Raw genomic sequence first — 55,478 nt, forward strand, 5'->3', positions numbered from 1 at the left:
CCCCACCCCGGCTGTATCTAAGGAAAAATAAAGTTACTGGTCACTTGCAGGTGAGTATATCTGGCTATAAATACACTTGCAATGCAAGTCACAAGCCAGTATGAAAATCATCTGCAGAAGTATTCCCCTGAAAGAGAATAATGCCTGAATTTCTATGCACTGACAGGTATAGAAACAAAGTTTCCTCCCAGAGGAATGGGTGATAGACAAGTAGAATCTTAGCACCAACAGCCCATGCTACAGAATGACTGGAAGAAAATCAAAGTCAGAAGGTAAACTCCAGAGATACCAGAACTATCAGCAATGGCTTCAAAAGTGTTCTCTTGCTTAAATATGATTTTATTAAGTGAAGTTTCAAAAGCTGGGCCCTCAGATCTGAAGGGTTTATGACAGCAAGATGGGATCTATGGGTTTCAGAAATTTGGTGACATAAAGTTGTCTTTAAACTTTGACTTCCCTTACACAAAGTAGTAATTTTCCTGGATTCTCMTTAGTCCAGAGAAAATGCTTCCTAGAGATGATAAGGCATCGGTAACTGATTATTTCACATTTCCTTCATAARTACCTCCAAAGACATCAGCTGATGGTATCTTGGCCAGGCAAGGTTAAGAGGCACATTGCTATAGATGAATGATCCAGTCAGTCTTGACAAAAGAAGCTTTTGTCCCTGAGATAGGATCCAAGGTTGTTGATTAAACAGATCAACATCCACAGACTGCTGGAGCACCTTCTCTTCCTTTCATTGCTCATATTACAGGAGTTGCTTTCCTTCATTTCTCCTGACAAAATCTCAACTTCTGCCATTGGGAAGCCCTTAACAGTTCAGTGTCAGGGATAACACACATAAAGCCCTTCCTGTTTCACTTTGCATTTTAATTCTCCCACTGTGTGAAAACAGGAAAGTAGCTCCTTCATGCTGCTTGAACTAACAGCTGTGACTCGTTAGACTACTAGGAAGAAGAGCTGAAAACTCTCTTCTTAGTAGGGGAGGCTGTAAAATAGCAAATGAGGGTGAGAGGGGAGAAGGAGTATATTCCTCCTGGGGAAGGGAGGAAGAAACTAAAAAAAGAATCTATGAGCCAAGGAGGTGGCCATGGCTTCCCTACAACTTCTAGTCTCACTTCATAAGAGAATTCTTCCTTTGGAAGATTTCATGAAAAGCCCTTTATTGGCCACACCTACATAATCTTTTAGGAGATGGCCTATTTTTTTAGGTTTATGTGGAGAGGCTTGAAAGACAAAGTTCTTAAGCTACTAGTGGTATCCCTGGATACAATGCTACTAGTGGTATCCCTGGATACAATGCATTCTGCATCCCTTAGGGAAAGGTTTTTACAGCATGTTTTTAAAGGCATAAAGGCAATTTCTGTGTCCTGGAACAACCAACACGGAGAATGCATCTGCCATATTGAGAAAGGTCAAAATGTCAGGAACCTACCCTTAAGCTTATTTTTAAAAAATAATTTATAATTTTACAAATTTCTTTCTTCCATACGGAAGGTTTGTTCTGAATACCAATCTCCAGTGCAGCTACTTGAAAATAAGACCCCATACAAGTAAATTGGTTTCACTGCATTTAGATTGTAAATGCAGTATCCTTCCCAGCAGCTTTTACAAGCAGGTACAATATTTATCTCTATGCAAATGTTTGGAATATTGTGGTAAATTGTTCAGATTTTTAAAAGTAGACTGAATATTTCACTAGTAGCCCAGTTACTTCAAGAACTCTCTAAAAGCTAAAAAGTGGTAGAAGGTAATATTTTTGTCTCATTAGAAGTGCTCATATGTCTTTTAAATTCTTCCTTACACCTTGCATTTGGACTGCATTTTTCTTTTGGGGAGGTAAAAATATTCATTTTTCTTAAATTTCAATGTGAACTACTTCACTTAATTTTTTCCTTTACTATTTGTCTGGTTTGGAGTTTAATCATTATAACCCCCTTTAAGATAGGATATGCTTTTATACTTCATATCATATTTAATAGTAAAGTAATAATAATTTAATAAAAATCTAAGATGATAAATGCCAATGTCCCAGCACAATGTGTCTTAGAAACAGCTCTTGCAAGACAGCATGATAAGGATTATAAATGTATTTGTCCCGTAGTTTAAATGCATCCAAATTCTCAAATGCAGAGAAGCATACAGCAATGCCATACAGCAGTTCAGGAAGCGATAAAATATATCATGCTCAAACTTTAGAGGGAATGCAGTCAGCCAGCTGGTAACTCATCAAAAAGTTAAAGTTAGAAATTCAATTCTTGAGTAAAACAATAAAAAATAATAAAATCAAACAACAAGAACTGGAGTTTATACTTCATTAATAATACAACATTTTCTGAATCATATCAATATCGTGTATCAGTTCAATCGTGGGACACAGAATGGAGACGTACACTACAGGCACAAGAACGTGCACTTTCCTTCTCCACTTCTGAGATCTCTATAACGACGGGGATTTTGTTAGGTGAAGTGAACTCAAATGACACTAAAGTGAAACACTTTACATACAAGAAAAGGCACCCTCCACCCCATCCTGCATCCTCAAGATCTTGCCAACTTGACCAGTAAAACCATTTTTGTTCTGACTTGAACAAAACTAAAATCCCATCAAAGCTCTTTTCATGGCTAATCTCATCAGAGAAAGTTGGGAGAGTAAAAAATATTTCAAAAATGAAATTACACTACCAAAAAGGGGTGATGAAAACAACTTTTTTCTCCTCTTCCTCAGGAAATGAATGGAAACTCAGAAGCACTTGATATATTAAATAAATACAACGATTACTACTGAAAGCTCATGATCCAGCATGAGATAACGAACCTTATTTAACAAGTGGGTATGGGTGGGCTCAATCCTCTGTCCTTGCACATATCAGYCTTAGGAACCCCTGGAGCCCATACTGAAACTTGGCTTTGAACAGTCGCTTTGCTTTCCTGGATGTGCCTGATAGCCACAGGACAGAAACCATGCCAGTACTTAGCTTTTCCTTTTGCCTGTGCCATTGTATCTCATTACCAACTTTTCTGGCCTCATTCTCTTTTACTTAATAATTTTACAGCAAAGCTTGTGCCACCAAGCAATTCCTGATGTAGCCATACATGGAGAGCAAATCTTCCTTTAGTGCTCTTACAAGAATGACAGAAAACCAAATGTACAAAGCCTCATTTTACAAGCTTTGCTTTTCAACTTCATGACCATCTCTAGCTTGCCCTCAATTTACCAAGTAAATTCACCTTGTAAGCCATTCAGATTCCTTGCACCCATTACCGCCTCTGGGAGACAGTTCCAGAAGTTCATTTTTCTGATGGCTTGAGAACTTCTTTCAAGTTCCTGTCTATATGCATTATTGATTAATTCATATCCATCTGATCTTATAATGTAACTTTAATTGTTCTTCTCCCTACTTGCTATTTACCCCCAAATGTATTTCTAGAAAGTAATCATATCCTCTTTGAACTTTCATGTTGGTCAGCCAAACCAAGCCATGTTCTCGTAATCTCCTCCCAAAAGACATTTTTACCACTCCATTAATGGTCCTTGAAGATATTTTCTGGATTTAGTCCACTTTAAATTCACTTTTTTTTTTTTTGTCCAGTACAGAGGGTCAGACTGGTACCACTAATCCAGATGAGATCTAAGAGTACTTTGTTTTAATTGTATCAATATTTTCCAATACCCACAGAAAAATCTGGGCTTGAGATTTACAAACACTTCTTCATGGCTGAAAAATACTGCCAGTGCATTTATCTTATTAAACACAGAGGTTTAACCTCCTGCATCCCTGCTGACTAATGAGCCTCCAGCTCACAGCAGAAGGTCCTAAATGCATGACTTTGCAGTATASAAGTTTTTTCTCAATGTGGTGATTCCTGTTGATATGTCATTCTTCCTATTTCATAGGCAGATTCTCCTCAATATATTACTAATACCTCCTAACTCTCGGTTATCTGCAAATTTCATGAGCAGAAACTGGGTTTTGTATTAGGGTCACTAATGTGAAATAGTACAGCAAATCAGTCACAAGATGATGCTTTGAAAAATACCATAAATAAATTCCCTATGTTTTTACAACCTATCTTTCAAAAAAACCTCACTCTAAGTCTTTAGGTAGTTTTCAGTTCCAAATCCTATCATCTTCTTCTTAAATAAAGATTTCCATGAACGCAGTTTCAAATGTTTTGCTTAAATCCAGATGTATGAGGTTCACTACACTGCACTTCTTAAAGAAAACCATTATGCTATCAGAGAAAGATGAGGTTTGTCTGACATGAACAGTTTTGCTAAAACCATCTCACATTTTATCCCATTCTCTATTTACCTCTACTTCCTTGATGTTGATTGCTCCTTCCTTTCAAATGTTTTCTAATACCTTGCACAATATCAAGGTCAAAACAACAATCCTGTAGCTTTCCCCTCTCTTTTTAAAAACAAACAACTTTTGATATATGCCAATCCCATTGTACTATCCCAGAACTGAAAGATTAATTAAAAATCCTTGTTAGTGGAGTTGCAATTTCAAATGCCAGTTCTTTCTGGCACACAATACACGTTTCCAATTTTCTTGGGTAAGAACTCTAAATTTTCTATATTCTTACACACTGTTGATAATAACTTCTATTACCCTATCATTATTCCCATTTGGTATACTATCCTTGTCCTTGGAATGTAATTATCTTTATTCTTCATCTAATTATCAAATCATGAAGACCACACTTGCACCTTTTAAAATCTCTTTTCATATTTAAATATAGTAAGTCACCAAAACAACAGAAGTACATGTCATATTAGCACTATGGTTAATGTGATATAAGAAATAGTCAACATAGTATAACAGAGTATAAAGGAAACTCCATGAATATAATTTGGCTTGGTGATATTAGAAGAATATCACTGAAATCAGGAAAATATTCACAAGAAGATATAATTGCTACCACTGCTTCCTACTAGAGGCACCAAGATTGTTGCAATTTTTCCATTAATGTTAAGAAAAAGTTATTACATTGGTATCTTTCCTTTTTTCATGAAAGGAGGATGAGGAAGAAGATGTTGCAAAGGGAAATGAACACCTAAGTTTTATGCCACAAAATTTTACCAARCAAAAAAGTGTATAATCTGTAAAATGAAAGTCAATAAACTGTAAACAGAAGAGCATGCTGATTCACTAATTTGTTATATTTGCTTCTTCTTTTGTGTTGCTCTCTTTTTACTATTACTATTACAGGAGAAAAGCCCATTTAAGTTCTTCCTGAGGCAGCATGTCAGAAAAAAAGCCATCTCAATGCCATTATATGCATCTAAGAACAAGAAGAAATCACTAAAATTAACTTATTAATCTCTTTTTATTCAGAGAGTTATGACATTTATTCTACCTGCCTTTTCAGCCCACAGAAATGTAAAATAAAATGTAGAGTTCTCACTGCTCKTCAGTCATCGTTTTCAATCATCCTTGAGACTGGAGAACCATGTGCAAAATTTGGAGAAATGGCATCTTTCATTGCAGCATCTCCAGACTCCCATCAAGCTCTGCTCAGCCAACTTAGTGTGCTTGGACAAACAAGGTAACCAATCAATCTAACAATCACCTAAACATAATACCCTTTAAGATTTCTTCCGAGTTAACCTACAACAGAAAAAAGAAAATGAGGAACTAGTCTAAATCTTTTGAATGCAGAAACAGTCCCTAAAAGAGGTCTTTTTCCTTAAAACACTGTATAGTCATCTCAGAGGGCTCTGCCTTTAGGATACTCTCTTCCCATTTAACTGCCTTGGCCTCTTTCTCATTCCCTTCAATCTCACTGTTCTCATTAAAGGGTCACAGATGTTGCAGATACAAGAATCACAAGCTTGTAAGTGACAGCAATAGTTTTGTTCCTATATATTAATTAGAGTAAGTTCATAATTGCATGATCACATAATATTTCCATGGTACTATTCCACTACTCTATCCAGGCAGTCTCTTTTACACATTATCCATTTTCCACAATTTCGAACMTCTAAGAACATGTAATTGGACTGTTTCATAGTGCACAGAAAAAAACATTTTAAAGAAAATTTGCCCAGGAAGCCTACATTGTGCTTTTGTCCCTTCTGAATGCATGACTCAGAACTTTAAAATTATTTTGAAGTATTTTTATTAGTAAAATGCTTTTTTTTRCCCCTCTAAGTTCATAGGTCAGAAAAAACTTTTGTTTGGCATATCTCTGGCATATCAGAGTCTTAAATTTCATTCCATACCAAGGCTGCTAACTTACATTTTACTAATACAAGAACTGCCCCCCCAGTTCTGTTTTGATTAAAGACTATTCATATTTCCTTAGAGAAACTTCCAAATCTTCATCTTAGGGGTTGAAGAATCGCCACCTTCTTCTGTAGTTTATCCCATCACTGTTAAAAATTTTTGAGTTTTGTTCCTAATGTGAATTTATTTGGATACAGGTTCCAGAATGAAAGGATGCTACTGTATTATGCCTATCTTCCCTAAAATGAATACCTCTTTAGGATGCTGGATCTTCTCTACAGGAAAGTATTTATACATTGTCATCAAATCACTTCTGAATAATTTCTCTCTCCCTCTCTCTTAAAAAAAATGAAATAGACAGACTGGGCTCTTCAGTTTACAAACAACAAAGTAATTCTCCACAATTATTTCTGTGGCTCTCTATCCACTCAGATTGCTCATCATTCTCTTTAAAATGCAAGTCTCATAGTTATTCAGGATTCCAGGACAATTCCACATGCAAAATTTAAATTATTTCTCAAGTGGTCCATTTCCAATTCAATTTACCTACTTTTGCAAAATCATTACATTAGGAACCTGCATTGAGTCATTTGTCCATTGCGACCTTGAAATGTTTTCTATGTACACTGTTTTGTAGGATACAACTCCTCTTCCTATAGACAAACAGAGAGCATGATTTCTGTCCACAAATATATGATCTTGCTTTTACAATATAACTTCCTTTGAATGGCCATAACTYATTCAACCAGTCCAGGTGATCCCATAAGACTGCCCTGGCTTCACTCAGTATTCACTATTTCTCCTATTTTTATATCATCCACAAACGTTACAGAATGCACTTAGTACCATTTATTTCTTAAAATAATGGGGGAAATACGGAATCACATTAGCCTTTCACTAGCCTACTAATACCTTGTGTCAATCCTCGTGCAAGGTAAGCTCCATTCATGATAACAACCTACTAACAACTAGAYTTTTGTCTTCCAAGTTATTCAACCAGAGCAGCATGTGCCTTGTTAACACTGTATAAGGTTCATTCTCGAAATAGGGTGTTTTGTGGTAGTCCCAGTTTAACCGCCTTATAAGAATTTATATATATTGTCTCTATAAATTAGTAAACATATAAATGTCAATCAGACTGACTAGACTGATTTTCTGTAAATTGACTTTGACTGGCATACGTTATATTTCCATTATTTAATTCAGATTTTTAAAATAAATTCTTAATAACTCTCCATTGTATTGGCATGGATTGATGCCAGGGTAGCAGATCTATAATTACATGAGACAGTCTGCTTACCTTCTAGAATGTAAGCATAACCTTATTGCTCTCATACTGTCATGGAATAAATAATTAATTCACTGTGTATGCAAATTCCATTATATGGACCTATGTTGATCTCTATAATAATATGGTTTTAATCTTTAAATTCACAGTACATGCTGCTGTCAGAGACAGACTGCACTAATAAAATCATCAGTATAAATGTAATATAGGTCAGAGCATATAAGTAAGATGCACTTTGCTAGTAGATATCAGATATATTTTATGATAGCAAAAGAACAGCAGGACTCATGTTTAATTACATATTCATCTAATTAAAGATCTTCTTTTCCTCCTTTTCTCTAACAAACCTAGGTGGTGCTGCGCTTCTTATGTCCTACAAATATTTCACCCAACATGACCCATGATTATATTTCCTTCCTCATTCTTTTTTAAGTCAGGTAGCTTGCTTTATCTACTCTATTCCCACTCTAAGCAAGAGCAAGCTTTAAGATGCTAGGAAAAAGGTTTTACCAGTTTTCTCTCTGGTACCATGGCACTCCAGAATAACGTCTGGAAAAGTTATGGTCCATGCTAGCCTGTTCAGAGAGTTTTAGGCAATGGACCATTTGTGCTCCCTTTACAAAGGGGACCCATCAGGAGGAAGGAAGATGAGTAGAGACAGAATGCTCAGGGTATTTGGCAGCTGGATTCTGACAAGCTGTTCCAGCATATTTAAAAACTGTTTTTCAGAGATAACTGTTCAACCAAATAAACGTGAATCACCAGAGACACATATTGAGCTTGCTGAACAGAACTGTATATATTTTGCAAAACTGACATCTGTCAGAATTTGAGCATCTATTCACTGTGATTCATATCCTGAATTTCACTCTTTTGACATAAATTGTGGCATAACTTCTTCCCATGCATGTCATGTACAAAGCCTGTTAGTGTYAAAAGAAGGAAGAAAAGTAGGCTTAGAGTCTACATTTCTGTTACTTTTTTCTAATTTAGACCAAAATCTGGCAATTGTATGAATAATCAATGATGCTGGCTAAATAACATTTCTAATTATAAAAATCCTAATAATAATCAAAGAACATTTTTTGCCCTTTGTGGCTCCAGTTGTTAATCAGATGTGCCATTTTTTTCACTGACCATGGCTGTAGACTTGCACGTCCATAAAATTTCTATCTTCCAAACTCACATTGCAATAGTTTTTGTAACTGTAACATCTGTAAAAAAAAACCCAACAGTAAAGTCTGTTGTGTTTTGACCACACTTTGTGCACAACACAGATTTGAAAGCCTGTGTTATTTTTTATGAATATGTAAGAGAGAGACCTTTTAGGTCTGATTTCTTTTGACCAAAAAATGACATAATACTGCTTGAATGCTTGCTGTAAAATGAACCAATAGGTGTGTTTAGGTCACTTAATGCTATAAAAGTCATTATCTTTTTGTAAATGAAAATCAGGTCAAAATTTTGACACAGAGTTACTCTGAATGTTGTTGAGAAAGTGCAGCATCAATCCTCTTCCTTTAATCAAAGAAATATGGATAGATGGTTGCAGGAAAGTATTTGAACTCCCAAAATATGCTCTATGATGGTGTCAAATACTAAATTATTTCACAATTATACTTTCAATGTATACCAAACTCCTACCATAGAAACGTTTGAAGTGATTTTTAATGTAAATAGCTTCATTTTCTTTATTTCCACCATCAGAACAAATTAAAAGAKCCCTTCTCTGGTTTTCTTTTGAACTAGTAGGCAACATCTATATGAACCTGGCACAATATTCTTTGCTTTTCCTTTCAGACACAAAATCAATAGCATTAGGTAGGAACTCATTTTTCTCTATGGATACTTGTATCCATTATTGGATCATTTCTCATGTGCAACAAACCATATGCTTTAATGTCAAAGTTGATTCTTTTAGTTGTTCCTTTAATTTTTTTTCCTCTGTCTCTTCTCTTGCAGTATGAAATCACAAATTTAAATCTGTCTGAATGAAAGTATTCAGGGCAAAGTGCTTCAATCACTTTAAAATTGCTCATTTTGTGCTACACTGAAGATGATGTTTTTAGAAGAAAAGAAGGTTGCAACTTTCTATCAAGTTCAAGTCTTTTACTTCATTTCTTCCTTTTCTTCCTTTTTTTTTTTTTAAGATGCAGTCACCAATTGATCTGTCATATTGTGGTTTTCAAAGATGAACTGAGAGTGCTCTGAAAGGAGTTTGCAGTTGAAGAGCTTCAGGAAGACCTAGAGTAGGGAATTACATTTTCATTGTGGCTAACTTTCAATGACACTGAAGATGTCTCACTTGGAAGATCATCAAACCCATCTTTTCTCTTCCACTTCAACAGACAAAGCTTCATTCATTTGATGTAGAGACTCTGAAGAAACTAATTTTCTTTTTGAAATAAGTGTGAATTCTTYTTATCTTGTGATTTAACAACTCTTGATGATGCTTACATTTCACTTCAGAGAAATGAGCTGTTTTCATAACTTTGGTCTTTCCAATCACTTTTTTCCACTATATCTTTTAGTATTCCCTTTCTCAACCCAGGTTAATATATGCTGAATTCAGTAATAACTACTGTTAAGTTACCTATTTGTTGTATTAATAAAAAAACTTTCCCATGTACTAAAAATAAAATAAAAATAACACTTTTCCAATTTAACACTGTAAAAAATGGAAGAAAGATTTGTTAATCATGAGCATCAATGATTTGTTTTCCATTAATTTCTAACAGATCAAATCGATCATTGATTACATGATACTCTTACCAATTTTCCCCTTCACTATATCTAACATTTAACTTCATCTCTGCTCTCCTGTGACAAAGAATATAGTGAATTCCAGCCATAAGGCTTCCAGTTCTCTAACTATGCTTAGTACACAAGGCTTAACTTCTGGAAAAATACATTATTTGGTACTTCCTTTTTTTTTTAGAATCCTGATTTTTTCAAGTTGCTGAATGCCTGAAATTTTTTTTTATTAAACAGCTCACACACACTGTTCTGTAACTTACCATCATTTTACTGGGCAATAACAATAATGCTCCAAGTTCTTATTTTGTAAGTAGAGCTGTGCTAAACCCTTGTGATGTCCTTTGGTGAGATGATATTTTATACAGACATCATAATTTTTATTGGAACTACAAATACAACTTTCAGAATTTTGTTAGGTAAAGCCAAAAATTTCAAACCAAATTAGAAGTCAGTTTGAAGCTCCCAATGGAGTATTCTAGAAAGATTWACACTGGATAAACCCTGGAAAAATAAAATTAGGATGGCTTACAGCTGATGGGTGACTTTTGCACTGAAAACATGAATGTTATTTTTGGTTTAAATATCAACTGCATGTAAGTCTAATGGTTTCTGCCCCCAGCTTTACATGGATACAGAGAAGCTCTTTCCGACATTTGTATGATAAAAATCAGAATTCCTGTTTCCTTTTTGTATATGATTTAACAAAATGTTACTGAAGTGAATATTGGGGGAAAGTGCTTGGTTACCAGTACTGTTGTGTAAAAACATGTTGACATAGAAATATATGTTTGACATACAAAAAACATACAAAATATGTTTGACATAGACACAAAATTGGGACAGCCAAGGCTGGAGAAGGAGAAATTTCTGATACAAGATGCCAATGGAAAGTACTTTGAAAGCTCATCTCATCGATCTACTGTCCTGAGGCAGGGCAACAGTATCAGTAACATTTCTGAGCACAGGTAATAGGAACATAACAAACTTCAGTAACAGAGATTTGACATCATCTCCTCATAATATATGCTAGTGTTTCATTATTTCTACTTATTCCTCCCAATATCTAACCTGAATTTCTCTAGCTGTATTTTAGAACTCTTATTTCTTGTCCTATCCATGCCGAACTTGGAGAAAAGTTATTCTTCTTTGTTCTGGGGTAGCTTAGAAGCTTTATCTGAAGACAGGTTTTGCCTCARACTTTTCTTATAGATGAAATACCATCAGTTCTTCAAACTTTCCTCACAAATCATGAGCACACTCATTGTTCTCCTTTGGACTCACTCCAGTTARCCCACTTCCTCTGTGAAGTATAATGCTAAATGCTAACTACAGTATTCCAGGTGAGACCTTGCTGATGCTGAGTACCATAATTTCCTATATCTTACAGGCTACATTTCTCATTTTGCATCCAAGGAAGGGGTACTCTATCCCCCAGATCCTTTCTTAAAGGACTAACCAGCCATGTTCCAAGCTATTAAAGCTGTTTAATCCCACCTCAATATGAAATATCTAATTTCTCCATATTGAACTTCATCCAACTTTCCAGACTGCCTCTCCAACCAGCCAAGACCATTTTAAATTTGAATTCTGTCCTTCAGCTTGCCATGGTCAGCCTACTGCCATCTGTAAATGGAATAAACATACTTTGTACTCCCAAGCCACTACTGAAAATACCAAATARTATGAGACACAGGAGAGATGCCCATTCAACCCAACTGATATGGCCCTCCAATTTGATAGTGCTGACTACTTTTGGTATTTTGCTACTACTGCTACTGGTAATGGTTGTTTCAGTATGCTTTCTGAATAATGCACTAATCTTACCATCATGATGTTCATGTCAAGGTTTCCTGCATTGCTTAGAAGAATGTGGCATATGTATGACATGCAAAGATGGTCAGAAAACCTGCTGAATTCAAGATACACAACATCTATTATTGTTCTTCTGTTCACAGATCTATTAGYCCAAAGCAGAAGGAAAACAGATTGGTTTGATGTGGGCTGTTCTCAACAGATCCATTCTGTCTGTTAGAGATTTCCTTGCTATCTTCCAGATGTTTACACATAACTCATTCGATTATTTGTCCATTTTATTTGTTCTAGCACATTTTTAGGAATTGCAGTTAAAGTGGCTGATGRAAAATTTCCTGGCTTCTTCTTTTTTACCCTTTAAACACTACATTTTTTTCTTTTGCAATCAATGAGAGCCTTAGTAAGCATCTCCTATGTTATCAGAGGTGCCTTCTGACAGCTTTAAATAGTTTTGGCCAGAGCTCTAAATAAGCTAGAGTCCATTTTATTAGCCTGTAATATCAGGGTCCTTTGTTTTTCATAATAATTGTATTAGCCACATGATTACAGCAGACTTCTGTAGTGAATAATACTGAAACAAAAAAGGCATTAAATTGATCTAAGACATCACTAGTTTTCTCCCTCAGCTGAGTATTGAGTAGTTTCTCAGTCTTTCACTTATTCCTTGAAGAATTCAAGTAMAAACTCCCTAGTTATAAGCTAAAAAACCAGATTTTTTTTAAGCTAGTCACTTACAAAAGGTTTCTTGCTCCTCCTAATTGTAACTTCTGCGCCTTGTTCTTTTTTATTTCTGTCTGTACATTCTTATGCATTTCTTTATACTAATCATAGTAATGTCACATAATTTTCATTTCCTGTATGACTCTCATGTTTGAGGTCAAAGCATATGATTTAACCAGATTATTTCTTGCTATATACTTGCTGTTCTTTCCCTGCATTGGGATCATTAAATTCCAAATAACATGTTTTTCATTAGGAAGTGCTTAATTCCTTTATTCCTTTACATTTCTCATCCATGACATGTGATCGCTCAGTATCCTGAATTTGCTGAAGTCTTCTTTCATGAAATCCTTTTTCTGCTTTGCTGTTCTACCTCCTTTACTTCAAAAGGATCATGGATACTTTCATTTCATGTTCACACAAGTTCTCTTCCACTCTCATGTTCTCATCTCCATCCTATTTAGCACAAGGCTGCTACTCTAACGTCTCTAGTTGCTTCCTCTACCCTCTGAATCAAGGCTGCCACAATATATATATTTTGCTCCCTTACTGTAAGCTGTTATAGTCCTTCCTGTCCAGCTGAAGTTTACATGAACTTTTTTCCCTGGTTTTATGAAGTTTCATGCCCTAGAGCATTTGGCTAGTTTCTCAAAGAAAGCAAAAACATCCCAAAAAAGTGCCAYCTCACAAAAGCCAAAGCAGAACTCCAGCTTTATACAACAGGTATTTCTGGCTTAGGAACAGAAATCTCCCTATTTTCTCAACAGGTGTATGTATCCTCTTTCTGGACAGGCCACCTTCTGYGTCCTTGTATTTTTGTTAAATGAGCCATTTTGATAATCCATTACTATGTTAGTTGAGTTGGAGTTTCATTTTAAGAATACCAGCTTTTATATCACTATTTTTTATTCCCAACTTCTGTGTTTGAAGAAACATTTCTAGATTTGAAAGGTGAGCAGATCACTCAGGCTGCAGACTGCCTGCTCAGCATGTTATCAAAAGAAAAACACCCATTCTCATGGGACTGTTTATATTAGCTTTTTCAATGACAATGCCAAATGTTTCCCTATGTGCATTCACCACTTGGGTTTTTTCTACTGACTCTCAGTTTGAGATTTGGAGTTTGCTTCTATATACTATAAGAGGAAGAGAATGGTATTTATACTCTGGATTTGGAAGTATTGCTACATACAAAAGACAAATGGGAGGAATATTTGGCCTTAAAACTGGAAAATAGGTTAGAAATCTCGAGCTGTTTTCTCACTCTCCTACTTACGCAGATATTGTGTTTACTAAGAAGAACATGTACTTTTCATGTGCTTTATATAAAATACAGGTATGATCCTTGTGAACAGAAGAGAGCTATAGCATGAATCCACATTAACTGCTTGAAGTAAGCTCTAAGACAAAAAACTCTTTTTCTGGTGGTGAGAGTGCACTGGTGTGTGAACAATGGCAATTCATTTATCTGTCCTTTAATTTTTTGTTCCCCAGGTACAAACTGACTCCAACAAGGGTTATCAAATTCATGAGATGTTTGTCTTAGAGAATATGATAAGCCCAAAAAGGTCCCTAGAAATGCCATGGAAAGCAAAGGATTATTATTAATGAGGCCCACTTGGAATGATACTTGTATCTTAGTGAYAACTTCATCTCTAAAATCACTTAAAAAAAATGATTTAAAAGCTTCCAGAAAATGCTGAAATGAGGCAAATTTTCTCTCATCTCTGTAGAGCAGCAGCATTGAGAACTCAAGCACACATCTGTCATCTGGAGGCCAAGCAGGCCTTCCACAATTCCAGGAAATCAATTCCAAAGACTGCAGATTGTCAGTTGCTTGTACACTGGAGGCCATCCAGGCAGCAGATTAAATTGTATGAGAAAATTGTAGCAAGCTCTAGACTGCATGTAATGGAGACCCTCAATGACCTTTTTGAGGACTTGGGAAATATGCATTGAAATTGCCAGTGGGCCCTTTTGTAGCACCAAAACTGCATACTGAATTTCTCTTACTCATCACACAGGGTAATTCACAACTGAGCTGCTTCTGAAGAGGAAAAACAAAGCAGAAAATGTAATCACCATATTTTCTTCTTGCATAAAATGCACATGGTTACCAGAGATGCATTATGCGTGTGACCAAAAAAAAAAAGTTGGTACTTGTTTAAGACACAGTCTTTAACAGCATTTAATGAGATACTGCTCCAAAATCTATCACCCCTGAGAGATTTCAGCAGAATACCCAAAACATTAGCCAAAATGATTGCTGATCGAAGAAGGTTGATTTAGATAAGTAACAGTTTCAGTTTTGTTGTTTTTTTCAGACTCCATTAACCATCCTCTGGTTTTTAGGTTTCATTTTTTCTAGTAGGCCTTGGCAGTTCAAAGTGCCAATGTGACTCTTTCAGTGCTGCGACCTGGGGGTTCAGGTTACAGTGTGTAACTCTCCTTGCCATGAACAGAAAAGTTCATATACACAAAGAATGTAATCCCTTAAAAAATATAGATGAGCTACATTAAATCCTGTTTCTTAATGCCAACCTTCCTATGGTTTCGAAAACTGGGGAGTTAACACTCCTGACTTCTACGTTCCCMTTTATCAGTGGCAAGATGGGCTGGTCATTTTATCTCACTCCTTAACAGTATTTCTACTCTTCAGGAAAGCTGCATGGCTTAACATATTTTTGTAATTTTTTTTAATCAATTAGGAAATATTTTCAGGGCATTTTAAACAGATGGAATGAGTAGATTTGTTGGTGTGAAGTGTGGTTGTGCTTCTCCGAATAGTTCTTTTGCATTCACTATGAAAGATAAATATGTCCTTTTGCTTTGCTAAAAGATCATATGGAATCATATCCTAAGCTGCCATAACTTAGAGTTCTGTGTTTAGCTTCAAAGCAGCTTTTAGGGCATCAGGCTAAGCAAGTTTTTGGTCTGACAGCAAGGCTCAACAATCTCTGTAAGGCACATGACCAGAGAGGAAAGTGGTGAACAGGAGCTGCCCTTATTATTCTCATGTTTTGTCGACTCTGCCTATATGACCTTAACCAAGTTTTTAAAACTGTTTCCTGCTCTGGGGTAATAATTCCCCATGTCAGATGTATCTGAGTATAAATTTATTGCTAAATGTGCTTTATGCTAAGAATTCTAAGTAATATACTCTTTCAAAGGAAATTGTCCTTCTTCTAAAGAAGCAGTTTCTTTACTAATTATAAACTAACCTTGATCATGTTTTTAATTTTTCTYTATCAGAGATCTTGTTCTGATACATCCGTATGTTGTATCTTGTGCTTTCACTTGCACATCAGTGTTTTTCTGCCACTTGTATTAGATATTTTYACAAACATTTTGATCAACTATAGCACTTTTGATGCTAGGCACTGTAGAATTAGACAGAATCCTATGTTCTGGGAAGGAAAGATGGGGACAAAGGAATGGAGCAGCAATCCTTGCACACACAAAAAAGGAAATCTATTGGCTAAATTACTGAAGAATGGAATGAAAGGCATATGAATATAAAGAGCAGACTTTCAAAGACTATTTTAGCCACAGGCCTTTTCATGTCAAATATCTGGTGAATTGAGGCCATAAAAAGTAAAGCAAGAATTTCTAGGATTGATTTTCATCCCTTTGACTCATCCCTTTCCTTTGCCCATTTGCTCTCGTAAGACAGGTCCGGAGTTTGCAACAGGAAACCAAGCAAAAACAATACCAGAAAAACGCGTTTTAATTTTAGCCACACAGCTGCTTCTGGGTTCTTTAAATACACTTCTCTCTAAGTGCTTCCATACACCAAGATATCCAAGTGCTCTAGACGGGCTGAGTCTCAACTGCAAACTCATTCCACAACTAATCTCTGTCTGGCATTGTAACAGCAATCAAACCAAGCTGGTCAAATGCCCAGTTGGGGCAAACTGGGTCCTTATCCAAGGGCTCTCTGTTACATGTCTTSAAGTGATGAGCTACAGTCTCCCAGTTCTTTGGGAAGAGACAAGTTTGGGGATAGGGATTAAACACAACCTCTTTCTTTTCCTTATCCTCTCCCTCTGCATATTAATACACAGCATAAGAAACCAAAAATATCTTTTGAAGGCATGCCTGTGAGTGACACCATGCCCTAGTATAATGTGACAGGTGACCTATTCTCCTTGTTCCAGACTGCATGTAGCCTTGCTGTCTGGAAAACTATCTGGGGAATTTAAGGACTACCAGGAGAAAAATGGGAAATCTAAAAGCTCAGTCACATACTCAATTCTTCGTCTTGGGTTGTTTTTTTCCCTACGGCTTTTGAAGGTGAAACAAACCACCTCTGAATTCCAGAAGTTTTTTACTGCCATCATGTGGAGAATTTCCTTAAAAAATGAGCAAAATTGTCTTTGCTGACAAGATACGATTTTTCCTGCTCTTGGCAAAACTGAAAGAATCTAATTCAGTCTTACATATACACAGAGCTAGTCCTGGAGTCTCAAATGCCATAACATCTGGTAAATATTCAACTGTCCTTAGCACACTTTGCTTTTTCCCTTTTGAAGCAGTTTATTTATTGACATAGCAGAGCTGGACAAGACTGTGACAACCTGGGTATGCYTGTAATTTCTGATATTCCATTACAGGTTTCTTTCTCTGGTCTGCAGGAACATACAAGCATTTAATATAAATGCTATTTCTCTCCATGCAGCAATGCTACAAAGAAAAACAATACTACAGCAGGGCATCACAAATCTAATTAYATACATTATCTTGAGATCAGAAAAATACATTTTTCAGGCATTCCCAGTATGCAATCCTCCATTTTATCTGACCACCATAACAATCACACTTGAGAAAYCTGATAAACATTAAAACTGTTCCAGAGGGTTGGAAACTTATAAGGMGCTATAAATTTTTTCATAAAAGAAGAAGAGTACTTCTACATGCCAGGGAAGTCCAAGATTTCAAAAGTTTTGACCAAAACAAATGATTGTATTTCAATTAGGAACACTACCACATTTTATTTCTATTTTATTTATCTTCAATTTTGTATTGTACTGATCAACACTGTATTTACAAATAAACTATGTAATTTTTCAGTGTACTTTTCAGTGATACTGACAGATTTTCCTTAAAGGTTTTTCCAATATTAAATCAATACAATTAAGAAGACTACTGTCAGAACATTTCATARCAACTCTGTTATTTTCTTAAAGACATGCAAACAAGTGGTCCCATTTTCAAGACTGATAAGCCCCTGGTAGCTCCTCATGAATTCAGCACAACAGAAATCAGCATTGCATGTAGATCAGGAATCCAGTAGGTATCTTATGTCCATTCGGCTATACGACTTGAAATAAAAACTAGTTTTTAGTTTCTCCCCGACCACAGGTGGCAAACAATAATTAGGGACCTCAGCAAGGTCCATGAATTACTCCAGAACAAAAGCACGTTTTAATTGATAATGACATTCGCTCAACAAGACTTTTTCAGAAGAGCTGCTACACTCACCAAGTTAAAAAAGTTGGTCTGAAGATCTGTGAAGTAATACCACCAAGGCTTTGCCTTTTTCTGGCATCATAAAAATATATACAGATTTGCCTACATTATACACAGTCCACTCTAAAAATCAGCACTTAGCAGCTTGTTCTTGATCTGCTTCTATAAGTGCTCACAATTCCTGTAGCACTGGACACAAATTTTTCAATGATTTGCTGTGTTTGTCAGGGCAGTGCACGTTTCTAAGCTAAAGGTAATATATATCCCACTATTGTTCCCTACAACTGGGGAACATACTTTGCCCTGTGAATCAAGAGCCAGTTCTAGATTTGTCTTTTAGATGGTTCCAGTAATTCTGAACATTTCACAATTATAATGTTAGGCAAAGCTTCAACCACTACTAAGAGAACCCACACACACTAGATTAGTTCAGCCATCTAACATAACAAGCCTACAGGGAAAGCAACTGAGTCACAGTGGCATCTGAGATTCTCGGAAAGCCTACGTCCAGTCCATATCCTTGGCTCATCTATCCATACTGTGAGGCATAGCACATGGATGTATCAATGTTACCACATCACATGATCTCCTACTGACTAGTCTGTAGGAAATGTAATCCTTCTATGTGCAACTAATAGGGTTGGTCTTTAATCCTCCACAGAACAAGTCTTTACTGCAGGTTCAAGATTCAAGTTATTTTCTGCACGAAGCACATTTTTTTTTCKTGCATATAAAGTTACAAACTCTTGCCTTTTCATTTGCTTGCAAAAATGATGAAAATAACAGGCCAAAATCTTTATCAAAATCATAATCTCAAATGCAGCCACGTCAAACATAGTTCCCAAATTTAGGAAAATACAGGTTTGCAATCASCAATTGATCCTTAATTCTGCTACGTTATGCATTTATGATATCAGGATTTCTTAAATTACCTGCTGACATCTTAGTGTTTTTCTACCAAACAAGGTGTCATTCAGTTGAATGGCTACATGGTATTGGGAATAAATCATGTAGAGAATTAGGCTRTTGTTTGTAGTATTCCTGTCTCATATTAGTCGCCCTTGGTACATAAATAATCAGAGAATCACAAAATATTATCAGCTTGAAGGAGCGCACAAGGATCATCAAAATCCAACTACTGGCCTGCACAGGACAGCCCCAAGAATCACACATTTACCTCAACAAATAACATTATTTTAAAGTAATGTTTGGGACTCATTGTAATTCTCTGTAAATTAGATAATGGCCTTTTCATCCTGAAAAGAAGTCCAGTCAGTCCTTGACTGGACCAAGTTTGTCCTTCTCTACATCTTGTAATCCAAAGTGACTCACGACACCCAGCGGTTATTAAAAATAATGCAGGCATACAGAAGCCACACAGAAGGTGGAGATGCTTATCTCAACTCTCAGGTTCACAAAATTAAGGTGCAACTAGAAAAATGAAGACACTGGATAAGTTCAATCCATATTAAAGAGTCTGTAAAGATGGTCTTAACAAATTCAACTCTTATGACGCAAAAAACCTCCCAAAGCCACCACTACCATCTGAAATACAAACCCAAATAATTTTTGAACCCTGGGGAAACTTGACATCTAGCCTACTTTGAGCAAATAGTAGCTCTTCCATGACAACCGTGTAGATTTTTCCATCAGAAGAACAACACTATCATGAGATTTCCCTGACAGCATTAAACTGATTAAGCAAAGCTATCCTTCTACACCCTGTAGCTTTCCATWCAGTATACTAAAGACAAGGGAGAAAAGATGACTATGCTGGGGAAGTGAGGGAATACAAAAGGGCTTGCTGCTCTCCAGAGTACTCTGAAGTGCTGCAATCTCTTCCCAAATCCTCAGTTGGCCCAAAAGTCTGGGAATTGCAAAGGGGATATTTCTTCCACCTTTTTTCTCCTCCAACACAAAACAGCACAGAAGAACGTAAGAGCATCGATAGTGCTTTACTCTTGATATGCCATCTCTGCTAATAATTTATTATTTTAAAAGTAACATCATTCTGCCTTCCCTTGAATCGGATACATTTATGGAAAAGATAAAGTTGCAGATGGATATAACAATATGGAAGACGTGTATTTTGAAATGAACACATACCTGCAGTTGAAATTTAGAATGAACGGAGCCATTGCTAGAATACCTTCATTAGCGAAAAATCTTGTTAGGTCAACTGTTCGATGAAACTCTGTGACCTGYGATAGACTACAGGTCAGAGCACATGATGACACAATGTTTCCTGCTTTGATATTTATTAAATAAGATACTAATTATCAACAATATCCATAAGTGAAATGTCTTTCCAAAGAGGTTTTGAGCTTTAATATTGTTTTTACGTCCAACAACACACTTAATCTGCAATAATTCATTCTTTTGTTGAGACCAATGAAAACTTAAGAGGCATCATTTGAACAATGTTCTTCTATTTATATATTAAAATTACAGAAGAGAATAATAGAAGGAACAACACTAGTATTAAAAAATCATAAAAATTAGACTGGTTCAATAAAGTGAGATGAATAAAGCTATTTATTTTCAGACTAAATTAATACAATACAGTACTTGTTAAATTGTATTTTGTCTGTGATAGCAAAACAAAACAGTGAGTATATGAAGAAAAAAGATTGGGTACATGATGTTTTCAGACCTAACCTTTCCAGTTSAGACTGTGTAATATGAAACCACATTCTTCTGACCTGGCTATGCTTTACTTCCAAAGTTTGCCAAACATTTCTTCCTACTGCTGTGTTAGGACAAAAGATTCTTTGTCCCACAAGCATTTATGAAGTCCATGCATCAACACCTTTATTAATCGTTCAGTAAGCACACAAGACCTATTATTTAACTACCTTATTGGATAAAAACTTGCCTTTGTCCCTCTTAAGCCATGGAAGATGATTTCTGCATCTTCTCCTGAAAGGATTCAACACCTTTTTAAGTAAGTGTTGAAACATCTAAACTGAATAAACATGCAGTCATACTTCACTCATATTCTTTTCACTCTTTTCCTGTTGTATGACCAAAATAAACCGGGAAGTGAACAAAAAGTTAATACTTATTTGTCAAAACACTCACCTTTAGGGTAAACAAATCAACGACGGTGTAATATCAGGAAAAAGGAAAACATCCTGTTACCACTGACTGTAATCATTGAACTCACACAGTAAATTAGACCTTGGATCAATGAGAATCAAATGAAAGGAAAAGGGAGAAAAGGGGCAATGACAGAAATATCATTAAAACTAAAAAAAAAAACAAAAAAAAACCAAAAAACCAAAACCAAAAAACCTATTTGGAGAAGGAAAAATTCAGATGACAATGTTCAATATAAACCTAAGGTTTAATTCAACTTAATTAAGGAACAATTCAGGGAATAAGAACTTATTTAGAAAAGAGGTCTACTTTGACTATCCAAGAAAAATTCTCTATTAAATAGTATAATATTTCAGTTCTCCTACCTGCTGCCCCTTGGATGAAGGCTTGGTATCACACATTCTAAATCTGTYCTGAATCACCTGAACCGAGCAGCAGGTTGTCTGTCCCAAACACAGGCTTGCTCTCTGGTGAGCTGTTTTCATTGAGCACCCACACATACTCCATATCCTGAGAAATCTGGCCTCTGTGGAGGACAGTAAGGGTTTTCTGGGTATAAGGCAACCCAGGACCATGCCTGTGCAAATAAGATGATACAACAGCATTCTTTGCATGCTTTTCCTCARAACTCAAAACTCCTGAACAACAAGGAATCCAAATCCAGATTCTGGAGATCACACGTCTCACACTGCAGTTCAGATGTAATCAGAGCCAACTCRGATATTCAAGTACACAAAAATACATTCTAACAATAAGAGTCACTGGTGTCCTCTCCCAGCATTTCAGATTGGTAGGACTGGAACTCACCAGTACCATWTTTTTTTATGAAATGACAGTGTCATTTCATGTAATCTCAAGCATTTTTCTGCTGCATTTGACAAGCTGTTTATGAGACTATGCTGAGATTAAAGGTCCTTCTCTCTTTCATGCAGGAATTTATTAGATCTCGTTGATGTCTTTAATCAGCATATTTAAGGCTCTTTAATAAGACCATCATGACCATAAAAGTGTTTCTTTCATCCATTTCTATTCAAGGAAGTCACTGTGTCTTTGTTCAGGTCTTCCATAGAACCTTTTCCGTTTTCTCTAATGAAATGGCTTTCATGTCCAAATGCAAAATATTCTGATATATTTCTGGATGCTGATAGCATTTATGCAGTTTTCAGAACAAGAACAGCTACTCTAGTTATATTCATTGACTCAGGGAGTCACTTCCTCCTATTTAATTGCCCTTGGTTTATATGCAGTTCATGGAAACCAAATCCACATATTAACACACTTCCCAACCATGTAGAAGTTGGTTGTTGTTTTTTTTTGTTTTTACTCATGACAGGAAGAAGTGATTCTTCCCCTGTACTTGACAYTGGTAAGACCACATCTCAAATTCTGTGTCCAATTCCAGGTCCCTCCATTCAGGAAAGAACATTGAGGTGCTGGAGTGAGTCCAGAGAAGGGCAATGAAGCTGGTGAAGGATCTGGAGCACAAGTTCTGTGAGGAGCAGCTGAGGCAGCTGGGGATATTTCACCCAGAAAAAAAGGAGCCTCAGGGGTGACCTTATCACTCTACGAGCAGACTGAAGGGAGGCTGTAGCCAGTAACTGCTCCCAGCAGTAACAGGACAAGAGGATAGAGTCTCAAGCTGAGCCAGGGGAGGTTCCCTGTCTGAGGTGAGAAGGAATTTCTTCACAGAAGGGGTTTTTAGATATTGGAACAGGCTGCCTGAAGAGGTGATGGAGTCACCATCCCTGAAGGTGTTAGCAAGACTAGATCTGGCACCTAATGTTATGGTTTAGTTGGATATGGTGGTGTTAGGTCATAGGTGGGGTTAGGTCGTAGGTTGGACTCGATGATSTGAGGTCTTTAGCAACCTAATTGATTCTGTGATTCTTTGTTTTGCCATGTTTTCCCTCTTTGAGACAAGTGCGAGACCTCTTTGATGATGCTTTCCTCAAATTTGAAGTGTCTGTCGGTGTTTCATCTCCCATTCATGGACTGAGAGAGGCTGCACAAAAGCCTAACTTTCTGTGTGGTGAAGAATTATACATTTTTGCACAGTATTCGGGAGGCCCAGCAGCATTCCAAACGCCGGGYTCTGCTTGCCCGGCCCGGCTCCCGCACACACCCAAAGCAGGCTACGAGCACCCTCAGCACCGCGCTCCCGCCAGCCCGCTCTGCGCATGCGCACCCGGGGTGCGGCGGCCGCGCTSCCTCCGGGGCCGTGAGGGCGGGGCGTGCCCGGGGCGGGCGCGGCGCATGCGCGGCCCAGCGCGGCTGAGCTGTGGCGGCCCCGTGCCCAGGTGAGGGGCGGCCCGGCCCGGCCCGGCCCGGTGAGAGGCGGCGGCCACGGCCGTGAGGGAGCGGTAGCGGCCCTGGGGCCCCGGGACCGTGCYGTACCTGCCGCGCCTCGCCGTGTGGCGGGCGGCGGCTCGAGCCCGRCAACCGGGTGGCTCGGCCCGCCTGCGCGGGTTTTCCTCGCGCCGAAAGAGTCTGGCGTGTGGGCCCGGGAGGCGGTTGGGTGGGATCAGCGGGAGGGACGGCCCTGGACGGCGGCGTGGGCGCCTGGTTCTTCAGGCGGTGAGCGGCGGAGCTCCTGTCTCCGGGGCTCTGGGGTGCCTCTGGCCCGGGGATGGGCAGGAGGGATATCACGCCCGTGCCTCGGAGGAGTGGCACTTCTGGTTTGTTTATTTATGGTTGTGGTTGTGGTGTTTTTTATTTTTTTTTTTCTGGTAGAGAGGCTATGTGTCAGCCCTTCCCAAAGCTGCCCTTGATGCAAAGCTGGTAGATGAGGTATTCTTACTTTATTTATTTCTAGCCCTCTGTTTTTTGTTTTGGTTTGAGGTGGTTTTGGTTTTGGGTTTTGGGGTTTTTTTTAGCATCCCTGCGCATTACTTTCTTAAAAAATTACATTTATTTTGGAAAGGGCTAAGTGATGCAAGCATGGATCCGGACTTAAAGCACATCTTCCATTGCAAGGATAGCATCTAGGTTGCGCTTATGTAATGATGTTTGTTCCATACCGGTTAGCAGGSAGGCAGGCAGGCAGGTAGGTGTGACTGAAGATGGAAAGTTAAAATGATGCAAGTAACTACTTGAGGAAATTTTCTTCAGGTAACCATTATTCCATCGTTATTGTAAAAGATAGTTATAGTCCCATTTCAGAATTTTTTACTGGTGCCAAGATCAGGATTCTGGAGCATACTTCTAACAAACAGTTGGAAGGACCTGAAGAAGAAACTTGCATTTTGGGGTCGATTGTTCCAGAATGTCTGCTGCAATGTCATTTGAAGCAGCTTGTACTGGATATTGCTGCTGATGGACTGCTGACCTGACTATGATGCAGACTTCTGAGTTCTTTTTTTGTATTTTAAATATAAAACTTAACGTGAGACATATCTKCAGTGTGTTAGTTGATAGGATAATAATTTTTACAAATAATAATAGAAATAATTTCTGCATGTCATTTTGACAGTTTTCTGTTAGCTAAACCCTCAAGTACTTTCTTTTAGAGAGGCAGAAACTTGGTCTTTCTAGAAGCTGCCTACCTTTGGGAAGCAGCTGAAGGTTGTGACAAGTATGTAGTGTGGGAGGCCATAATGTTACTACATTTTTCTGATTTTCGTAGCTTTTAGTTTCAGCCTTTCAGTGGTTTTATTCTGAGCGTGGGCATTTCTAAGGCCCTGTGTTCCTAGGAGTACATTGTAGTATGTGTTGCTGTTTTAGCAGCGTGGATTTCTTTAGCCCCCAGTGCGTTCACTGATCGCTCACAATTTTTTCTCTGATAACTTACTCTACTCTTGAGAACAGCCTGTTAACAAAACTGTAGCTTTGCAGGTTYAGCTGTAGTTGTTCTAAGAGCTTCACCCAGCACAACTGTCTGGTTTGTAATTCAGCCCTTGGGACAACAATCTTTTTGTGAGATAGATACAGCCTGATTAACTTCCATTCTTGAAATTAATGTTGTTTATGGATAGCCTTTAATTTTTAGTTTGTTTTATTTTTTGAGGGTAGAGAGACATGTCCARTACATTAGTTTTTGATCTGTGTTTCATTCTTTCAGCATTCTGAGRTTTTTCTGAAAGTCTCCGGTTAGCTCACTGTAGTATAAAAGGAGATACGCAACTATCCCATTTGACTCAGAGGGACACTGTTTTAGTTACAGATAGCAAGTATACACTTTGTGTTTGCTGCTTTATCTTGGTTGCCCATGTTGCTGAACTTCCTAGATTTGGGCATTACATTTTTAGCAGGTCTAGAAACTGTGTTCCTATTTCCCAAGTTCTGTGTGGGCAGTGAGGAATTTTTAGCATATGTAACATAATTCATAATGGAGTTAGAAATGACTGGCGCACTGTGTTCTCCAGGTTAATCTATTATGTACTTCTCTCAGAAATTTTAAGTATGATATAGTCCTGGTTCAGGTAATTGAGTGAGATGGTCTGCCCTGTGCTCTGTAGTCTGCCTTGCTTAGCCACTGAAGAAAGGAGCTGAATACRCTGGGTGCATTGTGCCCCTTCAGATGCATCTTTATCTTCAATACTTCTAAAATACCTTTGATTAATTGATGGCATTCAATAAAGATTTTTTTAAAAAGGAAAAATATYTGTACCATATTTTTTCTTTAGTTAGTTGCCTATGCCTTAGGTGTTTTGGCATCTTTAGCCCATMCTGTGCTAGGCCTAGTATGATACTGTTCTCTTGTTGGTGCAGGAGACTGAAGATTAGCTCATGGAAACTTTCCTGAAATGTAAAAAATTAGCCCAAGTCCGATGGAAACTCAGATCAGAAGATTCCACAAAGTATCAGTTGATGCAAAGAATTGTTGCCTATGTTGTCTACTCCRTAATGAGTTATGAAACATTTATAGTTTAAAGTTTTGCAGGGAGTAAATTTGTTTTATGGTCAACTTTATTTTCTGTTCTAAACGTGCGACAAACAGCAAATGTGAGGCTGGGAGTTTGATAGCGCTCTGGAGATTGCTTCATGGATACAGCAAATCTTCCATAACAAGATTTCCACATTGACAAGCATGATCACTATTGTTGTCTTATATTGATGGAACTTTCTTTAGATTCAGATAAAGTCCTTCTTTGTTCTTAACTGTTTTTTGTAGTTTCTCAATGGAAAAGGTGTTTAAAACTGCCTACTGCACTATGGAAACACACAGACAAAATGGTAATCTGTGGACACCTCTTAGGAACTGTGTGGCAAAGTGACGGAAATGAAGAACTTCAGTCATCGTGTCAGCATGGCGGCAGTGGAATCTGACAAAGACTCCGGATATTCAGGTTTAGAAAATCACTGTGTTACCTTTTTTGTGTGTTGCCTTGCTGAGGCTTTGCTTTAATTGGTGATGTTTAGCAAGTCTGAGTAACCCATTAGTTTGTGTCTCATTACCTTGAGCTACCTTTCTATGCAAGGTAGGTTTCACCTGCAGTCATCCTACCACCAAAGCGTTTTGAAGTGAAATATTTCCTAGTTATAAAGTCCTGTGAATTTGAATGGCATGGGAATTTAAAATTAAAGGAAGTATCTTAGACTTTGTAGTCTAGAAGTGGAGTTGGCACAATTACTTTTTGTTCTTTGCAGTGATGAATGAATTGTTGGATTAAGCTGCCCAGTGTGTCYTACGATCTGACCATATTTTCAGTAGAGCCTGATGAACCAGAGAGCACTGGTTATAACATCTGTAAAATAATAGACACRGTGTGCCATTTTAGTACTCTACAAAGCTCTGAAAAAATGACCTTTAAAGGAGGGAAAAAAACCACTTTTATGAGAGATACCTCCTTTACAGTGGTTTTAGATARAAAATTTCAAGACAAAAAATGCCTGCATCACAAACTACAGATGTGGCATTGCTAAAGCATTGGCTCCAGAAAGTGCTTTCGTGTATCAGTTTGTAGAGCAGCCTTCATGACAGTATGCAGTACCCTGGAGGCTAAATACAAAAGAACAAAAAGTAATAGATTTTTGTGGGAGAAAATGTCTGGATAGGAGCTGACCTGAAATATAAAACCTTTTGTTAGAGGCTGTTTGACAGCTTCATAGCAGCTTTAATTTTGTTAATATTACAAAACTAATCTTTATTGTTCTTTATGACTTGGTTAAAAGGAAGCAGAGTAGTAGAACTGAAAGGCAGTAGTAAGCATATTGCATGTGAAACAACTAACAGGTGAATTCTGCATCTGGCAGATGGAAGTTCAGAGTGCCCGAGTGCTATGGAGCAGACGGACTCGGAGGATGTGCTGAATGCGTTGTGTTGGAATGCAGAGGATGGACCTTGGCAATGCCCAAGGACCACAAGTAGCTCTTTTCCTGCACTATCTTCTATGGTCGTCATGAAAAATGTGTTGGTTAAGCAGGTAGGGAAGAAATAGTATCTTGAAAAATACTGCATGTTGTTAATTTTTTTTTAAAAATGTGTTTCCTTTTAAAAAGGTTTTCAAAGTTTTGTTGCAGTCCAGAAAGTAATGGGTAATTTTAAAAGTTCTGATGTGATTCTGTGTTTTTTGAAAGGCAGCTGGAATCACTAAGATGCARTGTGAAATGGAGAAACTCTGCTCCATCTACTAAACCTCTTTGTCTCAAAGGAATCCTCCCCAAAATACATCTTTAAGAACGTTATGTAAATAGCACCAAAGATGAAACAGAAAAGGGTGATCTCCTTTTGAATGCTACTATTGTCTTTTTCATTCAATAAAGATGGTGATGTAGGATGATAGGTTTGTTCCTCATTTTTAGTTTCAGAAGTGCTTCATATGCAGTGGRAAGCACTAATGCAGAATGTTATAAATGAAGAAGTTAAATTCTTACCTGAAGTTAGCTGTGGTATTTCTACTTTAATAGTTGTTTCCCTTAATTGCATGTGATGGCTCACGTTGCAACAATTACATTCCCTATTTATGTTTTCCACTATTTTTGTGAAGTATTGTTCCTCCAGCACATCTGTGAGACCCCCTGTGTGACTTCTACATTTTAACAGAAAAAATAAGAAGTTCAGAGTTCTGACATATTAGATATACTTCTCTGTACTCACTCATTTTTGGAGCAGAGCAGAAGTTCTTAAGTGCTTTTTTTACTAGAATACTCCTGACAATACACTGGGAAGGGAAAAAAAGAACATAGATTCTGATTCTTTTTCTGTTCAATCTGTTACGACAACAAGCAAGACTTAATAAATATTTAGTATTGTGCAGATTATGCATTTGTGGGGGAGGTGCTTCTGTTCRCTGAGCATCATGTTTTATCTTGACAAGAAATTATTTTATTTTATAGTACTGTTCCTAGATGTGTGGACAAAATACTCTGTAAACAAATGTTGAAGTTTTTATATAGTCAGGAATAGGCAAGCTTCACCAAAGGTTGATAGCCTTTGGCCCAGAGCTCAAAAATGAAGATGTTACCTGTGCTGATTCCAGTGTTAAACTCCCAAGTTGTGTTGCTAACAGTAAGGAGAGGCAGCTAGTAATAAGTAGCTTATTCTATATATATACATATGTACAAAATCCAACCACATACATATATATATATATATATATATATATATATATATATTAAAAAATGGTAGTAGAGCAAAAAGGAAATTTGCAAGATTTGAAGGCGGATAAAGTAACCATACTTGGTTCTCTTGAGCAGTGCATCATAATACCTAATTATATATGATTAAAGATATTAATGTTAAATTGGAAAACGTTTACTACAATAAAGACAAGCAACAGGTCTAGGTCAGAATAATGGTGAAATGTCTTTCTACCTCTTTTCATTATCTCTAGTTATCTCAGATGGTCATCTTTTTAAAGTGTTTTTTTCAACAGAGCACTCAGTTGGGCTTGCTGGACCAAAAAAAGTCAAAAAGCAACATCCTGTTACTGCTGTTTATTTCTTCCAGTTTCAGTTTCAATCAGCATCATCCTGCTGTCTTGGCGCCACTGAGATCCTCCATAGTGATGGTTACCTGCTGTTACCTGCTGGCCCAATTTCAGAGTGTAAACAGCTAACAATAATGCTACTAAAAAAAATCAAGTGGCAATTAATTCTCTAAAAGTCCTGATTGTGGTAAGGTTTCTGTAAATCTTGTAAAAGTCTAATAAATAGGAAAGCTTTTTAGACAAGTGTCACTGATACATCAGGATGTTAGTTTTCATTTAAAAAAAAAAGGCAAGAAAACACAAAAATTTTCAGAATTTGTAAAATAAAAATGTCCTTCTCTACTGGAAATGAGATTTTGAGTAGGAGAACAAGAGCAGAGTGCAATGTGATAAGGAAAACAAGCAGAGACAGAAATAAACTGAAGAACAAGATAAACAGTTACCACAGTTGTTTTGGCCTCAGTGATTACTGGGCTCTTCTGTGCTAGGTTCTGTTCAGTGGTGCAGTAAATGGCAACTGCTGACTCCAAACCGTTGCACATTAAGGCTATATGTTCTGTCCTATGTATAGCTACAGTATTTATGTGCTTCCTCACTCCTTACATCTCCAGATACTTTTCTTTGGAATGTTTTTTCTTCTGTGTTAAGGCAGTAATATTTATTTTTACAGGCAGCTGTTTTGTACTCTATTCCATAAAAATCTTACCCAATGAACCCAAGAGACATTGTGTTAGAGTAGGTAATTGAATCTTATCTCCAAGTCTCAGTGTCCTAATCAGTGGCTAATACCTGATTTTGGTAAGTTCCAAGTCCTTTACTGGGGGGAGTGGACTTCAGCAAAGCATGKTAGTGTTTGCCAGTTTAAAACTTACGAGACTGGTGGAAAGGATACGGTTTTCAGATGACTCAATATAGTACTAAAAACAATAAAATGTATTTGTGGTAGCTAAAGACTGTGCCTTCAGSAGGCCTGCCAGTTGTGTTCCAAGTTGTAAGGAATTGAAAAAGCAGCTGAGAATRTATTAGTATAATTGTAGTGGTGATGGCTTAAGTATATTAAGAAGTGAGATTTTGCTTTAGAAAGAAATGGAGTCTCCTACCAGACCATTTGATGTCTTTGGAGAAAAGCAGGCATGTTTTTGGCCAGAACATCATGAAAATCTGTAGTAAGGTGTTGGAGGAAAAAGAGGTAATGTCTTGTAGAAATTGATGTTTCCCCCTGTATTCCAGAATATTGCTTGTGGGAGGGAGTGAAAACTTGGACATTGTTCCTGAAGTAAAATGCTTTTAAGGTTTATCAGTGCACGCTGCCTCACCAGACATACGAAGTTAAACTCCTCTGGGTTTACTGGAGGCTTTTCTTCTTGCATTGGTTGATATTCATCCTTTTTTTTTCTGCTTCACGTTTTTAAATTTATTGAAACTGTATTGTGCATCAAATTAAATGACTTACTGAACAGCTGTTGTGTATCTTAAATAACCATTTCAAAACCTTGCTATAAGAATAGAATCGAGAAGATTTGAGTTGCTACCTTTCAGCAGAGAGGGAGTCTGAATTGTTCCTAAAATATCTGTACAGTCTTTCCTTGACTCTTACTGTATTTCTTAACCGCAAAGCTTAATTATTTTTCAGGTTTCCTGTGCAATTATAGTTTGACCCCAAGTCTGGGTTGAACTTTTAAATGAACATTGTACATTATAACCTTGCACTGTAATCCTCATTTAGGAAAGCATGTATAAATTCAGATTGAATTGTTTTTATGTATAACTGCTGTTGAATAGTAAAAGGATTATGGATTTCCATTGTTATGCTCCATTGTCAGAGAAAGAGAAGGATGAGTTTCATAGAAAACTCTTCAGAACACATTAATTGGACAGTACATATCAAATATGGAAAAATGGCACTGTCCACGTATTTTGTTCAAAGTGKTTTTTTATCATCTTCTGCAATGCTTTTGTAAGACTTGTGGTTTTTCCCTGTTTGTGCTTCGCAGGGGAGTTCATCACAGCTTCAGTCTTGGACTGTGCAGCCATCCTTTGAAGTGATTCCAGCTCAGCCACAGCTAGTGTTTCTTCGTCCATCAATCCCACCTCCTATTAATCCTCACCCTGTTGGGAAAAAGAGAAATGACTCCGCTAATTACCTGCCCATTCTGAATTCTTATCCCAAAATAGCACCACAGCCCTGCAAAAGAGATCACTCCTTTGATCTAGAAGAATGTCAGGAAACCGCTTGCCATAAACGACTCTGCACAGARGCACCCAAGATGGAGACTTCTCCTGTACTGATGAGCACAGGCTTGCCTACTAGTCCTTTTGCCCACCTCCCAGTTAGCTTTAAGACCCCTCAGGATTCTAACCAGCAAAGTTCTTCAGCTCTAGTGACAAGTGGAAAACTGTCATCTCTTCCTGGTTTTCATTGTGTTTCCAATGACACTCAGAAAGTGCCAGGTTTGACTCCCCTTTTGCCTTTTGGAACTTTGCAGGCAACAAAGTGCACCCTGCATGACAGCGAGAGTGCTTCACAGACTACAATGCCATCTGCAGTGTGGAGCCCTCCATTGATACCAGAAGAGATTTGCACTRCCCCTGAGCTGCTCTTGCAGCAACAAAGCAAGTGCAGACGCTTTCAGAATACACTTGTTGTACTACGCAGGTCAGGATTGTTGGAAATCACTTTAAAAACCAAGGAGCTCATTCATCAGAACCAGGTGACCCAGGCCGAGTTGGATCGGCTGAAGCACCAAACACAGCTTTTCATAGAGGCAATAAAGAACAATGCTCCACAGTCATGGGCAGAGCTAGAAGCATCTCTAACAGGATCTGATAAAGCTAATAGCAACCTTGAAGACCCCACTTATCCCAATATATAGTAAAAAGGTGCATAGCTGTGGATCAGGTTATTATTGTGCCTCCTTTTTCCTGTCTTAAACTTTTATTTGAGCATTTTTGAGTCCAAGATTTGCAACGTTGCATTGCCATTAACAATTTGTTTTCAGAGCCAGGTGTGGGACTGGAAAAGCATGGTGGGTTRTAGACAGAATGGGTACCTAGTATTGCACTTCGGCCCTGGATTCCTCGCTAACTCTGTGTAATTCCTTGGACTCAAGAAGCTTCAATGTGCTCTGCTGGCATGTTACCATTCTTGAAGTGAAAAGGCAGTCATTTGCAGTATTCTGCAAGCATCTTCCTAATCCCATCTTCAGATAGTTGTTTCTGAGAGTGCAATAGCAGATCAGGCCCCTTTGTTGGGCCATGATCGGTTCTAAGTAGGTGAAGGGAGTTGGTGTGAGGTGAAAAAAGTCTTTCTCCCATCCCATTCCTTCTTTTTTTTATTTAGAGAAATCAGATGAATGTATTGGGGGTGGGGGATGTGTCAGCTTGGATAAACTCTAAAAAATTAATATACCTAAGTTTGAACTTCAAAAACCAAGCCCCAAAACATTTTTCCACTATATAGATTATAGCATTCCTAGGCTGCTTGTCTTGGGATATTGTTGACACCATTGTGTGCATGACATACTGACTTTGCTAGCAGAGAGCCACAGTAGTCATGTTACAAAAGCTGTTTTACAGACATTTATTTCATTGCAGTTTATCTAGACACTTTACATCATTCCCTGCAAGCTAAAGGGATTCTTTCCAGAGGCAGTTTATGTAGAAAATTGAGAACACCTTTGTCTAAGGACATTAAGGAGTCTGGATCATCTGTGATACATTCTTTTCTGTTTTCAAAAACTCATGCCATCTAGGTGACTAGGTATTTTAATTCTTTGATTCTTTCTGTCATGTGTTTCAGATTGTTAAAAAAAGAAACTTGAAAGCAGAGTGGATGTTTTGCTRATTTGTGACTAGACCTTTACATTTTCTGATGCCTCTAGGAATCAGTATTGCAGAAGACTCTAGAGAATACTTTTGTAGTCCTTCCTCAAATAGGTGCTTCAGAGAAATTGGAAGGGATTTCTCTCTTTTAAGGGATTATGTGCTTTTTACACTGATGAAAACATCTCTTAAAAATAACATCTCTTGCAACATCTCTTGAGGCATGTGAGTCCTGTCTGTACTAGCCATGGGCCTAGAGAGAAACGAGGTAGGGTTTGCCCTAGTGGAGCTGTAGCAAACTTGTAGCCATGCATTTCTTGGGATCCTGCCTACCTGCTGAAGACTGGTGCAGTACATGAGAATTGTTTAGAAGTGTTCATAGACTCTGTTCTGGTATGTGTTTTTTTTTAAATATACCTGCTATATTTGTGATACTACCGTGTTTCCTAACACACAGGCCAGCAATATCTAAATTCAGCCAACAAACCCAGAAAGCAGCACAGTGCAGTGTAATAATGTAGGACATGTCCAGTATAGACACAATCCTATCAGTTGTGATATCTGTGCCAAATGACATTTGGCAGAAACGATGTAGTGGTACCTTAGATCATTAATGGAGGAAGATCTTGTTTCATTTCAGCTTTTTGCAAGGAGAGGAGACAGTTCCATTGATCAGATAGATTTAATAGGCCTAGAAGTGTGAGTTATGAGAAAGTGCATAGGGTATTTTTCCTACTTTTCCTAAAGTTCTTATTCTACCTAATAAATTAAGTGGAGAATTTGAAGTTCAGAGTATGTATTTTTAGGAAGCGATTGCCCTAGAAAACAAGATGATGGGCTCAGGGTACCTAGAGATGAAAGGGAGGCAGAAAAAATGACATCCAATCTTAGCTGTTTGAGACAAGGAAAAATGAGTCTACTGGTGACCTTCTCCATTCTATTTCCACTGCTCTGATAGAATATAAAGGAATGAAAAACTTGCCTTGCAGGGCTGTACCCTCTGACTTAGGGAGACTTAGCTGATGGAAATCTCTAATAGGCCTTGTAGTACCACATGTATTTTTTCCCTGACAGTACGGAGGGTGGGCTGAAGTGGGTGTGCTTACAGCTAATGGGCCTTTTAACTGGTGTAATTTGTATAAATACATGTTTAATAAATCTGTGAATAAAGTCCAGCTGCTGGTTAAATATCTCTTACTGGGCATCAGTCCAGACTTAAATAGTATTTACTGAACTAGAAAAATCCACTGTGGAACTCATACTTAAATCTGGGCAGCCTTAGGAAGCATATCTCTAGATAATAGGAAATCTTGACACAACATCTATTTTTTAAAAAGGATGTTGACAGTCTCTGGTGATAAATATGTCATCAGGTACCATTCTGTTCAGTTTTCTTAGCTGCCTTTATTCCTGGAAGCCCTGATAAAGCTTTAAACAATAAGGCCTTTTTTTTTCTTGGTTGCCRTGTAATGAAATAGGTTAGCTTAGAAATGTGTTGAGAAAATTTGTTGACTACATAAGGGCCAGGATAAGTCCTGATTCTGGGCAGGATCTGGAAGTGTCCAGTAGATTTGAACAGAAGTATTAGCCTCTGAGTGGAAACTCTAAGCAATGAACAGTTGCTCATTGCAAAATCACAGATTTTGTTGATCTTTGAAGCAGCAAGATTTGGCATTAGGAAGTTAGCTAAAGGCAGCTGTCTCAGTCTAATCAGTCAATAGGGTGGCCGGCTGGCAACAAGTGGGGTAGCTTGATGGATCAGACAGACTGGTGTTTTTTTATTAAGTTTTAATAAGTRTTGGTATTTTTGATCACTTTTACTATGTCTTTTTGAAATTCTAATGTTCTAGTTGGAATGTAAATATTTTCTGTACTTTCAAAGTCTGTTAGCTCTGAATACAGTAGCCTAAGACCTCTGTTATAGAACATGATTTTTTTGCTAAAACTTTACAGAAACTGACTGTGAAATATGAATGAAATAAAGTATATACTTGAGAAGTTTGTGGGTTATTTAGTGCTGTTGAACTGCAAAGTCCCTGGTCCCAAAGCATGCTTTAAATACAGCTCCAGAGCAGCATGTTGCCCATGTGGGAAAGTGCAGATCCAAAAGTGATACTATGATGTATCTCTCTGAAGAGAGCCGTGGGATCTTTAATAGTATGTATGAATTAAAGGATCTCTGGGAGGAGCATGCATAGAAATGGGCTGTACAGAACTCTAAAAATATATTGTCGTGGGTGACCGCTGCCATAGATCTGTCATGAACAACCTGGAAGGATTTTTCCATCTCTGAACTGTTGTCTCTATGATGATTGTACATTATGCACACCGTCTGTGCAGGGTGAACTCCTACACTATGTCTTAATCCTGTCAGCTGGGTATGCAGACGTTTGAAATTGTGAAGTAAGAATCTTGGCTACTGAAAATTACTGGATTGAAAAAMATTTATACGCTCTTGAAGAACATTCTCCAACTAAATCTGTATACCAGCTTTTTATTAAAACACATTTCTTCAAAATGTGGCTGTCTTTTCATGGTCTTTCTTTTGTTCAAACATGACTCATGCAGGGAGAACTAGGAAGTCATGCCCAAAATATCCAGCAGACTTGTGGCATGAGATAGTGTTCTAAGATATGAGAGATTCTGGTTAAAGCTCTTACTTGGCACCAGACAAGGCAACTAGAATCTTACTGCCTTATATCCAAAAAGGAGTGCCATCAATTGAAATAATTTTATTTCCTGAGACTGGAAACACAGTGTTTACAGTTGTATGTTCATAAAAGTATGGATACAATTCAAGCAGGAAATTCACAGGTTTCTGTCTCTTCTCACTATCTTTTCCTTTATAAGGCAAAGCCTATCTGCAGCATGTCAGGCCTCTTCACCATTATTTCACTGAAGCCTAAAAGATGAATTCCTTCTTTAGGTGCATTGCATCTGTCTTGTTTTTCTTTCTCTCTCATGATAAAAACTGACTGAAAGGAACCGTACCCCTGCAGGCTTGGGCTGAGCAATCTCCTGGCATGTAAAATTTCTGGCATCCACTAGATTGAACATAGCATGCTGTTACTGGTTTCATTTTCATAATTTCTGGTACAGAAATGTAGGGTCTCTCCCTACCAACACAATTTCACATTCTTGCTGTACGTAGGTGATGCTTTTTTCAAATGGTGGGGTAATGCAGCCATGTAGTCCCAACTGTATTGCATGGTCCTACATGTCCAAAATGCTCATGCCCACTTCTCTTTTTAAATCTACTCCTTTGAGGTATTTCCATGAGAAAAATTTAACAGTTCCAGTGTAATCTGATTCAGAAGGCAGAAGGAAACACCATGTGTTCAGTCTGCTTTCTTGCAGAGCACATTTTCCAAAACTTCCTCAAAATTCTTTTTTGAACTAAAGCTGTTCTTAGAAGCATCCTGCATTGATTTGAATGCTCCTCAGATTAAGAATCCACCCAAACTGTTTAAAATACAATTATTTACTGTTAAACGCATGCCTCCTATACCGAACTTGAATTTGTCTTCTTTCCATATCCAGCTGTCAGAACTTTTGTCTGTTTGCTAAACTGAAGTGCCTGCTGTGACATTGTTTTCACTGTAGGCATTTACAAATTGAACAAGTCTCTCTTCAACGTTCAATCTKAAAATAAGTAAATAGACTCAAGTCTTTTGAATTTTCCGTTTGTCTGTGGCACTCTTCTTTGGATCCTTTAAAATAAGTTAAATGAAGTTTGAATTGGAACACTATTAGCAAAACCGGACTGCTAAAASAGTTGTATCAACTGTTCTTACTGCTACTCTACCTCATTTCTATAAGTCTTGGCCATGACATCAGATTGGAAGTCTAATCCCTGCACCTGTTGCTTCTGTGGTTGGTGAGCCCCTCTCCTGTWAGTATGTTCCCATGTTCTTTGAATCCAGTTTGCATCCAGAAAACAAAGCAAGGTGGTTTTAGGAAGTGGCCAGTTGTATTAATTAGTTTTCTCTGCTTCTCTCCTTTGAAACTTTCATCTTTAGATGAGACTTTAAAGGTAATTTTATCTTGTATTTTAATTATTGAAAATAATAATAATGTTACAGTCAAGAACCAATTTTWAAAATAAGCATAGAAGATTGTGCTTAATGGATGTCTSTATGCAATTCAGAAACCATAGTTGCAATGTATTTCATACCAGCCAGTTAATTTTGTATAAATCTGGCTTCAGTCTGTCATGTGGCACACTTTTAAATGCCCATCAGTAGTATAAATACATGTATGTTGGCTTAATCTTTAATCAATTTTTAAATCTAGGTGATCAAAAGGAGTCGGGTTTATCTGATCAGCTCTATTCTCAGCATCAGTAATTTCAATTCGTTTYCTGCTCTATTTGCTGGAATAATCAAGATTTATGGATTACTCCATTATTTTCTTTCAGTTGTCCTGCTATGTCAACTTAAATCAGTCTACCTATGCACTGAAAAGCTGATGCTGTATTAGTTCTTTCCTCACCTCTGTCCTCTGAAATCTTTCCTAGYATTGTGAAATTCACTGAAATAGTATTGGTAGTCTGGAGAGCTTCTTGATTAGCTCTGTTAAATTTTCAGTCACAACTTAGACTTGCTGAATTTTTAAATGCATAATAACTGTTGTTTGAAATGTTCTGAATTACTTTGTGAAGTGGAAATCAAGCTGCTGTTATGATCCGAGAAGAATAATATGTCTGTCTTTTTTCTAATTGCTCAACAGGAATTTTTGTGAAATGCTTTTGCCATTGTGCACTGCAGCAATATAATTTTTATCTTGAACTGAAGCACTGCCAACAAAGATTTCTTCTACATCTCATACATATTAAGAAATGGAGAAAACGGACTTTGCAGGGCCAAAAGGGGAGTTTCATCAACTTCTTCATTGTTTCCTCTGTGTCCTTATTGTGATTAAATTTATTTAGTTAATTGGAACTGAAACACTTCTTGCCATACTTAACACAATCTTACTTTTTTTCCATAGCAGTAGTCAGGACTTTTTTTAGACCACATACTAAGGCTAGGACTAAGAAATCCAAAGACAGAAAACCAATCCTTACTGTTTTTAAAYGGATACAACTGCTTGAAAAATTCCTGTTTCAATTGAAAACTCAGGTGTTGTTCTTGAAAATGTATTTTGTCTTGAAAGCTTAAGTGTTTTTCAGTGTTAGTCATAGCATTCTTTTTTTCAGTGAATCTCAAGCACTATGGAAATAGTCTGCATAGTGGGAAAGGGGAAAGATATTTCTCTAAAGAAATTAGGTAAACCTTCATCTCCTTTACCTGGATTGTTTTGGGTTGCCTGTACAAGAATCAGGACCCCAGCTTTGATGAGTGGTTCCACCACCTCTTRCTGAAGAAGCAAAAGCCCACATAGTCAAAACTACTCAGTTTACAATGGCAGAAGAGACTAATAGAGAGATCCTGAGTAAGTGAGAATGAACAGCATCTCCTGAGAAAATCAYTGGCTCAGTGAGTAAAAATACTGTGTTTTCACCCTAAAAATTCTACAAAAAAAATAGGGTTTTGTTTGGCACAAAACATCATGGTGCCAGATAGATGTTGTTCTACATGTGCCAGAAGCAGAGTTCAGTGCAGTGAGTATTTTGTGAAATGGGCAGTGTTTAGTGTGTGAAGTGTGAAATAAGAGTGGACAGTAGGAATGCTGTTTTACCCAGGGTGAATGTTAGCAATGCCTATTGTTTTGTGTTCTTGCTAAGTATTGTCTCCCATGCAAATGATAGTGTTATGCATATCCAAACATGCTTGGAAATCAGAATAGGATAGTCTGTATCAAAATGAAATTGGTTCTCACTGTTCAACATCCTATCACTAACTGTGCAGCACACTGACACATTAATGCTTTTTGGGAACATGCTGAAAGCAGGTTGCTGAGAATATTTGTGGGATAAATGGCCAGAAAGTATTCCAAAACATTTGATTGCAAACTGATTATGCAAGTATGAAAGTCTGAGCTTGATAGTAATCATGGAAATAGTGAAACGCCTCCAGATGTATAATGGGAGCTGCAGCCAACCCAAACTGGGACAAAGCAGAGCAAGTAACTGAACTGAGGTCTGTTGCTGCAGTGCTCCTGGTCCTGCAGTAGCAGTGTTTGGGTAGAGACTGTTAAAAGACTGTAGTTAAGATAGATGTTGTCATTTAGAGTGAGATGTTGGTGTACAGATAAACAAATGGCCCTGACTACCTTCTAGAAGTTCAGAAAAAAGGTGAGCAGTCTGCRCATGCACCTCATGGCCAAAGCCAAAGGCTCTGTTTCTTTGAAAGACTGGGATGCAAAGGTGAAACCTGCCTGCACATTAAAATTGTTACTCGGTTAACTTTTTTTTTTTTTAGCCAAACTTAAAACAGTGGTATTAGGAAAAGCAGAGTGCTATACTACCTCTACCTGATCCTGGAGCCAGCAAAGTTATATGAAGGATAATTGCAGTTTCTAAAGCCACTTTTCCTGTTTCCACATTATAACATCTCTGTCTGCAGATGCRCACCTCAGACAAGTATTAGTATGAGGAATGGAGGAAAACACCCCACTGTTCTCCACATCTTAGTTTCTTTTTGGACATACTTTTGTAATTTCTTTATCACACCCTGTTCTGTTGCAAAATGAGTCCTTGACACACCATTTTTCAGTAAAGGGGCTACYGCATCCATTTTAGGTCCCCTCAAAATAGAAATATGACTAAAAATAAGTCTCAATTTGCCTGAAATTGTTTCTGTTTGGGATAAGAACAAGTATAGCAGCACTCAATTCTTCTTGGACTCCTCATACATTTCCATGGCATCCAAGCTCCAGGTGAGAACTTCTTTAACATAAGCACACATAACAGCATGAAATTGATACTGTCAACTATGTTCACATTTAATGTCCTACGTGCTTTTGGACTTCTTAACATATTTTGAAAATTGCCCTGGTCTCTTTCTTACTAACCTGAAGATGATCTCAATGAAAATGGATGTGTAGCATCAGCTCTCAGTCTTACTTTAGTGACTACTGCTAATGTTCAGTATTTCCTTGGCATGAGAAAGTATGTGGTTTTAATTCACACACTCTTCTCAATGAACTGTAATTTTCCATTGCTTTCTACAGTCTAAATTGTCACATCAGGTAGAAGATAAAATAAGAGAACTCGGAGTGAGGGACTGGTTGCCATATGGTTGACACCTAAAATCTCAGCAATTTGACATGAAGGAAGTAGAAAAAGATGAAGTAAATTCCACAAAATTAATGCCATAAGTAGGTGGCAACTGTTAGTTAAGGAGAAAGAACAAAGGCAAAGGAAAGGAAAAGAATATTGAACAAACTCCAGTGTTACCAAAGATTTTTCTCACAGGTGCATGAAAATAGATTTTAAGGTAATTGTCCATACAGTAGACCAGTTTTCCAGGTTTCTTTTTAAAAATCTGGTTTTTAAACAATTTTTTTTCCCCATTTGATTTAAATGTATAAACTGAAATGTACCTTGGTGGTGGAGATGAACTAACTTACTGCTTTTATTGAGTGCTCATTCTTCTCCTCCAGCCAAAAAGTATGCTGTAGGCTTAAATTTGTGGCTTTAATCCCACAAATCACACCCACCTCAAAGGTACTTGGCACCAGCATTGCCGCTGCTGCATGAAATAATTCAAACAATAACATATGGCTGGAATTGAGATGGCCCCAGACTCAGTTTCTTGTTTCCCGTTGCAGAAGGCACTTTGATCTTCTCTGCTGTAAAATGAGAAAAGCAAAACTTGTTCCCTATTATAAAGTGCTTCAAGCTTCTTGTATAAGAGTTGCAACAAGTCATGGCTGTGGGCTGTCATGGTTCTGGTGCTAGATTTTCCAAAGGCAGAGCATTTGTGTGGTTATACTAACCTACATATGTTTTCATGTTAATAAATTAAACTACATGCTCACTGGGTTAATTTCCCTACTGTAATTCTACAGGTACAGAGACTGTTCCCTTATGGTTTTGAAAACTGAAAGGAAAAAATACAGCTGAGTAAAATCTCTACTTCTATGCCTTCCAGGGAAACTTTTATAAATATCTCAAAGTTGATAAGGCTAAAAGAATGGCTAGAGTGCTTACTGGCTCTGTTGCAGTTACTAAAAAAACCTTTTGTGGTGTAAACAGACATCTGTTATGCCCCACTCATGTATTAATTCATGCCCACACATGTAATGTTCTTCTCCAGCATGTAAACCTCTTCATGTAACTGTAATAATGCAATAAACAAAACTGGGGTCAAAAACCTGGAGATTGATCAGATGCCACATTATTCTATCTAAAACGTTACAATATTTGAAATTTTAAAAATGCAGTCCTGGAAGACATTGAGTACTGCAGCCTAACCAACGTAACTGCAAAATGCATGAGTAAAATGAAGGGTGTGAGTAGTGCAGCTGCAGTTATGGGTTTATGTCTATGCTTGAAGCTAAGAATATGCTCAAATCTTTTTCTCTGGACTGAGCTACAGTGCTCTACTGCTTGTAGGGACTGACTGTTTTCATTGYTGTCTTCATCCATAAAGCTTCTGTCTTGCTTGCTCATGTGTGTTTACATAGTTTGCACAATTTTGTTGGAGAGGTGCTGGAATTTATCAGAGCCCACAGTAAAAAGGATCAGGACTTCCAGGTACTGACTTTTGAGACAGTGTAAATATTTGAAATAATCTCAGATGGCTTGTAATCTGTAGTAGTGCACAAATGAGTGGAATTTTTGTATGGCTTGAATCTTCAGGGCCACAGTCTTGCCATTTGTGCACCTATATAACCCATATGACTAGGCCTCCTTCCCAAAATTCACATTTGTTAAAAGATTTGACATTTGGCTAGTTAACTGCAAAAGCATTACTTTTTCTGATGTAGTGCTGAAGACTTCTGACCACTAGAGTAATGCTTCCTGTGCCTCCGGGACTTCCTGAGAGGAATGAAAATCTGTRCAGCCTCTTAACATTTCAACTTAAATATGAACCTTAATTTTAGGCTTTTGCAGGAAATCTAAATAATGAATTGGTTACATTTCCACTGGGGTTTCAGTAAGTAAATTTTATCAAACAAGTATAAAAGGTCATTCTAGCTGATTAAYAAATAATAGTAGCTGAACCAATGAAATGTCTGCTTTCTCCTCTTTGGTATTTGCCACATACTGTAAAGATCTYCTAATTCTTCCATGTAAATATTTTCCATATGACCTGCTGTGTTTTATCAAAAAAGTTTCCATGTATTATTTGGAAGGAGGGGGAAAAGGAGCAGGAGTAAAGAAGAAAAAGAATATATTAAAATTATGTCAGAATTCAAAAATTATSTTAAATATTACATGACATATCAGTTTGCATGTGTTTATGTAGCTGCTCTCCTTGAGAGTCTTGACATTACCCGAAGTTCTTAGCGGACATCATTTTTCCAAYCATCTGAAGGCTGTGTTATGGGGAGTTAACAGACTTAACTTTCATTTCAAGGTTAAAAAAAGTCAAATAGAAATATAAATGTGTTTTCTTCATTTTGCACCAACACAGTGGTCATTTTGACAGTCCCTAAAAGTATAAAACTGGAAAACTGATCATAACCCCCATTCCCCCTATCCCTGAATTGCTGTGGAGGAGAGAAGGTAAAGTTCATGAAGGAGGGGGAGAGAGGGTGTTTTTAAGATTTATTTTACTTCTTACTATACTGCTTTGATTCTGGTAGTAATAAATTCAATTAATATCCTCAACTCTAATCTCTTCTACCCGAGACAGTATATTTCCCCAACTCTAATCTCTTTTATCCAAGAAAGTATTTGGTGAGTGATCTCTCCTGGTTCTTATCCCAATCCATGAAYCCTTACTTAGTTGTAGCTTCTGTCCCCTGTCCAGATGCAGAGAGGAGTAATAGAGTGGCTTTGGTGAATGCCTGGTGTCCAGCCAGGGTCAACCCACTACACACTGGTACTAGAAAACTTACATCTTTTATTTGTAAACATCTGGGGCGACTAGAATGGCTCCAAAAACCTTAAGAGACATGGGACTGATATGCTGAAGCTCTGACCTCACTTGCCAGTTAGATTCAGTAGGACAACCAATGCTGAAAGCTGTTTGGTGTAATGAAGACAAGGCTGCTGCCAGGATGTCTCCATATGAGGACTGAAGCACTATTTAGTCCATATTTGCTGACTTTTGGTGTAATCTCCAAGGATTCTTTAKTGCCCTGGCTTTCTGGAAAAGAGATGGAAAAGCAAAAATCCCACATAGGGACATGTTATTACAGACCATCTTGCCATTTGTTAAGTTGCCTGATGCGTTTCCATAGATTTAAATATCTAGCAGGACACAGARACTGCACATAGGCTTAAATTTTCTTCTCCCTTTATTTATATTGGACTAGTAGGTCATTGCTTTACTCCAACTATGATAGCCCTGGCTAGTCTTTCAATAACTCAAAGAGAACTATATGGGCTCTGCTGTTGCAGCTTATGATTTTTATCCATGCATCTCCTTCTTATAATGTAATTAGCTGTTCAACAAAAATCCTTTTGGCTCTGCTGGGGCTTTGAGGTCTTTTGAGCAGAAAGTGATTAGCAATGAGTTTTCTTAAGGTTCTTTGTGCCCATTCATTCAACAATCAATGAAGTTAACTTGAATTCTGTTGTCATACCTCATACTGCCTGATGGTTCTCATCATCAAATCACTTCGGCTCTCACTGGGGCCACTTTCTCTGATTGCTCTCAACCTCAGCTTTTCTTCCCATCCAGGACTGTTTGTCCTCCTCCAGCTATATCCTTACAGTTAATGAGTCTTCTCATTCATTCAGTCTGTCTCCTTGCAAGTATTTTTAGACTGTGATCATCTCCCTTGAGTTGGCTATTTCTTAAGATAAATGCTATTTCACGTCATCTTTTCTCCTATGTTCCCTGTGTCTTATTACTTGAGACTGTTATGTTTTAACTCTATATCCTCTGAGATATCTAATGAAGACCTTTTGGCATGCAGGCCTTCAGAGCCTCCCAGTAGTGCAGTATGAACAGGAACACCAYCTACTACTTACTTTGTATGAGATTCTTACTATATGTAAGAACTGACTTCTGGTTTACTTCYCAGTTACATCCTCTAATTTTCTCTATAGTCCCATTGCAAAGACTTCTGAGTCTTTATAGGTGACACCATTTTTTCAGGTAGTCACACTCAAAATAGACAAGCCACTAAGCAAAGTCTGTGGTTTCTGTGCAAGGTCTTTAGCAACAGGGAGCTTTTACTTCAGCCATAACATTATCAGAGAAGAAATCTGGTGGTCATCTGATTTTCCAAAGCCACAGAAGCCTAAGTGTTTTATTTTTAAAACCTTTGCAAGTATTTAGACATTGTCAAGAAATCATGTTCCAAAATATATTTGCTATTGCAGCTGCTATGTAATGAAATGCAAATAGTAAGTAATGACTCTTTAAACACAGAAGATGAGAAGCTTTTATTATTTATCCTTAGAAAACTTTAGAGTCATTGAACAGATTTAGAATCTGTGACATTGCCATTGAGCTCAGCCTCCATTTACTAAATCATAGCTAAGAGCAGAGGTTCTGTTCGCAGTTATTGAGCCCAGTTATATTTTCTTGCCAAGGATTTCTATAGATATAGAAAGGTATGACAAGGAAGGGACATCAGGGCAGCTGACTAATTTAAAAAATACTCTTAAGTGAGCAGAACCACTACCCCAAAAAGGGCAGTCTGCACACTTGGGAATGAGCAGAGAACTAAGCCAATATACAGGGTCAGTCTAATGTTACATATTTATAGTTCGTTCCGTTCCAGAGGACTGTAATAGTAAAGGCTGTATGTATCCATCTGCAAGTCCCACCATGACTGCTGACATCCAGTAGTTTGGTGCAAATGAACCATTTAGCTGCACAAAATGGTGATGCAGCAATTTCCAGCAAGGAACCCAGGTGTCTGACAGGAGGAGTATTTGCATGACTGTGCTGCAGTGACTCAAACTGGGATCTATCCGTGCTTCTGCAAGGACTGAAATTTTGTGGTTAGGGCAGACAGCTGTAACCCTGATACAGGGGCTGGGCATGATCCAGTCTTGATGTGAAAAGGCAACAGGCTTCACAGGCAACTAATGTTGTACTAGATGGATTCTGTCCTTGYAGAGTGGCCCACTGAAACTCCGAGTTGTTTGCCCTTCTCAGTGTGCAGCCCCAAGGAGCTTTACAGCTCAAGGCACTGTGGCAGCAGATGCCAAGTGCCATGAGCTGCCCCAGACTGCAGTGTCCCTCAAAAGCCAAAAGCAGAGGGCAAAGATGTCAAACAATAATTTCTGCTGGTGGGAGGTAGCTTCTGGCTGAAATGTTGAAAGCCTGTTGTCTTTAAGTCTACGTAAGTGGAGAAGTTGGATCAGTGAGTCTGTGGAATAAGAATAATCCTTCCAAGGCARAGTGTATGGAATGAGACTCTGACTCTGGTTCCAGTGTCTAGGTGACTGCTCACCTTGACACCATTTGCCAGGAAGGAATAATTTATGTTGAGATGCTGTTTGTGGGTGATTAATAACTCAAACCCACAGCTYTGAGTTGACAAGCTACGAGCTTGGTAGTGTAATTTATAAATAGGAATTAGAACAGGTCTTCAAACTGGTCATTAGATACATTTTTAGATTGGTCATTATATTAAAGTAGGGAGGATGAAAGGACTTGAAAAAATCACATGATGAATTATTGGCAAAGCCAATAAACAAATCCTAATTTCTTCCTTTGACATGTCCGTGTGTATGCTGTAACAAATGTAGAGAGACAGCTAATGACAGCTAACTGTCAAAAAGCACAATACAGCTCATGTAAAAAATCAGAACAGCTTTTATTGTTCACTGTTAGAGAAAATACAGCTTATAACACAAGGAAACAATGGTGTGTTCATGCGAACACACGCAATGTGGAAGGATGTATATCCTGCATGTTTTAGTTATCCRGCTAAGGGTTTTTCCAGTATATTTTCAAGGTCACTCAGCTCATCCCAATAGACTTTGCTATTGATTCAAACATGTACTCAAGTGTAAAGCAGTCAAAGATGGTTACAWAGTCTACAGGAACAAGTGGCTCCATTCTGGCTCGTGAGAAACACAGGGATGAAAGCAAGGTGCATTCTGCTACTAGGAATGCACCAAGAGCATTTCTGAGGAAGAAACATTTTTCACGACTTGTCAGCATACTCCCCTATTAAAGAGCCTATTAAAGAGAAGCAATGGATTCCTAACCAGCCCACAGAAGCTGATGCAGTTTGCCAAAACAGAGGCTGCTCGTTGCAGCTGCTGGGGAATCCAGTGCTATGATCCCGGTAGAGATGTCATGGTATCCTTTCTTAAGGCACCTATAAGCATAGGATCTCAGCACTGATCTTATGGGCTGTTGCTGCAGCTAAAAACCAGCTGACACATTAAGTTGCTTAATCCCTGTAGTAATTGCATTAACATCCTTAATGGAGGTATAACATGGATGAATTTATCCCTCTGCAACAATGTGAGGGAATAGCCCTGTAACTACAGTGTGGCAGGGATGTCTGACAAGAACATTTTTCTGTTTGTTTTAGTGCAAAATGAAGTGTCCTCATGGGCTGTAAAGCCTCCCTGTCTTCTGGGATTTTGAACCCTTCACAGCACTAATGGTGCAGGTGTCCCCTGTGAGAGGGTGATGTATCAGGGCTCTGACACAGCAGCAATGCTCTTGGCACCCTCCCAATTGTTTGCTGCATGGCCACATTTCCTTCTGTCTCTCTCACAGGTATGCATAGCCTGCCTCATCACACAGCTTCTCAAACACAGCATTTTCATTCACCTTTGTGGTTTCCTCTCCTTGTCTCTCCATCTGATCATGATTTATYTGCTTGCTGCTCCCTGTCAGAAGGGCAGCTTTGCCTGGACTCTTATTGGACAGAGGACTGCTAAAAATAAGTAGCAGAGCTACAGTCTTGACATGTCATTGTGTAGGGAACAGATCAAGAACAGAAATGAGAAAAACTCAATTTGTTTTTGTTTTCCTCCTGATTTTCTAGCCATGGAGACAAGGGTTACCTGATGTATTAACCATGTGCACAGCCTGTTCCTCGGACAGCTTGATTGCATTGCAGTTCTGTCATTAAGGGCTTCTCAGTATTGTGAATCAAGAATCATACCCTGAGTTGGAAGGGACCACAAGGATCACTGAAATCCAGCTCTTTGCTCTGCACATGGYAATCCCAAGAATCACACCATGTACCTGAGATCATTGTCCCAACACTTCTGAAATGATGCTCTCGTGAAGGTACCTCAAGTATGTAACAGCCAAAAAGTCACCCCACAAAACCCTCCCAAGGATTAGACACCATTTTTACAGACTACTACAACAGCCCAGGCTCCTGCTGAGGTTTATTAATACTATATAGGGTGACCAATGGGGCTRGGGACTGAAAGAATCAGACAGGAAGCCACTGACTAATTTTTCTGCTAGTTCAAAGACTATTGCCACATATGCAGGTGCAGTGATGTGACTACTAAGCTGCAGTATCTCATCTACATGGTTTATGATTTCCATGTTAATATGCTAATTTTATTCTGTTTGATAGCCCATCCTTTCCTCCCACAGCGGCTGCAATCCCAAGAGATGGAGTAGCCCAGGTCCGTAGTGATCCAGGAGACAGTGGGAGAGACCAGGGAAGGTGTTGTGTGCGTGGGATGCACACACATGCASGGGGATTTTATTTCTCTTTCTGCCTATGGTAGTTACTCTCCACATTCAGCACAGGGATGAGAAGTCCTAGCAGCCACTTCTTGCCAAAGACTTCTTGCAGGTTCTCCCTCCAGGGCCGGGCTCTTACCACCATTCCTTTCCGCACCTGGTACCGTGTCTGCCCACGCAGGATCAGCAGCATCTGGTGGCAGCAGAAGCCGGCGCAGGCCAGTCCAATCCCAAGCCAGAGGTAGAGCATGAGGATGACAAACATCTCAGAGCTAAGAAGAGCTCCTGCAAACCAAGAGTTGGGAGGAGGAAGGACAACAAAAGAAAGAGTTGGATACACCTCACAGTGTGATACAGCCCCAAGAACCAACAAGCCACCTGTTTCCTCTGGCCACAAGTAGAACAAGACAGGCTGGTTGCTCTAACTATATTAAATTATTTCCTTCATAGTGTCTGATGCAGTGGGCCTGCTGAGGAAATACTAAAATGATAATGGTCTCTGTAATATCTCCTTTTGCTTATATGAGGATCTAGATTACAGCGACAAATTCAGCCAGAAGTAAAGCATGTCTTTGAGACTCCAGCACTATTTTGATGAAYGTTTAATTTATTTAAGGATTTACCTGCTTCTCACTGTAAATCTAAAATTTCTACGATTTTGAAAAGACAAGTGGATCCTACAGCATGTAGATCCTTCCAGAAGCCTTACTGTTTGTATTAACACCAGGCAGAAAGATTTGAGATTTCTCTCCCTTTTTCTCCCTCTCTACTATATGAGTATGTGTGTATATATACATATATACACACACACTATATATGTACAATGTTTAAAAGGAAAGATAAATTAATAATGACTTTCCTACCTTTGGGGAAAGGAAGTTTTCATGTCAATGCAAGAAAGAAACAGAAACCTTTCTAAAATGCARTCCAAATTCCTTTTATTAGTTGCTGCTAGAACACTCAAAATACTTTGAAAGTCTGAAGCTCCCAATTCAGCTGGGGGGTTTTTAATATATATTTATGATGAATAAAAATGAATGATGAATAAAAATATTCTATAGGCCCTTTCCTCTACAATGATTTCAGAAGTCCTTCTGGAAAATATTAGTATAACAGCAGGTGTCACTGAGTGACCTTTCCATGTGTAAGCAGCTCTAAACCCATTAATATAATATTCTCTGTGCGCCCATATGATGTTTATGCACGTAGTTTCTGTATATGGGTATATTATTAAAAATATTTACACACAAGCACACAAAGGAAATGAAATGTGTGTCAATAATGGTATAAATAGCTGATATCTTTCCACTGGTTCCTGAAARTTTTAGAAATAAAAGAGCTCTCACATGCTCCTGTTCCACTAGAAGACTGTGGACCCTACAGGAGCAACCGTGGACCCTACAAGAGCAATTGCAGTAGAGCAGGGTTTACAAGGACATTAGAGGTGTGCTGCCGAAAAGAGGTACATGGGTGCTTCAGGTTTTAAATTCAGTACAAGTGTCACTGGATATGCATCTCTTGCTTCCCTTACACAGAAGGCTGGATTAGGTTGTATCATCTGGTTCTGCAATCTGTGAATCCCATCTCTTCCACCTGGCAGTGCTATAAGTGAGAGATTGGGGCAGGCTCCTCTGAGGATAATTTGTAAAGACACTGACTACAGCCTCAAGCTTTCAGAGACTGTCCTCACTTGAAAAAGGTGCAGGAGTCATTCGGTTTTCTTCCTAAATGCAATGTCATCTTTCCCTTCTTATTAGATCCCATTCAGCTCAGTGGGCTCCGTATGCAACACCGCAAGAGAAGATCAAGCCCCTTAGGATAATGACAAATCCTCATACCAATTCTGTCAGAGTAACTTAATCTATCAGGTAGGAAGCTCAGAGCCAAATATTGGATTTTCTGTCCCTCTTTTACTGGACTAGAGTGTTTGTTCTTTTCTACAGCTAATACCAAGATGGGATATGGAGAGAGACATTTTCTTTAGACCCTTAGCAAGGTGGCAAGAAACTTTATTTATATAACCTGCTGAAATTCAATATCCAGAAAGTAATTACCCCTGTTTCCTCTTGAAAATATTAAACATCTCTGAGCCATCTTTTCCATATACATGGGGGTTTTTTTATGTTTTCTTCAGGCTACTGACATACAGCATTTTCTATAATTTCTTTTGTGGGTCCAATCTGATCTGGTTTTAAAATAGTGCTCTCCATTTGTCCCTCACCACCAGAGTCTCTTTTAGTCTTGCATTCTTTTTTGCTCTAAGTGACCCAATGTGATCTCAAGCTTATATTGCCGTATATTATCCATGCCAGAAAAGCTGTGTCGGAGGCTGCATTTACAGACTTTGGGTCAGATGCTGAAATCCATGCCTGAGTACAGTTTGGGCAGAATGAGCCAGCTGAAAACTTTCCCAGCATGAAATCAGGGAACACTTAGTTGACATAAGACCAGCAGATTCACCCTTCATCCTCCTTGGCTATTTCTGCAGTACAGTGGGCATGATGAAAAAGACAAAAGATAAAGTTTTTTTCCTTGCTATTGCAGTTCTCTGTATCATACAACAACCCTTAAGTAATAGTTACATTAGATAAAAATACTGTGTGAGCAACCCTTTCAGGTAACTGTTCAAGACAATGTTTTTCTTTCCTGAAATGGAGGTTAAATGTGCTGGTAAAAACCCAGTAGGCCCTTCCTCCCAAGCAGTCAAGACACCACTTGCCTGTTTSTTGCTGTGTGAGGCAGCAGTTCTCATCTCAGCGGAACCAGAGCTTAGGTGGGAGCTGCTGGGAGCTGCTGCCTCTCAAGGGTGTTCTGGCTCTTAGCCCTGCACCCAGTCCCATTGTGTCCCTCTCAAACACTGCCCACGTGCTGTCTTGGCACYGCAGTTGCTGACACCAGGGCTGGGGCACTTAAATGTCTCTGCAAAGATATGCCAGGACCCACTTCTGTGCAGATGAGCCCTCAGAGTCAGAGAGAACTAATTCCTTGATAATCTCYTCCCACATCACTGCTCCCCCTCCCAAACTGCTGTGCTGAGCAGAGCTTAGGCACAGGGGAAAATCATTCCCAGTGTTTTTAATGCTAGTAAAGCTCATACAATATTATTTACAAAATTCTTCTAGTTGGAAAAATGACTCCATACTAATGTCATGGCAGGATTTCATGTTTATTGTCTCTCAGTGATTACCATGACAAATCTGCTAATTTGCCAAGTAGAGAGATATTTGTTTGTTTTCAGATGGCAACCCTGCAAACCCAGCCTGGAATCTGAAAAGCAAGCTGGGGCTTCTCTGGCTCCTGTATCCCCAGCAGTGGAGACTCCGCACTCAGATCTTAATCAACACTTTTGGTGACAGTGCAAAAGCCAAAACAGACTCCCTTCTCTCTGAGCTCAGCTGAACCTGCAAAGCTAAAATACATGGGATACCTATTTTAGTCTGGTAAAAGCTGATGTAAGTGTGTGAGGCAGGAGCTGCATGGGGGGAAATGGCAAKCTTCTGCAGTCACTCTCAGGGCAGAGTAACAGTCTGGGCTGTCTGCATAATCCCTTCTCTGAGGTCAGGTTCTGTCTAACTCTTGGGTTTGGACAGAGAAAGGGTTGAGATTGGAGAGTATGAGGGTGTGCTGAAAGGTGAAGAGGAAAGGCTGGAAGAGCAGAGGATGAGTTATGTGAGCAAAATCAGGAGAGGGAAGGAGAAGGATTGTGGAGATATATGGAAAAGCAGGAAGACAGGGGAAAGGGGAAGAAGCTGAAAGAAGTGCAAGTGATGGTGGCAAGGAGAAGGAGGTATCTGCTTTAAGTGTGGAGCTTTTGCAAAGAGCAGCACAGAGAATTTCCTCTGGTCCCAGACTTGGGTCACAAAACAGGTAGCTAATCATGTCACATTAACTCCTCTCTCAGTTTCTGTTGCCTGAGCCCCAATTCTCCAGTGCTGGRAGAATGAAAAGATCTCAGTAAGTTTGCCCTGACAGGAGGGAGGAAGTGGGCGACAGTGAAGGGAGTGAGTGGACCTGGACGAAGAGAAAAAAAGGGATGTGGGSAACCTGCAGATTTGTAGGGTACAGAAACCTACAGAATCCCCCACCTCTACCTGTAGGACAGGCAAAASATCCCCCATACCTGCAGTGAAATCCGTCTCCTCTGTCTCATTAAAACACATGCCCTGCACAACAGATAGCCGTATTCTATCACCACCAAGTCGGTTATGGGGCATTTTCCAAAGCCTAATGCATTAGGAATATGGCTATGGCTGGAACCTGGAGTGGGTCCCAGCTTCTATGTCAGGTGAAGCAATGTCTTTTGAAAAGGCTTGCTGTAGCCTCCAAAGAAGGCTAATTGCCCCTCTTTCCCATTTCCATACCACACCTCCACACAGATGGCTATCCAAATAAGATCATGTCCTCCCATCCCAGGAGCCCTGGAGGAGGAACACGCTCCTCATCTCCAAGCAAGGAGTCCTTACCTGAGAAGAACTGGCTGATGGAGTGAGGCAGAAGAGTGAGGAAGGCCAGTGGGTCCGCAAAGGACATGGAAAGTGTAGCAGAAATGTAAGCCATGCCTGCCACCAGGGAGTGAAGGCAAGCCAGGGAGGTGTAGAGGCAGAACATGATGAAGTTTCGCATGTTCCTGCTCCCGATGCAGTTCCCTGTGAAGAAACAGTGGTGGTCATGCCTCTGGGTGACTCTGGCACACAGTCTACAGAAGTGAGTGCCGGGCAAGGCTGAGCCAGGGGACCTGCTTCCATCCAGCCAGTCTGCCACTTCGGCTCCTTTGTCCAAGTTTAAGTCCTTGCCCAAGTCCTCGGGGGAGTTCTGGATCACAAGGACGTAGTTGCCCAGGGCATTAGCTGAGAGGAAGAGGAAGAGGGCCCCATGCAGCAGAGCAGGTGAGAAAAGTGGGGTGGTGGAAGGGTCTCTGAACATGCTGGGGATGAAGACAAAGATCTGGAGGACGAAGGTCACTAGGGAGATGCACAAGAAGTAGGCTGGAGCGACAACATTGAGCAACCTGAGAACTAGCATTGCGGATTAGGTTCCTGCAGGGGAAAGCAAGGAGAGAAGGAACATCACCRCTCCGGCTGCACACTTCATCCTTCCATTTCCTGCCGGGTCCCGGCCCCGCTGCCTTCGGGAAATGCCCTCCGGGGGCCGCTCTCCCTCGCCGCCGCCCTCCGGCCCCCTCCGGACCGGGGCAAAGGGACAGCCCGCKAGCAGCGACCGCTCCCCGGTTCCCGGAGGAGACACCCCGGCACTGGCGCCAGCCTCCGGGGAACTTGCAGCAGCGGTGCCCCGGAGGGGCTGCAGCGGCTGGAAGGGGAGAGGCGGCTCCCGCGGTGTGCTGGCGATGTGAGCACTGCTCTGCTCGCCTAGCAGAGTCTCTCYGCCAGGCAGGGTCAGTTTTGGTATTGCATGAGAGGAAAAAAGGTGGTGCTGGAGGAGGGGGGAGTGAATTGGAAAGGAGGGGTGGGAGGAGGAGAAGGGGAGGGGGGAGAGGTTGCTCTAATCCACTGCAATACGGATCAAATCCAATGCTCTAATTTATCCCTTAAAGCCACGGATCTACAGATTACCTCTATGACCGCTGCCCTGTTCTGCACGAAATTAGAAAATATACAAAACAGCTGGTCAAGTGCTGTCCGGATGCAACCTGCGGCGCTTGGCTACCGAGCCGGGGCAGCCCCGCAGCTGCAGCCGCAGCTCCGGCCGGGCCCGGCGCATCCCCGCCGGAYGGGCAGGTACCCCCAGCCCCGGGGCTCAGCCCGCATCGTCAGGGCACAGGACAGCCCGGAGGGACACACGCGGCGGGCAGCGAGCCGGGTGGCGGTGTGGGTGCCCCCGCACACCGAGCACACCCACGCCGGCAGCCCCAAGGACTCCCCAGAGCCGGTGTCTGCAGAGCCCCGGCGGCCCCGGACCCGCCTCGGCCCCGCGGCGCTGCGGGCTACACGCTGCCACCTTGCAGTCCCCTTGTCCCCGGGCGCGGCGGGTGCCGCCCGGTTCCGGCGTGTCTGGCGCCGGCGGAGCCGCTGCTGCAGCCGGCCATGCCGAGATGCCCACGGCAGCATAGCCGGAGCCAGCSCGGAGTCTGCGAGTCTGCCCTGTGCTTTGTCCTCTTCCTCTCCCTTCCTGCTCCTTTCCCGTCCCTCTTCTCTCCGCCCCTGTGCCCCGTGTCCCCCTCCGTCCAGTGCCTCGTGTAACTCCCTGTCCCTATCCTTGTCCCTGTGCTTTTCAGCTCCAGACTTTCGCCTTTTTTCTCTCTCCCACTCTGTATCTCCCTTCGCCGTCCTGTTCTGGTCCAGTCTTCTCCCCTCCCGGCTCCCCGCCCCGGCTCGTCCCCACCATAGCTGTCCCTTCAGGACCACCCGCACCTGCTGCAGGTCCTTCCATCTCCTTCCGAGCATGACCTGGGTCAGGGGAAGAGAAAGGTATTCTTGGACCTCTGAGGTCCTGACAAGTCCCACGGGGAGAGCAGAAGTGCGGGAAGAGGCATTCTGCTGCTCCRGCCTGCAGAACACCATTCCTTCCCTCAGTGTGGGTGAGGGAGGCAAGGTGAAGCTTCTGTGTGTCCCCATGCAGCGCCAAAGCTGCCCCTGTTGGAACCAAGAGGATGCAAGGGAAAATTGGGGCGGGGGAGTCTCTTCAGGTTCAAAGCCTCCCTTAACACAAGAGCTGGAAAGGCACTGAGCTGGGCAGGTGGTGCCTGGGCAGCATGACACTCGGTAGAAGTTCTGCAGACATGTGTTTGCTCTCTGATACCTACACACCCTCACCCCCCTCTGCCCACCCACTTTATCCTTGTACTGTCTACAAACGCTCTGTGCACAGCCTCTCCTTCTCCTACAAACCTACGTGCTGCACCCTGCCAGCTCTGATGAACAGCATCCCTATCTCCCTCCACACATGAGCCCCCCGTGACAGGAGAAGGGGAGAGAAAAGGACTATTGGGCTGCAGCTGTGTTCCTGGAGACAGTCAAACTCTGCACTGGTCAAAAGTCAAAGAAAGATGCATTTTACCTAATCTTACATCCTAGGCTTACTGGTCAGCCCCTCAGCACAGCCTCTGCTACTCTGTGAGAGACTCTCCCTTTGCCTGAATGTTCAGAGCAAAATGAAAATGTGTTTCATGTYTCAGTTTCTAGGGAGAGAGGCCTGGAGGATAGAGAGGCTGTGCTTGTCTCCTGCACGTGCAGTAGCATGGAAGGTGATGACAGCAACCAAGTGTCCAAGGGTTCTTTATAAGAAATAACTTTTCTCTCAGATAGCTTCCATGGTTCAACATTTCTGAGAAAAGCAGTGGCAATAAMACAAGCAAGTGCAAACGAAGCCTGTAGGCTCTGGATCTGCAGTGACGAACAGATAAGAGACACCTCTGGCAGAACTGAAGGGGAAGCTGCTCAGAACCGATCTAGTTTTCACTCCCACCTCCCTCATTCTCCTGTCACGACTACTGAGAATAAAAATCCTCCAATATTCCCTCAACTCATCAATTTAAAGTAGACTGAGCCTTGCAATAAAGATACGTGACCTAGTCTAGATTTTATCTTTAAATAATCAGACAGTGTTTTCTCCATATTTTAACAGCTTACATCAAAATAATAATAAAAAAATTACAGAGAAATCTTTTCATGTCATGAAAGACTCCCGACTGAAGGGACTGCATCTCATGAAAGACATTAAGCCTGCCTGCATAGGGAACATCAAAAGCTGTAGCCAAAGC

At 39.5% G+C, this 55,478-nt stretch overlaps 2 protein-coding genes across 4 annotated transcripts; one reads left to right on the forward strand and one right to left on the reverse strand.

The window, feature by feature from the left end:
• Positions 1–23,617: 23,617 nt before the first annotated feature.
• CIPC (CLOCK interacting pacemaker) lies at positions 23,618–35,582 on the forward strand. 3 transcript variants are annotated; one of them, XM_057377998.1, is made up of 4 exons: positions 23,618–23,681; positions 26,495–26,669; positions 27,577–27,746; positions 31,247–35,582. In XM_057377998.1, exons 2-4 carry the CDS (start codon positions 26,603–26,605, stop codon positions 32,123–32,125), a joined length of 1,116 nt encoding a protein of 371 aa, XP_057233981.1. In that variant the 5' UTR covers positions 23,618–23,681; positions 26,495–26,602; the 3' UTR covers positions 32,126–35,582. The 3 variants fall into 3 exon arrangements, with proteins under 3 accessions (XP_057233981.1, XP_057234067.1, XP_057233905.1); XM_057378084.1 differs by lacking the exon at positions 23,618–23,681 and adding an exon at positions 23,722–24,059; XM_057377922.1 differs by lacking the exon at positions 23,618–23,681 and adding an exon at positions 24,094–24,171.
• A 10,357-nt stretch (positions 35,583–45,939) lies between these two features.
• Positions 45,940–53,093, reverse strand: ZDHHC22 (zinc finger DHHC-type palmitoyltransferase 22). Its single transcript, XM_057378207.1, has 2 exons — positions 52,225–53,093; positions 45,940–48,046 (listed from the first exon to the last, which is right to left on the reverse strand). Exons 1-2 carry the CDS (start codon positions 52,781–52,783, stop codon positions 47,781–47,783), a joined length of 825 nt encoding a protein of 274 aa, XP_057234190.1. The 5' UTR covers positions 52,784–53,093; the 3' UTR covers positions 45,940–47,780.
• Positions 53,094–55,478: the final 2,385 nt, after the last annotated feature.

Source organism: Malurus melanocephalus, unplaced genomic scaffold (assembly GCF_030028575.1).
Source record: "Malurus melanocephalus ecotype Western Australia unplaced genomic scaffold, MMel_1.1 scaffold_0, whole genome shotgun sequence".
NCBI classification, from domain to species: Eukaryota; Metazoa; Chordata; class Aves; order Passeriformes; family Maluridae; genus Malurus; species Malurus melanocephalus.

Excerpts from the sequence above, each read along its gene's own strand:
- ZDHHC22 (XM_057378207.1), bottom strand. The coding sequence starts at position 52,783 with ATGCTAGTTCTCAGGTTGCTCAATGTTGTCGCTCCAGCCTACTTCTTG. Across the intron at positions 48,047-52,224 it reads CATCAGCCAGTTCTTCTCAG|GAGCTCTTCTTAGCTCTGAG; the intron begins GTAAGGACTCCT and ends CTTGGTTTGCAG.